We start from the raw sequence: 67250 nt of genomic DNA on the forward strand, positions 1-67250 counted from the left end.
GAAGAAGGCCTTCTGTGCGAAGCCATGACAGCTGTCAAGCTGCTCCCTGGAGGGAGTGAACTAAACATGGGAGGAAATTCAGGCCTGAGACGGAGAAAAGTTACAAAGCACTTGCCTCTAATGACAGAGCTTGTACTTTCAGAAGCTCCAGGATCCATTTCTCAATGCTTCCATATTCCCTAAAATATCCTGATTAAAAAAAACTGAAAACATGAAAATACAAAATCAGAGAGTTTGGGGAAGACAAACATTTATTCCAGTCAGGGGCACTGGAGGACTTACAATGCATGCTGCACCATCCCATTTCTTATCAGTGTCAACAAGGAAGGATGGAACATCACAGGAGCTTTGCTTGAAACTGCCAGTAGCTGCTGAGAGGTCACCATTAGTCTATGACATCTTCTTCTTCACTGGTGTGGCTCAAGATTTTCCAGCCTCATTTCCAGTGCTCAGTGAAGACATGCTCTTTAACTCTGTATTTACTTTGTGCAGAGAGAGGGTAGGAATCTGATAAACTAACTAGGCCTCTTCAAGTCATGACTTAAGTTCTATTTTCCTATTTAAGTTTATTTTCTGATTAAAATAGAAAAAGGGGACAGGGTAAGGAGAAATAGAAATTACACTATTGATACAAAGACTTTAAATTCTAGTAGAAATTAAGATCCATATTAAAGGTCAACTCTGAAGGGACCCAGGAGATAGTTCATCAGGTTGAAAACATGCAATGGTCCCTGAGCACAGAGCTGGGAGTTGCCCTCGGAGACTCACCCGGTGTGGCTAAAAAAAAAGAGAAATAACAATAATAAAATAAAGTCAACTGGTGGTTCAAAGCAAATAATGATGTGAGGTCTGATCAAAACAAACGAAGCTGAGTCTCATTCGCCTCAATAATGTAAGCAAACAATTCTCTAATATTGGAGTCCAGAGTTGTCACTGATGCTCCACTGGTCATGCAGGTAAGTTTGTAGAAATGAGCTCTTCACGCAGGGTAATGTTGAAAGCTTCAGATAGGATGTGAAAAGCAGCTCCTGCTTCCAGATAGTGTCTGCAGCTCACAGTGGGTTTAGCACTGGAATCGAGTAGAGAACTTGGGAGACACAGGCACAGTCAGAGGCTGGTCACTTGACTTTATTTCCACACCCTGGTACTTTCGTATTGGATTAGCTTTGTGCACCTGCAGAGTAGAAAAATAAAAAATCACCACTGAACTAGAGTAGTGACATTTTGTTTTTTTGTGGGAGAGGCAGGGGGCAGGGGGCAGTGGGAGGATGTTGGATCACACTCAATGATGTTCAGGGGTTACTCCTGGCTCTGTACTCAGGAATTATTTCTGGCGGCACTCAGGGACCATATGGGATGCTGGAGAAGGAACTTGGGTTGGCCATGTGCAAGGTAAATGGCCCTACCTGCTGTGCCCCCAGAGTAGTGATTCTCTCTCTCTCTTTTTTTTTTTTTGGCTTTTTGGGTCAGACTCTGCAATGCTCAGGGGTTATTCCTGGCTCTGCACTCGGGAATTACTCCTGGCAGTGCTCAGTGGACCACATGGGATGCTGGGAATCGAACCTGGGTCGGCCACGTGCAAGGCAAACGCCCTACCCGCTGTGCTATTGCTCCAGCCCCCAGAGTAGGGATTTTCAACCTTTTCTACCTACTACTTGTGGTTGCAAACCATTGCACTAGTTTGAACCTGAGAAGTGGCTTTCAAATTTTCACACTATTTTCAACCAGCAGATGAAAAACATGATCTAGAGCCCAGTTTCTTAAACTGTGAGGTACAGTAGTTTGGAAAAGTCGCACTTTTATAAAGATTATCTGAAGTAGAGGGTCATACTCTTTTTCCCTCATCCAAATAGCAGATGGCAAGTAGAATTTTTCCCTTGAACAATTTGTACCTCGAGCCACCATCACCTCTGTCAACACATGTATCAGCAGTGAGTCTAAAACTTTTAGACTCTCAAGTACTTCTATATTTCCAAAATCATTCTTTTAATAATCATATGAAGTTTTATTTAAAGCTGTCTTTTTTTTCCTCATTAATGCTCTAAAACAGTTTGTATCCTTCCTACTAATGAAAAAAAATCATTATTAAAAATTAAGCTTCCTGGGACTGGAATGATTTAGGGCGTTTGCCTTGCATGCAGCCAACCTGGGTTCAATTCCCAGCATCCCATATGGTCTCCCGAGCACAGCTGGGAGTAATTTCTGAGTGCAGAGCCAGGAGTAACCCCTGTGCATCGCCAGGTGTGACCCAAAAAGGAAAAAAAAAAAATTTAAGCTTCCTGGGGCAAAAGCAATAGTACAATGCATAGGGTATTTGCCTTACACATGGCATATCTGGGTTAGATCCCCAGCATCCCATATGGTTCCCTGAGCACCATCAGGAGTAATCCTTGAACACCTCCGGGTGTGACCCAAAAGGACAAAAAAAAAAAAAAAAGAAAAAAAGAATTAAACTTCCTTTTTAATAATATCTAAATTATTACACATGCATTAGCATGTACAATTACCTTGACTGATATGCTCTATAATATTACAGAATTTGCATAGAGTATTAACAAAAATAAAGTTACAAATTCTCATGTCCTTTACTATCTCTATATACTCTGTATACTTGACTAATTGTAAAACACATTGACTTTTTTTTTTTTTGGCTTTTTGGGTCACATTCAATGAGGCTCAGGGATTACTATTGGCTCTGCACTCAGAAATTACTCCTGGAGGTGCTTGGGATGCTGGGGACCAAATCCTGGTTGACCATGTGCAAGATAAATGCCGTAGCTCCAGTTCTAATGCATTGATTCTTGACTCCCACAGGAAATAATAAAAGCTAAATTAAAAGAGATCCAAGGAATGCATTATTTTGAAAAGTTAAATCACACAATATCCTCCAGATGAAGACACCTCAAAGAAATTCAATCTGAATCCAATAAGATATTTTTAAACTATTAAAAAAAAATTTCGCTTTTGGGTCACACCCAGCAGTGCTCTGGACTCATCTCTCTGATCTCTGTGCTCAGGGATCACTCCTGAGATGACGGAGATCAAGCCCGGTCTGCAGACTGCAAAGCAAGCACAGCACCTGCACCTGTTATACTACGGCTCCTGTCCCACAATTTTTTAGATCTTATGAAAATTTTTAGTTTTCTACCTTTGGTTTCTAAAAAGGGCTAAAATCATGATATAAGTAGCAAGTACAACGAGTACAATGTATATACATTTTTAGCCTTATCTGTGGCTCAATTGTCACCATCTTTGGTTTATTGAAGAGAACACCATAAATTTGTGACTTCCCCCTTACACTTGACTTTGATGTGCCTTGATAGGACACATCCTCTCTGGAAAGGGGCAAGAACAGAGAAATTACAACAGAGAACCTTGGGTTAGTCAGTGCTTGGGTGCCCAGTTACCATTGCTCTCCGTATCCTCGCCAGCTCTTCCTTCTCTTGCTCTTCTTCCTGTTGTCTGGCCTCCTCCAACTCCTGGGCTTTTTTGGCTTCGACCTCTGCCATTTTCTTCTCCAGTTCCTGCCACTCCTTAGCTCTCCTCTCAGTGGCCAGCTGAAATGGTTCCTGAACTAGAGAACCAGAAAGGCCCTCTGAGTACAAGAAGAGAGAAAACATTGATACACAAGCAGGATGTGTACAATCCATGCATTAGTGGAAGTAGCAAGTAGCATAGACATGCAGAGCAAGCAACAGAGAAGCTGAGCAGCTAAAGAGTCCCAGTGGGAGACAGGATAAATCACACATAAAAATGCCTAGAATTTCAATAGCTAGGAAGATCTAGTTAGAAAAAAAGCAAGACTTCTCACAGGTTAAACAGCTTGCTCAAAATTACAAGGCTAATTTGAAACAGATGTAGGAGATGCATCCCATTTTCTGATACCTTTATCTGGTATAGAAATGTACTGTATCTAAGGTTTGCTTCTAGATAAACTTCAGAAACAGGTCCTGCCCCCTCCCACCTGACCCCATCCTCCATTTAGGTGCTATTCTTTGGGCAGGAAAACATTTAACTTACTGAAATGCCAGATGTCTATGCCCAGGTTCTTGTTCTATGAATTTGGCACCAATGAATTCTACATTTCAATGTAACTACTGAGTTCAAGAAAAGCAAAAGAATTGTACCAAGGAGATAAAAAATTAGATCCTCTCCTATAAAGGCAAATGTTTCTGTTTAACACAACTGAACCCTATGCACAGCCCTGGGAAGACTGACAATTCTGTCATAATTCCCTAAGAGTATATATTATAATACCAGAAAGGTTTTTTCTTTCTTTCTTGGGAACAAAGGGCTCCTGGGAGGTGACGTTGTTTGGTCGAGCCTTGAAGCAAGTTGCTTCTTTCTGCTGTTTCAGCTCTTCTTCCAGCTATTAGAAAGAAAGACCAACAGATAAACCACTACAGAATTTCCTCGACTACCACATTAACGACTCGAGTAATGTTTTTGAAATACTTATCAATAAAGATCACTTAATCTAAATTTTCTTTAGATTAGATCTGCAGATGATTTTATTTAAACCTTAGCTAGAAACCTCCTATAGGAGGACATCATGCTGACAAAATCTAAATGCTCTGAGAACTAGAAGATATAAAGACTTATTTTGTATAAAAAGGGGGAATGAGCCTATGTTGATTCAGAGACAATAACATCTCTTGGGTTTCAGCAGCGGGGACAGACCATGCAAAGCTGGGGATCAAATCCAGGCTCCTAAATGCAGAGCGTCTGCTCCAGCCCTTTGAGCCATCTCCCCAGTCCCTTAGGGTGACTACAAAGATTTGCTCCAATCTCCAAGATTCAGGGGATTCTTCTTTCTAGATAGGGCACAATTAGATTCCAATTTAACTAGTCAACAACAACCAACCCATTGTCTTTAATTGTCTGGCAGCTATATAAACAGCACACTATATAAACAGCACAATTTATCACAGTATCACATTGAGAATCCTGCATGAGAACCTATTCTCCTATTACTGCTTCTACTTGATCTCAAATAAACCAAACAGGTGAGAGCTTAAATTCCTATGAAGTCAGTTCTCACGTTCCTCAGATGATTATATAAGCAAGGATCAGCAAAGTTCAGCAAATAGATAAAATCCAACTTATAGCCTTTATGCACATTCCTTGAGCTAAGAATGACATTTTTTAAAAATTATCCCCTCTTATTAAAAAAAGTCTTCTCTTTTTCTTCTTTGATTTTTACTTTCTTAAAAAGGTCACACTCTCACACACACACAAACACAGAGAAATATGTGACAGAGACCAAAAGTTACCTAGAAAGTCTAAAATATTTACAGATAAAAACTGCTGACTCAATTTTTAATAAGAACGCCTGACATTATGTAGTGTGTTAACTCCCAGGCAAATTTCAGTGGACTGGGACTACCTAGTGTTAACAACTCAACAATCAAACAATTAATATTAACTATTCTCTTCAACTCCTACCTGATGTTTCCAAGTCTGTGCCTTCAGAGCACCCCTTTTGTCTGTCTCCAGGGAGAAAGGCTCAATCTGGGTCGCGTTCTTCACCTTTTTCTCTGGTAGATTAACAGTGTCAAAATGAGGCACAGGAAGTGCCTTGAACTTGGGCATCTAAAAAGAGGGAAAAAAATCCTTAAATTAAGGCCTCTCTGAAAATAAATCAGTCGATACTCTAGACATCTGAAAGACTAAAAAATAGGATTGGTCAGTTTTCAAAGCAGCATGTTCTAGCAGAAAGAGTAATGCACTCAAAGAAAAATATTTTCTCCTCACTATATTGTCAATAAATGGCAGCACTGTTATGAGCAAGTAATTTAACCTCTTTATGCCTGAAGCGATTATTAAAATGAAGAACCCTGATTATACTTTGTATGGTTACCAAAGGAATCAATGTAGGGTCTAATTTCACATAAAAGATTATCTTTGAGAAATCAAAAAGCAGCTTTTGACTACTGGTAGATATGAAAACACCTACCTCCTCCCCTTTTTGCAATTCTTTAATTTTCTTCTCCTTCTGTAACTGACGTTCCTTGTCTCGAGAATCAAAAGAGAAAGGGCACATTTCCACAGTTCTTGCCTCTGGAATTTGGGGTTTAAAAGGCACCCCATAATGAGGCACAGGTTGAGCTCTTATTACTGGCTCCTCTTCTTCCTAAGAGAAAAATTGTGCTTTAAAACAAACATTCCTGGACTGGGGATATGGATCAGGCCCTCATTGATGGAAGGCCCTGAGTTCAATCCCCAGCACTGCTGATGTGATGCTATACTGGTCCTGGAACCACAGTATAGCCCTATAACAAAAAGAAATCCCTTTTCTCTCTCACCTCCTCAGAATATGAAGTCCAAGGTAATTAAATGAGGCCTGGGAGATAGCCCAAAGGGCAGGAGCACATGCCTTACATGCTAAAGGCTGGGGTTCCATGTCCCCCAAACACTAGTAGTGATCCTTGGCATTGAGCTAGGAGTAGCTACAGGAAACTGCAGGATGGGGTCCCAAAAGACAAAACAAAATTATTTTTTTTAAAAAGACATACAGGCTGGAGTGACAAAAGGTTTATCTTGCAATGGGCTCAATCGCTGGGACTACATATGCTCCTCCAAGCCCACATGAAGTGATCCCTGAGCACAGAGCTAGGAGTAAGCCCTGAGCAATGCTTACTCTGGTGTACCCCTCCCCAAAAAAATTTTTTTAAAGACATTATATGAGAGAAGTCAATCAATGTCTTAGGAATTTAACTTTCTTTTCTACCAAAACAGATAAAATCTAAGCCATCTACTGAATCAAAGGAAGAGACCAATGTAAAGAATGATAAAGGATGACAACAATTACTCTAGGTTTTGTTTTCTGTGTGTGAGGGTAGGGGTCTGAACCAAACTGGAGGTGCTCAGAAATACTCCCAGCTGTGTTTAGGGGACAGACCAGGGTCTGCTGCATGTAAAATAAACACCATAACCACTTTATACTCTCTGGTTCCCATAATAACTCTAAAAGGAGCTGAAGTTTGGGGAGGTTTTTTCTGGTTTTTTTTTTTTTTTTTTTTTTTGGGCTGCTTGGGTCACACTCACAGGTGCTTAGGGGATACTCCCGGCTCTGCACTCAGAAATTACTTCTGGCATTGCTCAGGGGACCACACGGGATGCCAGAGATCGAACCCGGGTTGCCACTTCAAGGCAAATGCCCTCCCCGCTGTGCTATTGCTCCGGCCCGGAGCTAAAGTTTTTAACAAGAAGGTTGTAAGAATCAGTGTGAATAAAATGATGGGCATAAAAGGGTAATACCCAAGCTTGTATCTTAGCCTCTTGTTTGACCTGGCCTCTGACTATGTTAAAACATGTGACTGAGAGACAGAATTGCCAAATCCAGTAAAACAGGATCAAGTTGTTTGGGTTCCAACTGGTAACATGAGAGTACCATGCATTTAGTTTCAAATGAACCTCTAAAAAGGTTTAGGCTTGAGATTTTATATAAAATCACCCAAACTTCGGGTATTTATAGATAAAATGAAAGATGTAACAAGAAGCTGGACTGATCAGTGACAGTTTATGTATTCAATTTTCATGACGATCACATCATTAACTTTGCAACCCTTGGGTTAAAGGACCTAGGTCAAGGTGAATCTAACTGCCTGCTAAGAATTTTAAATCCCCTCACAGAGCAGGGAGGTAGCTCAGGGAAAAAACAAACAAACAAAAAACAGGAAGGGGTTTGACAACTTTTTGACTCATGTAACAAAAACACATTTTCAACTCATTAATAACAAGTCTGCAATAAGTCATGATCTGTTACCCCAAAGGCCAGAAGATTCATACTCTTATCAGCTACTCTGTTCTTAGAAGAGCAAAAACAATGATCAAACATTCATACTTTGGCTGAATATAACTCCACACATGATTGCCTTTGGATCCCATTAAAGAAAAACTATGTTCATAGAGTGATTAACAGATAAGAAGTTCTACTATGGACTCACTTCAACTTCTTTAGTGGGCATTCGGATTCTGTTCTTCAGTGAAAAGGCTGGTGACTTGGGAACTGTGATTGGAAGGATTTTCTTTTCAGGAACACCCTGGAAAGAGTAAGCACCTCTATTAGATATCCCAGAACAACATCAGGGTATTTTCAGATTAAATTCCCTTTTTTAAAAAGAAGTACCCATAGCACTGTAGCATTGTCCTCCCGTTGCTCATCAATTTGCTCGAGCAGGCACCAGTAACATCTCACAACAAATTGTGAGACTTGTTGTTACTGTGTTTGGCATATTGAATACGCCACAGAGAGCTTGCCAGGCTTTACCATGTGGGCGAGATACTCTCGGTAGCTTGCCGGGCTCTCCGAGAGGGGCAGCAGAATCGAACCCGGGTCAGCAGCGTGCAAGGCAAACGTCCTACCTGCTGTGCTATCGCTCCAGCCCAAAAAGAAGTACCTATATCAGAAAAAAAATGACTAGTAGTATTTAGGACATTGTTGTTTTTATTTTCGGGGGGAGAGAGTAGAAAGAGGGTGCTTGATCTATATCCAGCAGTGCTCAGGAATCACTCCTAGCAGTGCTCATTCAGAGGGCTATACGCAGTGCTGGGACCAAATCAGGGTTAGCAGTATGCAAAGCAAATGCCTTAACCCCTGTACTATCTCTCTGACACCTGGTTTAGCTTTTAGGTTTATTTCAATATAGCTTTTTAAAAATAATGAAACCTGCAATTATTTGTCACGAAAGGATCAATTAAAACCTTTAAATTGTGGTATAACTAAACAGCAGGCTATCAGTAATTTTAAACAGTGTTCACAATATTGAAGGGGGGTAAAGAACAAGTTACTGAAAGAGACTTTTTAAATCTTATGTTTATGGTTTTTGGATCACACGTGGCTGTTCTCAAGACTTATTCCTGGCTCTGTGCTCAGGATGCCCTCCTGGCAGTAATTAGCCAGGGATCAAACCAGGGTCAGCTGCATGCAAGGCAAGATCTTACTCAATGTACTATCTCACTGCCCCAGAGATTATTTTGAGTTTTACAAATTTATATATAAGGCTAAGGAGACATCAAGTGATAGAACACATGTGTAATCTGGGCTAGGCCCGCAGCGAAACATCTGCACATCCTTTAGCAAGACCATTAGGACCACATTGGGAGGGCAGGCAATATCCAGATTCCCCAGCAACTACTGAAAATTCCTCTAGTAGAAATGCATATTTGGAGACCAGAATATATGAGCTAGAGTGATAGCACAGTGGGTAGGGCGTTTGCCTTGCATATGGCCAACCCGGGTTCGATTCCTTCACCCCTCTTGGAGAGCCTGGCAAGCTACCGAGAGTATCTCACCCGCACAGCAAAGCCTGGCAAGCTACCCGTGACATATTCGATATGCCAAACACAGTAACAACAAGTCTCACAATTTGTTGTGAGAAGTTACTGGTGCCCGCTAGAGCAAATCGATGAACAACAGGAGGACAGTGCTACAGTGCTACAGAAATGTATATATAATTAAATAGAAAATAAAATCTGAACCATTTCTTGGCTTTTTGGCTAAAATCAAGTGTAGAAAATACAATCCAGAAAGAACAACAAACAGCTCATCTCTGAGAATGGCTTGAGAGACGTTCACTTTCTGTAAGTCTAACAAATAAAACTACTCTGAAAATTTGTCCTTATTCACTTTCTTTCTAGCACCAACTTAGAATCCATGTGCCAATACGGTACACACCATTCAAAGTAGTTACAATTTAGGAGAGCTCTCCTTAGAGCACAGATCTTGTCAACACGAGGCCATGAGTTCAATCCCACCTGGCCTCACAGAGCTGACCACACCACAGTTAAGTGTATGCAAGCACTGGGGTATAAAAGCATCACAACTAAAAAAGATATGGAAGCACCGTGGTCAAGAAGTTTGACCTTGGTATCAAGGCAACTTCTGGTGCCCACTACTGAAACGTGCATAAGCGCAAATGTTGCACAGTCCCTAGTGAGCACAGCGGCTGAGTCTGGGCGCAGCCTGATGTTGGAGATGCAGCAAGCAGCACCACTAACTCCTTTTTTGTTAACACTTATCCATATGTGTCTGGACCAGTCTTAGGTCCACATTATCTATTGCTCATGACATTTCCTTTATCTCGTCTTCAAAAAGTCTTTCAGTGTCTCATCTTATTTTTCCCATGCATCTTTACAATATAGTTAAAACTACATCTAAGACTTCTCACTTCCTTCTCCTTTGACCCCCTTCAGAGTAGTGAGAGTACAGTGAATAGAATCGTGGCCTTGCATACAGAATCTGGAACTTGAGGAATAGCTTGACACACAGCACAGAAACAAATTCAGTGTGCAGCTGCCCCTAGATGTTCTGCAAAGGCAGCAGAAAAATACACTTTCCATAATTGCTTCCCTTTGGAAAACAGGTCTTTTCCTAAATATGTGTATTAACAAGAAAATGTGCTTTGAAAATGAATTAGAGCAACTTCTAAGTAGATTAATAGGGGGCTGGAGTGATGATACAGTGGGTCTTGCATGCGGCTAATCCGGGTTTGATCCCGGCATCCTATATAGTCCTCAGAGCACCGCCAAGAGTAATTCATGAGTGATTCCTTGAGTGGAGAGTCAGGAAAAAGTCCTGAACATCACTGGGTATGACCCAAAACCAAAACTAACTAAATGAATGAATAGAAGCCAGAGAGAGAGCTCAAATGTATATAAACCTGAGTTCCACTGGGAGAGATTCCCAAGCACAAGAGCCGGGAGCTGCCCCCAAGCACTACCAGGTGTGGTCCAAACACCATTTCTAAATAAATTAACAAAATAATATTAAGTAAATAAAACACATCCAATTGTGGTACTTTCTAAATTTCTCATCTCAATCCTCTGCATGTGTTCTTGCTCTCCGATAAGCTCAAGTGCTCTGAAAGGCCCTAACTCATCTTTTCAAAGTCTCCACTGAAGATCTGCCTTTTAAGAGAGGCTTTCAAAAGATTTCTCCACTCAGAGAACTGATTTTTCTGTATAGAACTTTATCAGTTTATATAAAATTTTATTGTACTTACTTATTTAAATATTCTTCATCTGCTAGCGTGTGTGTGTGCTTCAAGAATAGGGACAGACTTTTATCCCATAAATCCCTAAGCTTGGCAACCCCAGACCTTGGCACGTATAAGGCATTCAGTAAATGTTTGTTGAATAAATATAGTAAGATTGAATAACAGAATTATACCTTGGACTCTTAGGGCTCTTGGTTGGACTCTTTAACTTGGTAGGCTACTTCTTAATCCCAACAATGCAACAACAATGCATGTTTGGAATATCTTCCTGAGAGTGGCTTTTAAAGTCAGTTTTAGGAACTCACAGGTAGTCACTCAATCTTTGAATTAGAAAAAAATTGTTTCCTGCTCTTATTTAACTATTCAGAAGTTTAGTTTCAAAGGATTTTAGACTAGCTTCAAAAAAGCAAATTAATTTTTAAAATATAAAAATCTGCCACACTGAAGGAATATAAGACACATGTTTTTTCCAAACTGTCATCAACATTATCAATAATTGGAAATAATTTAACCTCTCCCAAGGTGGTGGATGCTGTGAAAGTTCTTATTTTCTAAAGAAAAGTGTTTGGGAGTAAGGAGTTGTAGAGGTGGGTCAGTGAGATAGTGAAATCTAACATAGTAGGACTCATAATTAGAAGACATTCGTAATCAGAAAACCACTTCAGACATTCATAAAATGGGTTTTCAGATCATGTTTACCATAAAACAATAAAAATCTGTTCCCCAGTATACTTGGACAAGTGGACAGTAACCTGTTGACACAGGAGAAGGAACTCTGGGCAACAAGTTGGGGATATGTTCTAGCACAGCTCCTATTCAAGCTGTGTAGCCTTAGGCAATGGTCTCAGAAGTCTTGAATTTTATTATTGTTTTTCCATTAGAAAACAATATTGGGGCTGGAGCGATAGCACAGTGGGTAGGGCGTTCGCCTTGCACGCAGCCAATATGGCCGACCCGAGTTCGATTCCTCCGCCCCTCTCGGAGAGCCCGGCAAGCTATCGAGAGTATTCGATATGCCAGACACAGTAACAACAAAAGTTTCCAATGGAGACGTTACTGGGCCCTCTCGAGCAAATCGATGATCAACGGGAGAGCCTTTACTTTACTTACTTACTTCCATTAGAACAATAACAATACACATCTAAAGACTCAGTTTTAAAATAATTCCTCCTTTTCTACCCTGTATCCACCTAATAGAAAAATGTGCATTTGACTATTTTGTGGGTGTTTGTGGGGGGGGGGGACACTACACCCAGCTATGCTCAGAGATCACTCCTCGTGGTGCTCAGGAAAACAATACGGGGAGCTGGGGATCAAACCCAGGTTGGTCATGGGTAAGGCGGGCTCCCTCCCAAGCAGCACTATCGCTCCAGCCCCCAGAGAAATATGCATTCGAAAAGGGAAGTGCTGGGGAGGAGTGACAGTACAGCAAGGAGGGCATTTGCCTTGCATGCGGCAGACCCAGGTTCGATTCCTGCACCCCACGTGATCCCCCAAGTCCACCAGGAGTGGCCCCTGAGCACTGACAGGTATGGCCAAAAACAAAATTAAAAAATTAATTTAAAAAAACTTTTTATAAAGATCAAAAGACAACCAGAAAGATAGTACAAGAGTTAAGGTGCTTGCCGTACATGTAGCCAACACTAGTCCAATCCCGAAAACCTTATATGGTCGCCCTAGCCTCACCAGGCATGATTCTGAAGTGCAATGCCAGGATTAAGCCCTGAGCACAGTCGGGAGTGGCCTACAACCCAAAAATAAATAGTAGAAATTTCTCAAAAGGTAAGTCATGAGATATTTACAAGTAGGCCCAATCCTAATGAATTGGAAAGTGATTTATGAAAAGCACTTTACAGCTGCTATCCATCCATACTTCATCTCCATTACTATTATGAAGAAGTCATTAAAACATAAAGGAAATTGAGCTCATAGAAACAGAAAAAGCTCCTTGCTTTGCTATTAAGGTTTTTAAATTACAAGAGCTTTAAGGGCAGAAAAAACATTTCCTTGTATTACGCAGAACAACTAAAAAAAGTGCAGTTTTCAAATGTCAATGGACATATTGCTGATTAATATTAGTGTCCCTATTTAATATTAGTAGTATCCCTATTTGTTTAGACATCAATCTGCTCTACCAGACTATAAAAGCTTTGAGCAAATAGGCTACATCTCTTCTCAATTTTAAATTATCAATATAGTGATAGTATAGTGGATAGTACATTAGTACCCCATATGGTCCCACAAGCCAGTCAGGAGTAATTCCTGAGTGCAAAGTCAGAAGTAACCCCGGAGTACCACCACATGTGGCCCAAAATCCAAATAAATCTTAAAACATTAACTACCAATACAGGCTAGAACATAGGCCAGTGCTTTTCAGTTTATACTGTTATCCATTTATCCCATACCACGCCCACACTGTGATTCTAGGTACTAGGGCTACAGAAGGGAACAATAAAGACATACAGCCTCCCTGCTCTCAGGTAACTCACATTCTAATTGGATAGAAAATAAAAAGGCGAAGGCCGGAGCAATAGTACAGCAGGTAGGGTTTGATCCCGAGCATCCCATATGGTCCCCTAAAAACACCACCAAAAATAACTCCTGAGTGGAGAGCCAGGAGAAACCCCTGAGCACGGAGCATCACAGGGTATGACCCCAAAAGAAAAATAAAAAGATAAAAAAGGCAATGAATCAATCAAATGTTTCCTGATTTTCACTAGTGCTCTGAAGCAGAACATAGAGCTAAAGAATCATAAAGAATCATGGGGGCTGAGGGAGGGAAACCGGGAAAGATATTAGTAAACAAGTGAAGTGTCCTTAGAAGTGGGAAGTGTGAGTAGACAGGTGATACATTTAAGAAAAGTATCCAAAGGCTTCCTTTTCAAGCCTGTGCTCTCCCTCCAAGGAGTATCTCACTTTCTTGTCTTTATGTTGCTTTGCTATTTCCACTCTGGAGAAACCTGTGTTTTCCTCAACATTACTCCTTCCTCTCCCCTCACATTCTTCTAAATTAGTTTCAATAAAAACGTCCTTGCTTCACAGAAATGGAGGGAGGGAGGGAGGAAAGCACCCAAAGCTGTGCTGGATAAAACAGTATAATGCGTAGGGTACTTGCCTTATACATGGCCCAACCAGAGTTTGATCCCTGGCACCACAGTCACCTGAGTGATCCTTGAGCACAGAGCTGGGAGTAAGCCTTGAGAACAGGCCCAAAACACAAAAATAAAGAACTCAACTGGCTGAGTGTCTGTATTCAATCACCAGCACCGCATGGTTCTGACCATAGAGTGGGAGTGGCCCTCAGCACTGCCAGGTGTGGTGAGAAAGAAGAGATTGATGCTGTAAATGTTCTAAATCAGCTGTGATGATGACTTGCCTAGCTACTCTGAAAATACACTTTTAAAAAGCACTAAAGACGACGACCCAAAAGAATCTCAGAACCGAGCAGCTTGCTGCCGAGATGCCTCCCGACCTTGCACCAGGCCGATTTCACCAGGGTGCCTCACGTGGAGCAGGCATTGTTGCACCACCTGCCCCCTAGGAATCCCGGCAGCTGCCAACTTCCAGAACCCAATGACAAGTCCAGGTATGCAGGAGCAGTGACTGTAAACTCCGGGTCTCAAGGGATAAGGAACGGGGAGCAGCTTGCTGCAGGGATTTCTCCAGACCCTAATTATCTAAAATTTTAGAATTCTAGGAGTGCGCGGCCGCTCTCATGGCCATGCCACATCTTAAACTATTCATAACAAGCAATACAAAATAAATTATCTAGCATCTGCCTGGTTCAGCAGGTTTGCATGGTGGCAAGTAAGTTCAAAATAATGGTGGGACTGGTGTCAAAATATTGAATGTAATCTATTATTGTGAACTTAATGAAAATAAATTTTTTTAAAAAGCACTAAAGACTAGAAAGATAACAGATAAGGAAATCTGCCTTACATACAACTGACCAAGGATCTATCCCCAGCAACGCATATGATTGATCCCCCAAGTGTACAACCAGGAATGATCTCTGAGCACAGAGCCTAAAGTAAGCCCTGATCACAGTTGGGTATGGGGACCCTTCACTGCCCCCCTCCAAAAAGAAAGAAAAAGAAAAGAATGAGAGAGAGAGACAGACAGACAGACAGACCTACAGACAGACAGGGAGAGGGAAAGAGGGAGAGGGAGAAAGAGGGAGGAAGAAGGAGGGGAGGAGAGAGAGAACATAAAAGGAGCCTAAAATAAAGCATGGGAGTGTTAGGGGTGAGTTCCCCAAGGCAACACAGTTCTCAGGTTTATCTCAGAGCTGTTAGGAAAATCACAGTGAAACAAGGTTAACTCAGGGAAGAGAAGAGATGGAGAAAAAGAGGGTAGAGGAAAGGAGAATTAAAAAAGAGAGTGGGGGGTGGGGGAAGGAGAGGGAAGGAAAGACATCACTGATATGCTGATCCCTAAGTCACATCTAAAATATTATTGCTAAAATTACTCACTGGCCTCATGACAGCACCTCTGCCGCTGTGGTGCCCCAGCTCCCCACTAGATGTCGGCATCAGGTTCACATTTCACACCCCTGAGCTCAAAGCTTTCATCACTCCACCTCTGCCCCGTGCATCTTTTTTCATCTACGGCCCACTGCTGCCCAGGCCTGTCTCTCATCAACCCTGCTGTCTCTTCACCATCTATCAACCACAAGTGGATGAGCACAAGAAACACGGTAAGGACGCATGGGATGGAGCTTCGGCATCAGGAGGACAGATGGGGACGAACCTGACACAGGCAAAGCTTCATGTGGGCTCTAGGAGGAAGGCTTTTCTGTCCTGCTGTTAAGAAGTCCAAGACTGGAAACCAAGGCATCAAGTCTCAGGTCTGCCATCAAATTTGAAAAACATTTCTATGGCCAAGCCACAATTCTCCTTTTAAGCTTTCCTTTATGAAACCCTGAGAGGGTAGATGAGAATTCATCTATGTTTTGCTTTTCTAAAACCAAGAGCTAAAGTGAAATCACTAGGAACTTTAGTAGGGAGAGCTGTGAGCAGCTAGCATCAAATTCAAAAACCACAAATACTGATATAAACAATAGCGGCGTAATAGAATAGAATAAAATGATGAAGGAGATGAAAGGTTCAGATCCTTGCTCTGCATACTAAATAATTCTTAATGACTATTTCCACATCTGAAAGGTAGGAATAATATGAGAACCTACCCCTTAAAAGAGTTGTTATCAGAAATTAGGTAGACTACCTACAACCATAATACAAGCGAAAAATGACAGCTACTACTACTATTACCAAGTTGTCTGCTTATTGTGTTCAGGTTGTACACTGAATTCTTCACCAGGTTCACAATAATCTGTGCAGCACCCTACAAATCAGTACTCCAGAGCTGAGGCCCAGTAATCTGTGTATGTGCTAAAATCCCCAGAGGATCTGAGAACGACTTGGATTTGGCACATAACTTCCCGACAGCATACCACATCATATTTAACACACCTGACTTACCCACTACTTTGTTGTAGATCTGTTCACCCATAAGTCTCTATAAGCATAGGTTTTGTTTGAGCAACTTCTGGCTGTACTCAGAGCTTACTCCTGGTTCTGCAGCCAGGGATCATTCCTGTGATGCTCAGGGGACCATAAGGGATGCTGGGGATTTAACCTGGGTAGGCAACAGTCCCTCAAAAAGGCATAATCTAAGATCTTACTTTACTCATCTTTTTCCCTTTCTTCATTTCTTTCTTTTTCCCTTCTGCCCTGCCAACCTCCTAATTTTTTTTTAGCAGCACTAGGAATCAAACCCAGATCCTATCTGAACCATCTACCTCAACATTCACTCCTGTTACAGAAGGTTCGCCATGCTCTCCACCTTTCAGAATTTTGTTATTTTATTCCCACCGCCTGGACTGTTAAACTACTACATTTCATTGTATTTCTAAAAGTTCAAACCCTACCATATAATGGAAAAGCACACATACCATCTACCACCCCCTTACGCTCCTCACAGCTCTCTCACAGACCTCTGCAATCAAAGTGCCTGAATTCTTGCTCGATCAATTACTAGCTTAATGCCCCAGGAATTCTTTTTTTTTTTTTTTTTTTTTTGCTTTTTGGGTCACACCCGGCAATGCACAGGGGTTACTCCTGGCTCTGCACTCAGGAGTTACTCCTGGCGGTGCTCAGAAGACCATATGGGATGCTGGGAATTGAACCCTAGTTGGCCGCGTGCAAGGCAAGCGCCCTACCCGCTGTGCTCTCTCCAGCCCCCCAGGAATGTTATTTAACCCATCTGTGCCTCATTTGCCTCCTAGAAATCATCTGATAATGAAAGTGACCACCTGAAGGATTATGGTCAAAATCAATGAGCCATAGTGCCTGGGATGTTGTTCAGTGGTACAGTCCTTTCCTTGCATGTGTAAAAGCCTTGGGTTCAAGTCCTGGCACCACCGAAAAATAAATATTAACAAGCAAATTAACAGAAAAGGGTTAGGCACTTATTAAATCTCAGCTATTATCATGACAATTTCACTACACCTTGGGAGGATCAAATGTTTCCTCTTCCATCAAGCATTCCCTGTTTTTTTTTCTTGCTTTTTGAGTATACCCAGCGATGCTCAGGGGTTATTCCTGGCTCTACACTCAGGAATCACTCCTGGTGGTGCTCAGGGGACCATATGAGATGCTGGGAATCGAACCTGGGTCAGCCGCGTGCAAGGCAAGCGCCCTACCCGCTGTGCTCTCTCCAGCCCCCCAGGAATGTTATTTAACCCATCTGTGCCTCATTTGCCTCCTAGAAATCGTCTGATAATGAAAGTGACCACCTGAAGGATTATGGTCAAAATCAATGAGCCATAGTGCCTGGGATGTTGTTCAGTGGTACAGTCCTTTCCTTGCATGTGTAAAAGCCTTGGGTTCAAGTCCTGGCACCACCGAAAAATAAATATTAACAAGCAAATTAACAGAAAAGGGTTAGGCACTTATTAAATCTCAGCTATTATCATGACAATTTCACTACACCTTGGGAGGATCAAATGTTTCCTCTTCCATCAAGCATTCCCTGTTTTTTTTTTCTTGCTTTTTGAGTATACCCAGCGATGCTCAGGGGTTATTCCTGGCTCTACACTCAGGAATCACTCCTGGTGGTGCTCAGGGGACCATATGAGATGCTGGGAATCGAACCTGGGTCAGCCGCGTGCAAGGCAAGCGCCCTACCCGCTGTGCTCTCTCCAGCCCCCCAGGAATGTTATTTAACCCATCTGTGCCTCATTTGCCTCCTAGAAATCGTCTGATAATGAAAGTGACCACCTGAAGGATTATGGTCAAAATCAATGAGCCATAGTGCCTGGGATGTTGTTCAGTGGTACAGTCCTTTCCTTGCATGTGTAAAAGCCTTGGGTTCAAGTCCTGGCACCACCGAAAAATAAATATTAACAAGCAAATTAACAGAAAAGGGTTAGGCACTTATTAAATCTCAGCTATTATCATGACAATTTCACTACACCTTGGGAGGATCAAATGTTTCCTCTTCCATCAAGCATTCCCTGTTTTTTTTTTTCTTGCTTTTTGAGTATACCCAGCGATGCTCAGGGGTTATTCCTGGCTCTATACTCAGGAATCACTCCTGGCGGTGCTCGGGGGACCATATGGGATGCCGGGGATAGAACCCAGGTCGGCTGCATGCAAGGCAAACGCCCTACCCGCTGTGCTATTGCTCCGGCTCGCATTCCCTGATTGGTTTGTTCATTTGTCTGTATTCAAGTTTTATTTTACTTGGTTGGAAAGTACTCACTCTACTAATTTTTGTCTATGGGTGTTGAGTCACCAATCCGCAGGCACAGGGCCAGAAACTAAGGTTCTAGCGAAAGGGCACCTGCAACTGGGAAAAATCATTACCTCCTTTAAAGTACTGTTTTTCTTGCTTTTTGGGTCACACCTGGTGATACACAGGGGTTACTCCTGGCTCTGCACTCAGTAATCACTCCTGGCAGTGCTCTGGGGACCATATGGGATGCTGGGGATCGAACCCAGGGCGGCCACGTGCAAGGCAAACGCCCTACCCGCTGTACTACAGATCTAGATTGCCTTTAAAGTACTTTTAACCATGAACCTCAGAACATTTTATAGTTTCTAGATAATGCTGTTTTCTTTACTAGATTACAGGGTCCTGGCAGCAAAATTCACCTATTATGTCTCTTTATTACCTACAGCTCCTAATATGATGCCTTACAGTGTCTGTCTACCCCAACATTTGTGACCAGTGGATATTTGATGATGCAGTGTTACAGCACACATCAACTGTTCTTACCACAACATCTTCCAAGATCTTAGAGGGGCATGGTCTGGAATGAAATTCAAAATGTTCATCCTCTGATTTCTTCTTTGACTCTCGTTCCTGGATTCTTTTCTCAATTTCTAAATCAAAGCCAATAGGCTGGGTGGGTGGTTTCACCGGTGGCTTTTTAGGCAAGATGGGCCCACTTTCAAGAATCCTGGGATCAAGTTCCCGTGCTTTGAATTTATATCTGTGAGTTCAAATAACAACAACATTTTTTTTTTACTGAAAATCAATCAACAACAAAGTAGGTCAAAAACAAAAGTATAATAATCATTGGTTACCGATCAGAAAATTCCCAAAACAACATTTCAGCTCTTACCATAGCTATGAACTTATCTCTGTTTCCAGAGCAAAGAATAAACAATAGACCTAACATTTCCATCACTTTAAAAAAGAACAATTCTCTCACAAAGGAAGTTCCCTTTTCAAAAGGACAGAAAAAGGAATAGAAGAGCATTGAAGAGAAAGCCCAGAGCAATTCACAACTAGACTAGAAAGGACATGAGCGCTCTGGTGTTGGTGAAGATGCATTAACTTTGGACACCAAAATCAAAAAACGTTAATACAATTGTAACCATGTTACCTAAACTATTAAAAAACATTTTTTAAAACAAAACAAGGAGAGCTCAATGTGCTAGGTGCATGCTTTGCCCACAGGAGACCTGGATGCGATACCTGGAGTGACTCCCAAACACAATGCTGGGAGTAGCCACTGAACACTGCTGTATGTGGCCTAAAAAATAACCAACCAAATAAATAAACCAAACACAAACTACATCCTCTGGGTATCTATAAATGGGTGGAATCTCCTAAACAAACTTCAGAGGACACCCCTTCAATAGAATCATAAATTCCTCCACTTCTGCATTAGTTTTCCATCAGTTTACGCAGTAGGCCATTTCCATATACAGAGGCCAGGACACGGCTTTGAGTCTATAGCTATTCGGTGCCATTAATCCCTTAGCAACTCCCTCTTATAAAACTAAAAAGAATATAGGTTCTTCCTCAAATAATAACAGTGGGGACTTACTGTTGTAGTTTCTCAAGTTCCTCAGCCTCCTGATCTGCTGCGCTTTTGTAGGTCACAGGCCTTGCACGATGTTTAGTTTGCAGTACGGGGGTCTGTGGGTCTCTGGAGATCTTGGCCACAGCAGGTTTAGAAGGCAACAGAACTACAAACCAAGACTATAGGTATTCACCTTGTTCACAAAAACCTCACGAATCAGTGCAGAGATGCCAAACCACAGAATGGCTGGCCTACCACACTCAGCTCAGATCAGCTGCCAGCCTGAGAAGCAAGCATTCAGTCCCCTTTTCCCAACCAGGCAATAAGGAGTGCGATGAAGGTAGACTTTAATAAACTCTACCTACTGAAAGCAAAACCTATTTGTATCTGACGAACTCTTTATCATAGCCCCTATTTTCTTTCTATTGGAAATGCCAACTTTCTTAAAAAATAAGGCTTGCTTATTCCAGCTTCAAAATTTCTTCTTGGGGCTAGCAAGAGCGATCACTCAAACGCTAGAGCACATGGTTTTCATGCAGGAGGCCAGACTGGATCCCCTACACGACAGTGAATAGCATCAAGTTGGGAGCATCAAGTTGGGAGCAATCCCTTAGTGGTGTGGGATATGGCTACAAAACCATAAATAAACAAATACACAGAGATTATGAATAAAACCTTTCTAAAGACCAAGCACTAATTCTCAACTTTAGGAATTCCCTAAAAGCATTCTATCAAATTATCAAGCAAATCTCTCAAAAAATCAAATCAAATACAAAAGTATACTAATAGAAAACAAACAAACAAAAAAAAAAACACCACACACCAAAGCATAAATATCAAGATAATTACAGTTGGTCAGGAATTTTCCTGGCTAGGCAAATTCAAAAGTTTATTAATTACATAGAATAAGTTCTCTAAGTTACAAGAGTGGGAGATAGAAACCAAACGTTTTTTCCAAACCTAATTTTTAGAAAAACATCAGACTTCTGGGACCAGACAGTGGGTTCAGTCATTGGGGGGGGGGGGGGAGAAAAAGCATAAAACCTTGAATGTAAAATGCCTTCTTTTTATTTCTTTTGGTTTTTGGGCCACACTTGGCTGTACTCAGGGTTTATTCCTGGCTCTGTGCACAGGGATCACTTCTGGCAGGCTCAAGGTACTGTAAGAGAAGCCGGGGATCAAACCCAGGTCAGCCATGTACCGGTGTACTATTGCTCCGGCCCCATATCATTTATGGATAATTAAAAGAATTAAACATTGACACAAGCCCAAGATTTTCTTATTACATAAGGATATCTTGGGTTACTTTGATTCCCTATAGCCAATTATTGACCAGCAGGGAAGACGATTGATGCATCTAAATGCACAGAGAGCTGGGTGGTTCAGAAAAACTATATTGTTCGCATATAAGTACATGCCATGGTTAATTTCAAAAGGCAGGATTTCAATTACAGGAAAATTTGTGTATGATACATAGTGAAAGAGAATTCCAGGGGTGTCTCCAGACAGCTATTATATTGATCTCAAACTTACCAATATCTTCCTTTTTGCTCCTTAAGTGGTATCTGTTAATGGTTCCTTTACAGAAGGCTTCAACCTGCTGTGCAAGGGGCACATATGTAGAAGCTGTTTCATCAAATGTTCTTTTCTTTCCATGGGACAGGTTGAAAGGCTTAATTATGGTGCATCCTCTGGATACTTGAGCCTGTGAAGAAATTGTTCACCAAATGAAGTACTATGAAAGAGTTCAGATCTAGCATAGCCACATACTCAGCACGAAAGATCAAAAGAGTCTATGTAAAGCTTTTTCATTCCTTGAAGAAAGATTATATCCAACTTCTCCCCAATTCTTTGTAGGGGATGAGGGAGTGGAAGTGCCAGGAACGGAACTCAGGTCTCACACAAGACATTGAGTCACATTCACAACCCCATCTTTCAAAAGCAGAAGAAAAGGGGACAAGGATGAGGCTCAGTGTTAAGTGCTCATTTTGCATGCATCTTGCATGTATAAGGCCCAGGGTTCAATTTCTGGCAGTATAGTAAAAAGAAGGAATTCGGAGAGCCCGGCAAGCTACCGAGAGTATTCGATATGCCAGACACAGTAACAACAAAGTCTCCAATGGAGACGTTACTGGGCCCGCTCGAGCAAATCGACGATCAACGGGAGGGCCTTTACCTTTACCTTATAGTAAAAAGAAAAGAGGAAAAAAGATGTAGCACTTAAGAAGTCATGCAAAATCAATTAAGATGGCTTTTCACATTAATGTTTGCTTTGGTTTGGGAGCGCCACTCATCTCAGAGCTCACTGTTCACTTCAGGCTCAGGCAGGGATCAGGGACCATAAGCAGAGCTGAGCTAGAACCCACCAAGTGGTCTGTGTGCTAGGAAGTGTCTTATCTGCTGTACTCTATTTCTGGCCCCAGAATATCTTTATTTTGAAATCATCAAGAACAAGATTTATTAGATTTAAAGGAGGGGTAGGGAAAGTTGCAACAAGCATCTCATCCCCAATTCCATTTTTTAAAAAGTCCTTTAATTTTTTCTAGAGGAGGGAGCTAGTGGGGCCTCCTCAGTGGGCTCAGGGGCCACTTTCCTGGCAATACATGGCCTACTGGTCCAAACACAACAACTGGTTAGGTGCTTCGCACAGTGATGCTGTGTTACTCTAAGGCCACCCCTCTGGTTTCAGGAGCCATCAAAGCTATATCTGGCAACACTTGAGGGCTACCAGAACTATATGCCATGGTATTTGAGGGGTCATATGGTGCTGGGGATCTAACTTTGATCTCAGTGAATAAGCCATGTACTCTAGTTTACTGAATTACCTGCCCTCCCCAGTCTTTTTTGATTGGGCTTCTGGGTCTGGATCAGTAAAGTAGCTTCCAAATGATAATCTCTCCACCTATTTCCCCAAACTGATGAAGAAGCCTACTCCCTGAATCATTAATTTTTATGAAAGTAGTCTCTGACCAGAAACAAAGCTCTTCGAGGACCTACCCCTCAAAAAAAAAAAAAAAACCAAAATTTTAAAGACCACCTTGGATTTAAAACTTAAGAGGTGAGAGTACAGGGATTAAAGTGCTTGCCCTAGGGGATAGGAGGGAGGGGGAAAAAATAAGTCGAGAAAGTGCTTGCCCTACATGCAGCCAACTCCATCTGCAGCAGTGTATATGGTTCCCTAAGCAACACCAGGAGTGATTCCTGAGGGACTAGTCAGGAGTAAGCCCTGAGCACCACCAGGTATGGCCCAAAAACCACAAAGAAGAAACAGAGAGAGAGAGAGAGAGAGAGAGAGAGAGAGAGAGAGAGAGAGTTGACTTCAGTAAATAATGATAATGCAAGTAGAGTACTAGAATTTTTGTTAATGTTCTGCCTCTACATGGGATTTGAGTAGTCTGTCCCAACCTCATTTTCCCTATAAAGTATATTTTATTTTGTACCATCTTTACAGACACAAGATATCATCAAGAATAACATTAACTTTTATAAACTGTAGTGTGTACCTATAATTAAACACACATAATTCTATGTGTTTTATGCACATTTCAAACTCAGTTTTACAACAACTTGGTAAGATGGGTTCCCAGAAAGATACAGAAATTTACCAAAGGTCACAAAGCAAATGCAAACCGAGGATCTTTATTGTTTGGCTGTCAAGCCACTCTCTGGATTGCTCAGGAGCTGTGTGTCTGGTGGGGACCACACTACAGTGATCAGGAGGGATGCAGTCCTGGGGATCAAACCTGGGTAAGTTACACGCAAGGCAAGCACTTAACCCCTGTACAATCTCTCTAGTCCAGACACAGATCTATTTTAAGTCAAAATATACTTCTCTCAATTATATCAGATCAGAATACTACATCTAAAATCCTAATCGAATTAGTAACAGGAATATTCATTCAATCCATAAGCTTACAGGAGACGAAGGATGCTTTCGTAGCTCCGATGTAAAGTTTATTTCCTTATATTCTTCCTGGTTCTTGGGGCGCTGTTTAATTCGCTCATCTGTGCGAAAATGGAAGTCTACTACTTTGGTTACTTGGCTCACTGACTTCTTCAAGGAATGTCCTGGGTGAGAAGCAAAGTAAACACATAGGTAACACTGAAAATAGGAAACAGTATGACCTTTTTATTCCACTCCTATTGATACGTTTATAACCATGGATCATATAACTTCAATTCACAATCACAACCGATCAAGACCATCTTGTTAATCGTCGATTGCCTCGAGCAGGCCCCAGTAACGTCTCCTTCGTCCTAGCCCTGAGATTTTTTTAAAAAGTGCCATATTCAAGGCTCTTTCAAAGTTAGGAGAATGAGACCCATCATTGTTACTGGTATTTGGCATATTGGGTACGCCATGGGGAGTTTGCCAGACTCTGCCTTGTGGGCAGGTTATGTGTGGGCAGGTATATTCGGTAGCATGCCAGTTTGTCCAAAGTAGGACTGAGATAATAAGATGTCGCTTGGCTGCGAATGTGGCCGCGCGCTTCCGGGAGCTGGGTTTTATAGTCTCTGAGTCTTGGCCGTTGATGGGATTACATGGCGCCAGGGGGCCAGTTGGTGGGTGTGACCCCGGCCTACTGGAATTTGGAGGATCTGGGTGGAGGATGCTCAGCCCCGATCCGCGTAGGCTAGGAGATCTCAGTCCCGGGACCCGCATGTCTTTGTTCCTCTGCCGGTACCTTCATGTGTGCGGAGAGTGGTCTCAGTATGGTGGTGGCAGGTTCTGGAGGTCTTCGGCTGCCAGAGACCTGGTCGGGGCGGGGAGGAGAACTCAACCCGCTACCCTCCAAGGGGCCCCGCAGAGTCTCCTGGCCCCTCGCCTGGCTGTCCTCGCCGGGGCCCCTTGGAGGGGAGCAGGTTGAGTTCTCCTCCCCGCCCTGACCAGGGCTCTGGCAGCCGAAGACCTCCAGAACCTGCCACCACCATACTGAGACCACTCTCCGCACACATGAAGGTACCGGCAGAGGAACAAAGGCATGCGGGTCCCGGGACTGAGATCTCCCAGTCTACTCGGATCGGGGCTGAGCATCCTCCACCCAGATCTTCCAAATTCCAGTAGGCCGGGGTCACACCCACCAACTGGCCCCCTGGCGCCATGTAATCCCATCAACGGCCAAGACTCAGAGACTATAAAACCCAGCTCCCGGAAGAGAACAGCGCACAGTCTCCTTCAATTCACTTTCTACAAAAAAACCTAATACTTTAAACAACCCTTGGGATAATAGTCTTATTTACTAAGAAATGCTGAGTCAGAGGCCAGGCCCTTCCATCAGATGCACTATCAAAAGGAGCACATGCACTGTCAGACCATCTGACACCTGTGGTGTCAGATGCACTGTTCAAAGGATTAGAGCACCTCATCTCTCAGGTGTGATGATTTTCTGAAGACAGAGAATAACTGGGATACTTTTCATAAGAGTTCAGTATCTGATTTTTAAAGCATCTCTAAGAGGAAAAACCCTATAAACTTCATGGATATTTTTTTCAACATACTACTACTGGACATTATGGCTATGATTCCACCAATAACTATTTGATGCAGAGCAAAGCACAATGTAGACTCTTTCAGCTCCCTTAGTCATACTGTTTCTCCATGGCTACAACTAGATGTAACTTATAACCCTTTTCCTCTGCCTGGGATAAATCAGAAAAATAAATAAACAACCTAACTTGCCAATTGCTTTTTCTTTTTTTTAAACTTTTTAAATTTTTGGCAGGGCTGAAGCGATAGCACAGCGGGTAGGGCGTTTACCTTGCAAGCGGCCAACATGGTGACCTGAGTTGATTCCTCCACCCCTCTTGGAGAGCCCAGCAAGCTACTGAGAGTATCTCGCCCGCAAGGCAAAGCCTGGCAAGCTACCTGTGACATATTCAATATGCCAAAACACAATAACAACAAATCTCATGATGGAGACGTTACTGGGCCCACTCAAGCAAATCGATGAATAATGGGAGGACTGTGACCATGACCGTGAATTTTTGGCCACACCAGTGATGCTCAGGGGTTACTCCTGGCTGTGCACTCAGAAATTATTCCTGGTGGTGCTTGGGAATGCCAGGCATCGAACCCAGGCTGGCTACATGCAAGGCAAGCACCTTACCTGCTGTTCTATTTCTCTGGCCCCTGCTCTTTTATTTCAATCCCAGTTCCTTCTTTTTCTAATACAAAGAAAAATAATTTGGAGGGGAAAGGAACAATTCTACTTTAAAATGAGAGAAATTTTCATGGAAATGGGCTTCAAAAGATAGAAAAAGGGTTAATTAAGCATGTTTATTAATTAATTAAGCAGTAGAACACTTGCCTTGAATATGTAAGTCTCTGGGTTCAATCCCCAGCACCACTTTAAAAAACAAAAAAAAAGGAATGACATCTATAGCTAGAGATGCTGAAAGAAAGAAGTTGGATATGTAAAACGAACCGGAGAGTGATCACGGGACTATAATGAAATCCATATCCAAAAAACCCATAGTCCTTCAAAATAAACATCTTATGCTATTGACCAAAATACTTTTTTCTTCAGAAACTTAAGAAAAAAAAAACAAAAAACACCAACACTGAGAACCACCTCCTCATAAATTAGATTCAACTAGAACCAAGCTAACCTGTTCCCGCAAGAGCAATTTTCTTGAATTCTTCATTCTTTTTCCGCATCTCCATCACCTCCTGCTGCATCTTCATTCTCTTCTCCAACTCTTGCTCCTCAGTACTTTTTAGAATTTTCTGCCTGAAGGGCAAAATAATACAGGAGATAGGAGAAAAGAAAGGGGATCAATGATTCAAAATAATCTAATGGCACTTTATAGATTGTTTTCGTCTGAAAACAAACAAACAATTAGAACAAAACAAAACAAAACAAAAAGGTACTGGAGCAATAGTAGAATGGGTAGGGCACTTGCCTTGCATGGAGCTGCCCCAGGTTGGATCCTCCACGCCCTACATGGTCCCCACACTCTATATGGTTCCTGAGCCCCACCAGTCGTGATGCTTGAGCATGAAGCCAGGAGTAAACCCTGAGCATCACTGAATCTGGCCCCCAAACAAAACAAACAAATAAAAACCTATTTACTCAGATTAAGACCAGAAGGGAGCTTGTCATAATTAAAATGTTTAGGTATTAAATTTCACAGACTTTTTTTCTCTTATTCTTTACATTTGCTTTGAAAATAAATTTTTTTCAAGACTTTAAGAGGAATACCTACTAAGAAAGATTTCACCTTTTGAGAGTTACAACTTTAGGACTTTGGCAAATTCCACATGCACCATAGTGACTTCAGATGTACTATTTGCAATTTTACTCTACTGGTTCTCATTTAAATTCAGGGGGGAAAAATAAATTTAGAAGAGAAAACATACCTTCCTGGCACATTATGTCTGCCCTTCGCTTTGTCTGGGGAAGACTCATTCTTTTCTTGTTGAGCACTGCCTTCTTCCTCTTCCTCTGGCTTCTTTTTGCTATTAGAACTTAAATTCAAAAGAACAAAAAAGTATTTTCTCTATTCCCTAAATGAGGTTTCTACACAAACCTCCTACCATTCATGGCACGAAAATTTCCTCATTTCTAGCTTGCTCTTCAAACCCTTGAACACATATCTTGCTTGTCTGCTTGCTTCTTTGCTCATTTCCACTCTGGAGAAGCCTGTTTTCTATCCCTTTCCCTATCCTCACATCTTTCTAAATAAATTTTAATACAAACAACTTTGTTTTACTAAAAAAGTAAAAAATAAAATTTTCTCATTTCTGGGCTGGAAAAGTAGTCCAGCAAATAGAGCATTTGCCTTGCACACAGCCAACCCATGTTCAATTCCCAGCACCACATACGGTCCCCATGAGCCCTACAAGGAGTGATCCCTAATCACTGCCAAAAGTGACTCCTGAGCTCATTGTCAGGATTAAGCTCTGAGTATCACTGAATGTGGCCTAAACCCTTTACCCCCTCCCACAAGAAAAAGACTCAGAGATACTGTTCTGGCATTATTCAAACTTGGAACCAAGGGAAAAGACTTTTAGAATTCTGCGAAGCAAATAAATCACTATTTTCTAAACCTCTGGCTGAATAGGCTATTCAAGCAAAAAAAAAAAAAAATCCCTAACTAATAAAAATCAAAACAAACATCATGTATTCTGTTTGCTATTAAACACTATATCAATGGGTTAAACCTATGCCCACTGACAAAAGCTGGAGCTACTTACACTCTCATTTTCTTGGAGGGTGGAATTTCATGGATTACAGGAGTAGCACATCTCTTGGCTTTCATTTTAACATCTTGCTTTTCTTTCTGCTCCAAATTCTTCTGAGCAGAGAGTCTAATAGATCTTCTATGATAGAGGAATTGACAAAATTTATCTGTGACAAATGTATCTACTACAGACAGGAAAATGTTCTAAGAAACATGAAACTATAATTAAATTACATATGTCAAAAAGTCTAATAATGGATCGAAGACATGTAGCCCCCAAAAAAACAAAACAAAAAATTTTAACCATTCTCAAAATTTAGCATTTGTTTATATTTTAGCATCAACTTAGTACCTCAAAATAAAAACCCCTTAAAATACTGAATCCATAGATTAATTAAGGAGAACTTAATTAATTATAATATTGGGTATCCCAATCCATTAACATGATGTAGTGTTACCAATATTTTTGTTTGTTTGGGTTCTCTGTTTTGTTTCTGGGCCATACCTGGCTGTGCTCAGAGCTTAATCCTGGCTCTGCTCAGGGATCATTCCTGGTGGTGCTCGGGCAAGTGTTTGGGGTGTCAGGGGTCAAACCTGGACTGACTGTGTGCAAGCAAATGCCCGACACACTGCACTATCGCTCCGGCCTCTGTATATAAAAGTGTCTTTGCTTTGACTCAGAGTACCTAATTTTCAAATCTTCATTATGAAAATTTTTTAAGTATTTAAAAGTAAACAATTATATAATGAGGAGCTGGAGCGATAGCACAGTGGGTAGGGTGTTTGCCTTGCACGCGGCCAACTTGGGTTCGATTCCCAGCATCCCATATGGTCCCCCAAGTACCACCAGGAGTAATTCCTGAGTGCAGGAGCCAGGCGTAACCCCTGTGCAACGTTGGGTGTGACCCAAAAAGGAAAAAAAAAAAGAATTATACAATGAACCGATAGGGTGCTCTTTCTGTTTCAAAATGTTTCAACACAGGGCTGAAAGATAGTACAGTGTATAATGTACTTGTCTTGTACCCCCTGACCAACCCCCTGGACTCAGAAGTAATCCCTGAGCACAGATGGATAAGTCCAATCCCCCTTTCTCAAAATAAAAGGAATTATGGGGGACCAGAGATGGTACAGGGGGTAAGGCACTCATTAGCCTTGCATACAACCAACCCTAGTTGTATGTCACACATCACCTATGAAGTCACACATCATAGCCAGGAAAGATCCTAGAGTACAGAGCCAGGAGTTGGCAAGCACCTCCAGATGTGGACCAACCAACCCCCCACCCCAATAATAAACATAACTAAGGGTTAGAGAAAGTTCAATGCGCTGAGTACATGCTTTACAAGCAGGTAAATCTCATCCCCAGAACCATAGGATCCCCAAGCACTGCTGGGAGCAACTCCAGACCACACAGCCAGGCGGAGCCCAAAAGCCTAAATAAGTATGTAAATAAAATATAATAAACTATCATTGGGGCTGGAGTGATAGCGTAGCGGGTAGGGCGTTTGCCTTGCATGCGGCCGACCTGGGTTCGATCCCCGGCATCCCATATGGTCCCCCAAGCACCGCCAGGAGTAATTCCTGAGTGCAGAGCCAGGAATAACCCCTGAGCATCATTGGATGTGACCCAAAAAGTAAAAATAAATAAACTACAATTAAAGAGACTGAGAATACCAAGGGGTTAACTAGGATGTGAAGCAACTTGAACTCTCATATAGCGCTAGTGGGAATAGAAAGTGGTAGTCACTTTGGAAAATATTCTGGCTGCTTCTTATGAAGACACACTTAACAAGATGGCCTAGTAATTCTATCAGGATAAACTCTTGCCCTCACAAAGACCTACAGGCATGTATTCATATCAGCTTTAATCATAATGGTCCAAAAATGGAAACAACTCAAATATAGCTCTACTGGAGAATGAATAATGAGATATAAAAGAACATTATAGACAATTCCAATTTTTTTCTTTTTTCTTGCGTCACATCTGGTGATGCACAGGGATTACTTCTGGTTCACGCACTCAGAAATTAGTCCTGGCGGTGCTCAGGGGACCATATGGGATGCTGGGAATCGAACCCGGGTCAGTTGCACGCAAGGCAAACGCCCTACCCGCTGTGCTATCACTCCAGCCCCAATTCCAATTTTTAAAACATACAACAGTTAAGACTGATCTATGAAAAACTGTTAAAGTAAATGTAAAATTGTAAACATGTTAATGGTAGACAAAGCAAAGTTTTGAAATCGAATCGATTGGGTGAATCATAGCTCTGAAATAAAACTTACCTTGAATGAGCAATTTAGTACCCCTTAGTCCTTACATAAAAATTTCAGCTTATTACCTAAAACTCACATTATAACTATCAAATAAGAGAACACAGTCTTACACAGAATCTTATACATAATAGTGCTCTGTCAAGTAACCATTCTTTAAGTATTATTCATCTAACCTCCACATTCAAGCCCTGAAAGTCTTACCTCTGAGGTTGGTTTGGAGTACTTCTAGTCTTAGTTCCCTTGACTTCTGGGAAAGAACGAGAATTTAATGAAATGGACTGTTCCACCAGATTTTCTTTTTCAGTCTCTTTGTAAGTATTGTCAACTGCAAAAGAACATGTACTAGTCAGCATTAAAATGCCAAGCGAGGGGGCCAGAGCACGTAGGGCGTTTGCCCTGCACACAGCTGACCTGGGTTCGATCCCTGGCATCTCATATGGTCCCCCAAGCACCGCCAGGAGTGATTCCTGAGTGCAAAGCCAGCAGTAATCCCTTAGCATTGCTGGGTGTGACCCAAAAAGCCATAAATAAATAAATATGTCAAGTGAATGAATTAGAAAAAGCACGCGTGCATACACACACACACACACACACACACACACACACACACACACACACACACCCCTTAATACAGTATCCCAGGTTGAAAAATTACCCTCAGCAACAGAACTTAGTTGCAGAGAAATCTTAAGGAGAAGGCCAATTTGTAAAAAGGTTCTTTAGTTGAAGCAGAAACGAAGTATCAAGATATCACCTTAGGAATAAAGCATCCCAAACACATCCTCATATCATATCCGAAGATAAACAGAGATAGAATTCTGGAAGTTTCCTTGCAAAACACAGGACCCAAAAGAAGAGAGAGAGAACAAGGGGGAATGCCCTGCCACAGAGGCAGGGTGGGATGGGGGGGATGAGGGGTGGGAGGGATGCTGGGACCCGTGGTGGTGGAGGATGGGCGCTGGTAGAGGGATGGGTACTTGATCATTGTATAACTGAAACCCAAGCACAAAAATTTTTAAGTCTATAACTGTACCTCATGGTGTTTCACTAATTAAAAAAAAATTTTTTTAAATTCTGTAAGTTTCTAAAGATAAATAGAAACACCTAAGAATCAACTAATGTGATAAGCAATTAATCCCTCATCAGCAATACAGTATCATTAAAAATCTGGGGCCAGAGCAATAGTACAGCAGATACAACACTTGCCTGGCACGTGACCGACCTAGTTTCGATTCCCCAGCATCCCATATGGTCCCTTGAGCACCGCCAAGAGTGATTCCTCAGTGCAGAGCCAGAAGTAACCCCTGAGCAATACTAGGTGTGGCCCAAAAGCCAAATAATAGCAACAATAACAATAATAGGCTTGATCTCTCAGCAGGAGTTCTCCCCTGAACATGTTTATCACTTGCTCGTCTGTCTCTTTCTGCTTTTTTCTACCGTGGAGCCCATGTTCCCGCTTGAGCATATTTCCTCTCTTTCTCTTAGTCATGTCTAAGTAAATTTGTTCAATTAAAAACCATCCTGTTTCACTAAATATTAATAATAGGGGTCGGAGTGATAGTACGGGGGTAGGGCACTTGCCTTCCACACAGCTGACCTGAGTTTGATCCCCAGAACCCCACATGGTCCCCCAAGCCTTGAGGAGTGATCCCTAAGTGCAGAGCGAGGAGTAAGCCCTGAACACAGCTGTATGGCCCAGAACCCAAAATAATAATGTCTTTTTCTTCTATCATTCTACATTGATGATGAAATAAACTTGGCCTGAATAAGCAAAGCAAATCATCTTTATGTGGCCAGGGGTTGGACGTGGAATTTAAGGAATCAAGGAATGCAACTGCATCAAACTAACTAGCCTGAAATCAAACAGAACTTGTAAATCAAACTGCAAATAGTGCTGATATAATTACATTAGTGTGTATAATGCCAACAGTTCAGTTTAAAATAGTATGAAGACCAGAGAAATGGATCAAAGGACTAAACAGAATGATTTGCAGCCTAGAGATCCAGGTTTCACTGGCACTACATAGTCCCCTGAACACTGCCAGGTGTGGCAAACAAATAAAACAGTATGAGCTGGAGCTGGAAATGTGGTTCAACTTGAGCACAAAACTAACACATGCAAAGCACTGGGTTTCATCTCCTGCACCACATGCCCTCAGCCCCTACCACCACCAGGAGCGCCACAGAGGCTGGCCAAGAGGTGAAGTACCAGCCTCCAAATGTGAGGCTCTAATGGCTCTGGAGCATTGCTATCGGAGTTCCCACCACAATTGCAACAACAAAATAAAAAATGTTAAAAAAGAATGCAGGGGCTGGAGAGATAGCACAGCAGGTAGGGCATTTGCCTTGCATGCGGCTGACCCGGGTTCGATTCCCAGCATCCCATATGGTCCCCTGAGCACCACCAGGAGTAATTCCTGAGTGAAAAGCCAGGAGTAACCCCTATGCATCTCCGGGTATGACCCAAAAATAAAAAAAATAAAAATAAAAAAGGATGCAACACTTGGGGGCTGAAGAGACAGTACAGCAGGTAGGACACGCTTGCCCTACACATGACCAACCCCAGGTTCAATCCCTGGCACTCCATTTGGTCCCCCAAGCCCTGCCAGGGATGATTCCAGAGTGCAGAGCCAGGAACAAGCCCTGAACACTGCCAGTCAAAAAACAAAACAAAACAAAAAAGATACACAACATTCAAGAAAAGGTATACTGCAATAGGAAAAAGGAGATATTTTATCGCAAAGAATTCTGATATTACCAAAGTCATATATCCCTGACACTACATATGGTTCCCCAAACCCCACCAGGAGTGTCAAGTTCAGAAGCAGTAGTAGTCCACTGGGTATGGCCCAAAATATCCACAAAAAAACAAAACAAAAAAAAAATCCGAAAGAAAAGTTGTTAGGCCAGAGATAATACAGGAAACTGACACTGGTTTAATATCCAGCATTGCATATGGTTCCCCAAAACTGCTAGAAGGGACCCTTGAGCATGAAGTCAGGAATATCCCCTGACCACTTCCAGGCATGGCCCAAATCCCACTACCACAAATACAAAAAAAAAAAAAAAAAAACAGACCTAAATACATGAGGGGGTAAATCAAGGTATATAGCATTTAGGTAATTTCCTCAGATCCCTCAAACTCCTAATACACTGTCCTATGATTCTCCCAGGGAGCATTTTTAAAAGATGCTCTTTCTTACTTGTTCTCAAAGGAGTAACAATAGCTTGCTGGAGATTAGTCTTTCTCAAAGGAGTTTTCTGAGGAAATCCTGTTGGACAATTCTTCCCCGGAAACTTATTCTCCAAATTGGCCTTCTCATCTGTGAAAACATAAGATTACTCTCATCCACACATTCAATAAGGAAGCAAAATAAATCAGAAATGTACTTAAAAGACAGTGGTAAGCCCCTTCTAGCTCATTTGGCAAACTTCAAGTGATCCAAAGTAAAAGAAAAACAAATGACATATCAGAGACAGAAATTTAAAAAAAAAAAAAAACCTAATATACTGACAATACTGAACAATGTATTAGAGAAAAAAAGAAGTGCAGGCTCTCCAATGCAAATAGCGCCTTATCTTTGCTTAAACACATTTAAGATTATCCAACCATAAATTGGCTTTAGCCCCACGTTAATACATCATTTTCATTTTAAAGAACACTATGACCACTGAGATCTGTGTGGCTTACAAGAGACATAATGGTTGGACTTCTTAAATTCTGGGAAATTTGAGATATGTAAGGCTGGAATGGAGCTAATCTCTCATAAGGAATTTTATCTTAGATTTTGCTGTACCCAAATATCAGTGCAAAGAAGTCAAGGCTTTGTTCTTCCCATACTTTAATAGAAACTTTAGGAATACAGTGAGCCTCACAAATAAATGTAATACTCTGACTGCAACTATGTTTTTTAAAAGTGATTATTTAGAAGAAAATTACAAAGTAATATATTAGAATTAAGGTCATTTTTAGAAAGTAGGCTTAATTTTAAATGCAATATTAGTTGGAAGAAAGAAACTAACAGAACTTAGGTAATTTTGGAAAACAATGGAATTTTAAACTGATTTTTTTAATTAATTCTTTAGATTATATTTGATAGTGTTATTAGCTAACATCTTTCTTGTAAAAAAAAAATTGACAGCCATTCCTCAGGAACTTGTAAAACAGAAACAAAGAGACTCTGAGTGGCGGCTGTATCTCAGTGGTAGAGCACTTACCTTGCACCCGTAAGGTACAGGGTTTGATCCCCAGCACCATACATGTGAGAAAGAGAGAGTTGGTCAGGGAGAGAGAATAAACCAATAGGGCTGCTGAGTCACAGATGGTCATCTTATCCATTCTTCCAACCACACTGCTTCCAATAAGACACTCCCTTTTCAGGGTCTGAGAAGCTATCCCCACTGAATATCATTAAGTCCTTTTCCAGGCAAATGATACATGCCATCACTGCATTATAAGTGACAAATGCAGCTTATAATTAACTCATTTTTGTCCCCTATTATGAGTTCTCCTAACAAAGAAGATAAGAATTTGAGGGGCTGGAGCAGTAACAGCGGGTAGAGTGCTTGCCTTGCACACAGCTGACCTGAGTTCACTCCTCACTACATATACATATAGGAGCATGTATATGGTCCCCTGAGACCTTAGGAGTGCTCCCTGAGCTCAGAGCCAGCAGTAAGCCCTGCGTACCAAAAGGTGTGACCCCAAAACAAAACAAAACAAAATTTTAGGAAACTGAGGCCCCATACTGGGCCAATTTCATCAGGGCACTCCAGATGAAGCAGGTGCCGTCTCCCTGCTTACTACAGATGGAATCCCGGTGACCAAAAGCTTCCACAAGCAAGGCCCAAGTATGTGGGTTCCAGGACTGAATCTCCAGGCCACACGGGCTGTCCTGGGTTGTCCCTTCCCACGTTCCCGCCCACCCAGCAGACTGGCTGTCACTCCCACAATTTGCCTCCAGGCACCATCGTAGTGCACCAACAGTTCTGGCCCAGAGACACAGCAGCAAGTCGCAGAAGACACCACAGCACCGGAGATCTCTCCAGGTGATTTTAAAACTACTATCTTGACTGTGGTAGTAGCTATACCGAGCCAATTTCACCGGGGTACCCCAGATGGAGCAGGTGCAGTCTCCCCGTCTACTCCAGATGGAATCCCAGTGACCAAGAGCTTCCACAAGCAATTATGCGGGTTCCAGGACTGAATCTCCAGGCTGAATGGCAGCAGAGGACCTGGGCTGTCCCTCCCTGGGTCCCTGCCCGCCCAGCAGACTGGTTGTCACGCCCACAATCTGCCTCTGGGCTCCATCTTAGTGCACCAACCGCCCTGGCCCAGAGACTCCCAAGTGAATCCCAAAATGTATTAGTGCCATACATACAGAGATGTCTCTGGAACCAAATCATTTACAATCTAGAAATTTACATTTACAATCGTGGTCGTGCGAGCTCTCATGATACTAAAATTGAGCAATGGAGAATAAGTTATCTAGCGTCTTCCCCTGGCAGGTAGACTTGAATGGTGGTAGGAAATTTCGAGCAAAACATACTGCTCAAAATGAGAGAGACTACTGGGGAAATTGTGCCATAGAGGCAGGGTGAGGACTGGGATGCGGGTGGTAGAAAATGTGCAATGGTGGAGGGAGTTCCATCCAAATGTGCAAGGGTGTGCCATCATTGTATGGCTGAGTCTCAAATATGAAAGCTTTTTAACTCATCTCACAATGATACAATTAAAAAAAAAAGTAATGTGGAGTTCATGCCCAATTCAGTCAGCTTAATCAATGGCTGAACAAACAGCAGTACTCCTACATTATTTAAAAAAAAAAAAAAGACAAAAAACTAAAATGAAGATATTCCATCAACTATTACCTTGCTAGCACTGATCTCACTTTATAGTATTATCCTAAAGTATTACAAACAACCAAACCATATTCTTATTCATTCTTAGCCCAGTATTATGGTTTGTGTCATATCACACAACCCAACATCAGTCCATCCTAGCTCTGTCTGGGGACTGGGTTATATTTGGAAAAGTGATCTATAATCCCTCCACTTAAAAATGAACTGAAGAAGGGAGTGGGAGGGTGTCAAAGAGATAGCTCAATAGGCTAGAGCACCTGTTTTGCATGCAAGAGGCCTGGTTTCAATTCCTGGCACGTCATGGTATCCCAAGCACTGCCAGAAGTGACTCCCAAGCACCGAGCCAAGAACAGGCCCCAAATATGGTCAATGTAGACCAAAACCAAAACAAACAAAAAGCCAATACAAGGATTCTTGTGATTTTAAAACTATCTTGACTGTGGTAGTAGCTATAACAAAACTACACAGGTGATAGTAATTATATAGAATGTAATATCCTTAAGCAAAAATTAGAAGAGAGAAAGCCTAAAGACACCTGAAAAAGTCTAGGACTGTCTCAACACCAAGACCCTATTTGTATATTGTACTGTACCTGTGCCCAATGGCAACAGAGCACATTTTATGTGGCAGCTACCACCACAGACATGTTTTGAGTGTAGAGTTTCACGAAACTAATCTGTTATTCCCCTCCTCCCCCCGTGTCCCCAGTTTATTTTATTTATTTACTTTTGCTTTTTGGGTCACATCTGGCGATGCTCAGGGGTTACTCCTGGCTCTGCACTCAGGAATTACTCCTGGCGGTGCTCAGGGGACCATATGGGATGCTGGGAATCAAACCCGGGTTGGCCGTGTGCAAGACAAACACCCTACCCACTGTGCTATCGCTCCAGCCCCCTTTGTCCCCGCTTTTTTTTCTGTTTTGGGGCCACACCTTGCAATGCTCAGGAAATTACTCTTGGCTCCATACTCTGGGATTATTTTCAGGGTGTTCAATCAGGAGACCATGTGGCACCCAGGATGAATCCAGAGATTCTGCATGCAAAGCATGTCCTCCAGCTCTCTGAGCCATCTCACTGGCCTGAAATATGTCCCAACAGAAAAATAATATTGATTTTTACTAAAAGTTCATCATTTCCATGATAACAAAGCATCTTGGTGTGGGGGTGGGATAGTACAGCAGGGAGGGTGCTTGCCATGCATGTAGCCAACTCCCCAGGTTTGGTCTCCAGCATCCCATATGGAACCATGAGCACCACCAGGAATATTTTCCGAGTGCAAAGCCAGGAGACTCTCATGAACATCTCCAGCTGTGGCCCCAAAATGAAACAAACAAGAAAGCATCTTGGTGCACAAAAAAAAAAATTTTAGTTTTGTGTTCATCCATTTCTTTTCACTAACCTAAAAATGAAGAGAAAGCAGATACTTACCAAACCAAGAATCTATGTTTTCTGTATCTTCTTCATCAACCAAAGATGTAAAATTAATGAAGTCCGAGGGAGCATCATAGGAATAAGAGGTTTTTAGTTGCGACATTGTCTCCCACTGTCCCACAGAACAAGTTTCTGCCAGTTTTCGTTGTCACTCTTCCAAACAAGTCGCCTTCTAAAGAAAGAAATTATCCAGAAAATTATTTTACAATACTCTGATACATTAACACCCTAGCAATTACTTTGCTTTTACTACCACATTTGCACTTCTAGAATTCACCTCAATAACAAACTTACTTTTCAAATCAAACTAAAGTTAACTTTGCTTTTCTGGTAACTTGAAGACACTCTGAGTTAGAATCAAAAAATTACAAAGTTTAATTGAGTATCTTCACTATGTCACTGATTGTGCTGGTGGGTGTTTTATATTATTTTTTATTCTCCCTTTATCTGTTATTTTCTCATTTCTAGTCTCAGTCACATCTAATTTGCTTGTTCTGCCCTCAATAACCCCATTTCTAGGGGCTGGAGTGATAGCACAGCGGGTAGGGCGTTTGCCTTGCACGCGGCCGGCCCAGGTTCAATTCCCAGCATCCCATATGGTCCCCCGGGCACCGACAGGAGTCATTCCTGAGTGCAGAGCCAGAAGTAACCCCTGAGCATCGCCAGGTGTGACCCAAAAAAAAAAAAAAATCCAATTTCTAAAACATACCATTAACTTTTATTACCCTACCAACCAAAATCTTACTCATCAAAGTCCAATTCAATTACCTAGTATTTTATTTCAATTTTCCTCTCTCTATATAATCATTGCTCTCCAAACCATCATGCTTTGTTGACCCCCAATTTTCTATTATTTAAATATGAAAATCACTCTTTGTAGACTATAAGTTCCTAAAGAGAAGTATGGTTTTACAACTTTATTTAGATACTGCATCCAGCAGGTGTTTAGAAATTTGTATAAAGGCTCAATGTAACTTTGCCAATTGAAGATTTTCATTCTTCAGAAATATTTTCTTGTATTAAGAGCTGGGGAAATATCTCAAAGGTGTAGAGCACACACCTTGCATGCTTGGGACCCCCCCAAGTTTGATCCCCACTACCACCTGGCCCCTAATACTACTGGGTGGTGCACAATGCCAGGCCAAACATCACCAAGACCAGTCATCAGGTCTATGAGGCCTACTGTTGGACAGCTTACCACCAAAAATTCAATTAAAATACTTAAACTGAGGGGCCAGAACGATAGCAAAGTGAGTAGGGTGCTCCCCTTGAGTGCAATCGACATGGGTTTAATCTTCAGCATCTCATGACCCCCGAGCCTTGCCAGACTGATACCTGAGTGCAGAGCCAGGAGTAAGTTCTGAGCACCACCAGGTATCATCCAAAAAAACAAAAGAAAAATATTTCCTTAAATTTAGGAGCTGGAGAAATAAGAGAGTGGTAAGGTGTTTGCATGTATAAGGCCCCAAGTTTGATGCCTGGCATCCCATATGGTCCCCCGAGCCTACCAGGAGTGAGTCCTAAGTGCAGAGTCAGGAGAAAGCCCTGAGCACAACCAGATTGTGGCCCAAAAAAACAAAGAACCAACTTGACAAAAAAAACCCTAAAATTTAAAACACCATCCTAAGCAAAAGAATATGTCCTAGCAAAGTTCATAAAATGGGGTTAGAACGTGGCTCAAGAGCTTTACAGAACATGATTCACATGTATACTCCAGGACAGCCATTATTGAGGAAGTCTCCTGGATGGAAACTCTCTAAGTTTGGAGGAATCACAGGCAGTTCTGGACAATAAGAATGAAGTAGGTGAAAACAAAAACAAAAAAGAATGAAATAGGAACCCACTAAGAAATTCACAGGAAAAACTCTTACTTTCTTGATAGTTATTGCCCTTGCTCCTGCCCCTCTCCCTTGTCTATTTGCCTTTCGTTGAAGGTAGACGTAACAGCAGAGCTTTAGCACTAATTGTATATAAATAAGTGGATCATCAAGAAAATAAGATGTTATATCTGACATCATCAAACATTAATGATTAATTTTTTGATTTTTAAATGATTAAAAATTAACAACCTATCTGCAAATGTTTCATGTGATAATAATTTTCTTTTTTAAGTCATTAGTCACATTTTTCTGTCACTTATAGCCAAAAATAAACCCAGCTAAAAAGTCCAAAATTCTTTTTTTTAAAAAAAAAAAGCTTTTTGGGTCACACCCGGCAATGCTCAGGGGTTACTCCTGGCTCTGCACTCAGAAATTTCTCCTGGCAGTGCTCAGGGGACCATATGGGATGCGGGGAATTGAACCCGGGTCAGCCGCGTGCAAGGCAAACGCCCTACCCGCTGTGTTATCACTCCAGCCCCAAAAGTCCAAAATTCTTGACTTATCTCTGACACTCATTCAATGTATATAACAACACACAAGTCTACCTACCTCTATCTGCTTCTCATAAACAAAAAGGAAGAGGTATTTCAAGTGGTATTAACACTGCTTTTTCATCTACTGATTCTTGTCCTTTCCCTCACCACACTTCTACTCAAAATCTTTAATGAAAGATTTCCCAGCAACTAATGATTTAAATTTCCTTGTTGGAGGCCTAGAACAATGGATCAATGGTAAGAAGTGCCTGTTTATAAGCATGGAACCTCAAGTTTTCTCCCTGGTACCCCCACACTTGCCAAGCACAATACCAGAGGCTCTGCTGAACGGGACCCCCGAGCCACAAGAGAGCGTGCACGTGGTATAAGGTAAGCATATGTAAGTACTACAAGCAAAGTACTGAACCCCAACAAGTGCTGTAACTGAAAAATGTACAAGCACTGCAGTCAGGAGTGCTTGTACTCCCGCTCTAAAAGATCAAGTGTGTGAGCATCACAGATCAGGGCCAGCACTTCAACCAGAAAGTACACAGGCACCAAAACTTAATGAATGTGACCCCTGGAGAGCAATGTGTCCAAAAGCCACAGTGAAAATGTGCAGTCCCCAGCAAGCACCTTGGGGGTCACAACTAAAGCATGTGACCCCCAAGGAGTCCCAAAGGCCAAGTGTGTGAGCACCACAACCTCATGTGTGTGTACAGCCCCTAGTCATCAACAAAGAGGAGGCTAAATAAGTAAATAAATAAATAAAATTCCCGTGCTGTGAACAAACATGCTTGAAGACATGGGAAAATCCTGGATTCCCATGATCTCAATTCCTAACCCAGGTCACTGGGAACACTTCCCAGGCAGGAATGTAACGAAGACAACTAAAACTGGGGGAGGGCAAAGGCAGGAATGTAATATAGAGCAATCTACTTAGCCTCCTAAAAACCATAATTGCACCAAAACATGCTGCTGAAAACCACTGGAAAGTATTCAAATTTAATACCTCACACCCTTTCCCGCCCCTTCTCAATTATATAACTATACTTCTAGCTCATCCAAATGCCAATTTGCATTTTTACTTTTGTGTGTGTGTGTGTGTGTCACACCCGGCATTGCACAGGGGTTACTCCTGGCTTGTGCACTCAGGAATTACTCCTGGCAGTGCTCGGGGGATCATATGGGATGCTGGGAATCGAACCCAGGTTGGCCAGGTGCAAGGCAAATGCCCTACCCACTGTGCTATTGCTCCAGCCCCTGCATTTTTCCTTTTGATAGATATTGTCAAACACAGAAATTTACCTTAGTTATTTATGCATATGTAAGTAAAAGAAAGTTCACTATAGCACATTTCCATTTGTGTTAAAAAGAAACAGACAGTGGGCGAGAGATAGTACAATACACAGACAGCACAGATTTGATCCCCAAGGCACCAACCAGATGATCCCAAATGCCTGCCAAGAATGATCCCTGAGCGCAGAGCCAGGCCTGAACCCTGAGCACAACGGGGTATGGCCCAAAAACAAAACAAAAAAGAAACAGAGATAGTACCAGGAGATAAAACACCCTTGCAGGCCTGATTTGATCCCCAGCACTTCAGATAATTATTTCTCTGAACACTGCCTGGGGTCACTACAGCCAAAAGTCAAGAGCTAGGAACAGGTCTCAGTACTTCAGGATGTGGCCCAAACCACACTCCAGAGAGAGAGGGAGCTGGGGAGATAGCTCAGGTGGCTGGAATATAAGAGCCGTATGTCCAAGAATCCAAGTCTAGTACCACCTACCCCTAGTACTGCCAGGTGTAGTTCAGAGGCCCCCTGAGAACTGCTGGGGTAGCCCTGGTAGATCCAAGTGCCACCAGGCTAGAGCCACAATGCCAAACCTTAGCACTGAGCAGTCTGGCACAGGTGGGCAGTATTCCCAGGAGTGGCCCCAAAAGCCCCTGTACTCTGCCTAGGAACCACCGACCCGAAACTTATATATTTTTTCAAAAGAGGGGGAAAAAGCCAACATACGTACCTTCGCACAGCGGGTAGGGCGTTTGCCTTACAAGCGGCCAACATGGCCGACCCGAGTTCGATTCCTCCGCCCCTCTCGGAGAGCCCGGCAAGCTACCGAGAGTATTCGATATGCCAGACACAGTAACAACAAAGTCTCCAATGGAGACGTTACTGGGCCCGCTCGAGGAAATCGACGATCAACGGGAGGGCCTTTACCTTTACCTTTACCTTACGTACCTTCATACATACATAATCACAAAGAAGACACAAAAATATTAATAGTATATGGGTTGAGAAATATGAGAAGCCTAAGTCAGGCATTTTTTCCTACATGAAATTTTATATTATGTTTTAATGCCTGAATGCATAACTTTCAATTTTTATTTATTTAGAGCTTGGGGCCACACTCCGTAGCTCAGGGCTTACTCCCAGCTCTGTGCTCAGGGATCACTCCTGGTGGTGCTTGCTGGGACCATATGTGATGCTGGGCATAAAACCCAGGTCAGTCACATGTAAGGCAAGCACCTTACTAGCTGTACCATCTCTCTCCAGTCCACGTACCTTTCAATTTAAAGAACTAGTTAAGCAGTTACTTATTTTTCTATAAATCTGTGGGCAGCCTAAGAGGAGCATATGGTCTGTCCTGTCATACACCAGAGTCAGACCATGTGATAACCACTGAAAAGTTCAGACTAACATCCATTATACATATAGCAAAACATAGAAAAAGAAATTGAAGGTTCTTTTACTTTATCTACCACTTAAAGGTGGTAAATTTCCTGGGGATGCTAAATAATGCTTTTCTGAAGAGAGGACTGTAGACCAGGTATGTTAGAGAACTCCTATGCTAGAATAAATGATTATATAACATGGCATTCAGGCATCAGCAGGAAGGATGGATAGTCTCTGTGATCTAGGTCTACAGGATTGTAGTGGTTAGAAGGCTCAGAGTCCTGGGGCTGGAGGAATAGTATAGTGAGTACTGTTCTTGTCTTGTATGCGACTTACCTAAGTTCATCCCTGGAATCACATTATGGTCCCACAAGCCCTGCCATGAGTGATCCCTGAGCACTCCTGGGTGTAGTACAAACCCACTCCATCCTCCCAAAAAAATGAAAGGTGAAGAGCCCAAACATAAATAAATATAGGTTATCTTTATTTAGGTGAATTTTTAAATCCATTTCTATTTCTCCAAGATGATCTTTTGGTTAAAATAGCTTCATCGGAAGCCAGAGAGATAGTATAGCAGACAGGGCATTTGCCTTACGAACGGCTGATCCAGATTCGATTGCTGGCATCCCATATAGTCCCCCAGGTTCCGAGGAGTAATCCCTGAGCACAGAGCCAGAAGCCCGGAGCACTGCTATGTGCAGCCTAACAACCAGAAAATAGTAGTAGTAAAATAAAATAAGAACAAAAGAGACAGTACAGTGGGTAGGGTGCTCACATTGCATGTGGCTGACTTGGGTTCGATCCCAGCTTCAATCCTTAGCATCCCCCCACACAGTCCCGAGCACCACCAAGAGTGATTCCTTAAGTGCAGAGCCAGGAGTAACCCTGAGCATTGCTGGGTGTGGCCCAAAACCAAAAACAACAACAATAATAATAAAATCACTTCATCTGAGCTATGGTTTAGCATGGTTAATAAAGTATCACCCATTCCAACACTTCAAAAGGGAAATGATAATAAACATTCACTGAGAAGTCGAATTCTCTTCAATAAAGGGTGACAGCACAAGTACATGAATAAAATCAGAAGTAACTTCTGAATTTTGCCATTTTTAACACATGGCCTCTTTCACAATAATGAATTTCAGAAAACAAAATGAAAAGTGCACAAGTCCTAGTGGAAATGGAACAGGGCCCAAGCCAACTGTTTAAATGAGAACCCCAGGCACGGTGGGAACTGGATGCCTTCCTGCACCCCTTAATCAAGATAGAATTTCTGTCAACAAGTCACACTGAGAAAAAAAAAAAAAAGCACATGCGTCAACCACATTCCCCCAAACAAATCAAGCTGCCAAGTCAGAGAACCAGCTTCACATTTCAGAATTATCTAAATCTACCATAGCTTCAGACTCCTACAAAACTAAAAGCATTCCGAGAATATATCTAATTCTGAGCAGTAATCCAATAACCCTGAGGAAAAGATTCTCCCATGTGTTATCAACTGGTCCTTTCCCAACTTCCTACTACAGGGGTTCCGAGACAGGCTTAATGAGAGAGCACCTATCCTGCATGTGTGAGACTGTGAGTTCAATTTCTGGCACTGCCCCACATCACTGCAAGCAAGTGCAACCCCAGTGCACCACCACCACCACCACCCCGGGGAAGGGAAACAACAACAAATAAAATTGTGAGACTTCCTAATTTTCTAATTGTCACTTATGAGAGTCCATTTTTTGTTTTTATTTTGAGGGCATACCCAGGGGTACTCAGGAGCTCGTCGCAGCATGGTGCTTAGGCTCACTCCTGGCAGTGCTCAGGAAGTCCTGGGGTGCCACGGATCTCTAGACCTGGACCTCCTGCATACAGAATTACCTCTCCAGCCCCCAAGTCCCTATCTGTTCTCCAAAGCGAAGACCAAGCTGAGGACCAAGCTCAAAGGACTGGTATACAAGCAGTCCTGAGTTTGACCCCCATCAAGGCATGCCCTTCTCCCCAGTCCCACAGGGAATGGCAAATCTACTGTCCACCACCCTGATCCATCTGGCCTACACAACTGGGTCACATATTACTTGGGCCGCAATGGGTCGTAGTTTCTAGCTGAGTCCCTAAAATCTGTTTGGAAGGGTCCCAGAGAAAAGACCGAAAGGATTTAGTCATCGTTTCTCTTACAGAACCCACAACAAATGCAGGAAAACTACACAATTCAGGAAGACTGCAGTACCATCTATATAACCAGTTTCCACATTTATCTGAAATTAACTCCAGTGCTCCCCCTCTCCTCACTATCAAACTAAAAATCACTAGCCTTCACAAGATCTATAAATCAAAAGGTGGAGGTTCATGGGAAAGCTACAGATGGGTACATTGTAAGCAAAGTACATTCTATCTAAAAAAGGCAGATCAGGGACTTACGGTTTAAGCAAAACAAAGATTTTGGGGCAGCAGATAGTCTCAATAATTTCTCACTATCCAGCTTGAGGGTTTTGTTTTCCCTACTTGTATTAGAGAAAATATTATGAATACAACTAGTAACAGAACAGATTAAAACGGATGTGTTCAAAATTTCACTAGAAGTATAGTTAGTTAAGATGATCCTATCCCATGAAGTGATGTTTCCCCAGGAACACTTTCCCTAACTTTCACATGGGGTGTGCGATCCTATTACAGTACTACAAGTTAAACAGTTATTTTCATCTTACCCAGGGAGAAAACACCTACATATTTTTTTTGTACTTAAGGATTAACAGGAGTCAGTAAAGGGCAACATAATCCAGCATGCAATTTTAACTGTTAATCAAAGTCACAAACTAAATCTGAAAGAAGGTAATGGACTTTGTGTTTCCACATTTATGTTTGCTAACTTCTATGCTGAAATAGGATCTGTTTACAGAAACAGATCTATGAAGCTTCCAAAATTGGGTCAATTCAAAATCCAATGACAATCCTCCCAGTCCAAGCACTCAGAAGTCAGCACAGGACACATGGACACTTGTTCTAATTCATCACTGTCCAGAAACCTCCAGCAAATGTACTTCCCTATCCTTTCTCTGTGAGTTTCAAATTGCTCTTTTTCAAGGAGCACAAACTCAAGTTTGTTTTATTTATCCATAGAACTCTATAAGCCAGATCCATTTTTTACAAGAGGATTCAGATAAGTATATATGAAACGGCACACCTCTAGGTCAAATAAAGACATGAATTTCTGCGAAATAGTAAGAGGAATTTCTGTAGAATACCAACAGGTTCTGATGTTGTAATATCAAGAAGTTACAATTTGAAGCTGACCTTGGGACTGCAGGTTACAATCCCAGGATTTTGTGTATGCATACAAATAAAAATAAAGTCTTTCTTGGTGTGTTGGGGTGAAAGTGAGAAGGGGGTTCTTGGGTCATACAGTGCAGGGGGACATGTGGTTTAAACCCAAGGCTCACACATGCAAAGCATGAATTCCAGCCTACTGATTCAACGCCATGGCCCAATTACTCAATTTTTTTAGAGATTTGTATCCTTCAAAAGGTAGGACTAGAGCAATAGCTCAAAGGGGTGGTGAACATGCCTGATACTCTAGAGACCTGTCCCTTTATAGTCCCCAGAGCATAACCATGGGAGGGCCTAGCATGGCTGGGCCAGAACAGCAATGGGTCAAGTATAGTCAGAGTAGGAACCCTGAGGGCTGCTTGATAAAACCTGTCAGCAAATAAATAAATAAAAAACTGATTTGTAATATAAATATACACAAACCCACAAACCTAAAAAAGTAGTTACCTATAGGTGGCAGGAAGTGAAGCATTACATAATATAAACATTTTTGACCAGAGAGAGAGAGAGAAAGAGGGGTGGGAGAGAGAGACAGAGGGAGAGGGGAGATCTTCCATGTGGAAAACAGTTTAAGCGAACAAAAAATGGTCAGCCGTCAGAACAGAAGACTGTCTACAGAATGAAATTGGGGTTAGGGGGATTTGACGGGGTTGCTTAGAACAGTGGTAGAGGGAACTAGGCTCTCTTGTGGTGGGTGTGGTGTTAAATGATGTATACAAGAAAAATATGATTAATATTAACGAAAGGGCTGGAGCAATAGTACAGTGGGTAGGGTACTTGCCTTGAACTCAGCCAACCTAGGTTCAATTCCCAGCAAGACTGGTTCCCTGAATCCTACCAGGAGTGATCCCTGAACACAACCAGAAATAAGTCATGAGTGCAGCCAAGTGTGGCCAAAAAACAACAACAACAACACAACAAAAACCCAGTATTGTAAATCCCAGTACCTCAATAAAAATGATTTTGGTAAACATTTTTTGTAATATTTTGATTTCTACAACTTGTGAACATATTAAATTTTTATTAAGTATTTTAAAATTACATATTTGTTTCCAGATGAATACACACTATTTGTAGAGTAAAACAGCATACTTTTCTTAAGGTGATCTGAAATCATATTTGGGAGTATGCCTTCTTTTTGACCAATTAATTTTGAGGAACGGTAACAGAGTTTCCATGCCAGATCTCATGTATGCCATGAATATACTTTTACCATAGTCACATCCCTAGTTCCTCGACCAATAATTTCACTATGAAAAATATTATAGTGTAACTATATAACACTATAGTCATTAAAAGTATATTATAGAAAAGCTTAATGACATGGGCCAGAGATAAAGTACAATGCAGTGACTAAGGTACTTGCCTTCCATGTGGCCATCCCGAATTCAATCCCCAGAACTCCATATGGTCCCCTCAAGTAGCCCCATCAGGAGTGATCCTCGAACTCAGAGCCAAGAGTAGACCCTGAGCACCACTGGGTGTGGTCCCTCAACCAAAAAATTTAACAAAGTTGTTTAATGACTTAAAAATCACGTATAACCCTTTCTTCCCCAGGCTTCAACTGTGGAAAAACATGTTCTCTACCACTACACATATTGTAATTAAGGAGGGAAAAAATAATGTAGGCCCTTAGTGTATTATTTTAAGCAAAATATACAAAGAAAAGGAAAGCAATCTATCAAAATGTTGGCCATAGGTGCCAGAGAGATAGTACATCAGATAAGCCACTTGTCTTGCATACAGGAGATCAGGATTCAACTGTCAGCATACCACATATGGTTCCCCAAGCCCTGTCAGGAATGATCCCTGAGCTCAGAGGCAGGAATGAGCTCTGAACACTACCATGTATGGCCCAAGCCCCTCTCCTAAAGGATAAGCCAAATATAAGTATTATTATTTTGCTTATCCATGTTAAATTTTCTTCTAAAATTTATGTCTCACCCTGGCAATACTCAAGCTCGTTCCTAGTAGTGCTCAGGGGACAATGAGATACTGTGGTTCAAACCTTGAGCACCTGGAGTTAGAGACATAGTACAAAGGGGAGTTTGTCTTGCATGTGGCCAACCAGGGTTTAATCCCTAGCACCCCATATGGTTCCCAGAGCACCACTAGGAGTGATTCCTGAGTGCAGAGCAAGGAGTAAACCCTGAGCATTGCCAGGTGTGCACTCAGAGAAAGAAAAAAAAAAAAAAACCACCTAGATTTCCTATATGAAAAGTATGCAGTTCAACCTTTTAAGACATTTTCCTGGGCCTCACTCTTTTCTTTTCTTGTGGTGTGGGAGTTAGGAAGGATTTGGGGACCTGGAAGTACTCAAGGTACTAGTCATGGTAGTGCTCAGGAGTATCCCTGGTGGTAGTAGAGAGATTATATGCAGCGCTGCGGATTTGAACCACAGTGACAGTCACATGCAAGCCGTTGCTGTGCATCCTGTACCATCTCTACAGTCCCAATCTTATTTCCTTTTACCATTACCCACTGTGGATATAGGCTCACCTATAGTTGAAAGTGTAAGCCCAACTGCCTGCCTATAGGTTTGACTCTAATGCAATCTATTCTTTCACCTCGTCTGAAATTTTTTTTTTTTTTGGCTTTTTGGGTCATACCCAATGATGCATGATGCTCAGGGATTACTCCTGGCTCTGCACTTAGGAATTATTCCTGGCAGTGCTTGGAGACCATATGGGATGCCCAAGATCAAACCCGGTTGGCCGCATGTAAGACAAAACCCCATCCAACTCTACTATCACTCCAGCCCCCCATCTGAAATCTTGAAGTCTAATTAATATTTCCTATTAAGAACCTGAAAGGCAGAAGAGACAGGAAACAGATTCAACTACCTGTAATTAAAATTTAAAAAAGGAAGGGATCAAGGATACCTATTCTTAAAGACCAAGTGTGTGTTCTGATAACCAAGGTCTAAACAGCATAGTCCCCCACAAAATATCAACATTCTTAATACATTCTTATTTTATCCACATAAGATTTTGATCTTAAGATTTTCAGTGTACCTCTGCTGTTTTCTATAGTCTTGATAGTGTGTACTCCTACTTTAAAATAGTTCCAAAACCTACCATTTAAAAACACTGACATCAAAAGTAAATGATGTGCACTCACATCCCATTTAAACATCAAAACAAGTATCAATTCACTAAAAATCTAGGGGGAGGAGGGAAATATTTACTATCTTTAATTTTTAAAGTAGAAAATGCACCTTTTAAGGGGGCAAAAGTGATAGTACAGTGGATGAGGCACTAGCCTTGTACACTGCTGACCCAGATTCTAACCCTGCACCCTTCCAGGAGTGATCCCTGGAGCAGAGAGCCAGGAGTAAGCCCTAACAACCACCAGGTGCCAAAAAGAGACCAAAAAAACTCTAGGTCTGAGAGATAATACAGTTAGTTAAGGTGCTTACCTTGCAAGTAGCAAGTTCAAACCCCATAAAGTCCCCCTGAGTCCTACCAGGAATGATTCCTGAGATTTGCAGGTACAGTCCAAAAACAAATAAACCTGTACATGAGCCTGAGCATAGCCAGATGTGACCCAACCAGCTTCCCTCCATCGGTCATGATGGAACCCAGGGGATAATTCAGTGTCTCAGACTGCCAACTTTTATAACTAGGCTTGCAGTCTAAGGCTGAGGTCACCAGTTCAAACCCTAATGCTGTCATCTGCATGGTGCACAATCCAGACATCTCTGCTATCTGTGATCCCTGCCAGCTGACTTCCAGCTGCATCACAGTCAGATGCATGTGAGCACAACTAAGAGACCTGAGCCCCAATGAACACCACAGTCAGGGAGTACAAATCCCTGGCAAGTATGTTAGGTGAGCATCACAGCTACCTCCATCAAGCACTTGAGCCCAAATATGAATGAGCACAACTAGACTATGGATCCAAGTAAGCACATTTTTAAGCACCAAAATTAAAGAAGCACAACCCTCAGCATGTGAACAAAGAGCATGTGAGCACCACCCCGCGTTATGTGAACCCTGATGAGAATTACAACTAAAATGTGTGAGCATCTCAGCCAGGCATGTGATAACCCAGGTCATCAATTCAACAATGACAAACAAAGAAATTTTAAAAAATAGTTTATGTTTCCAGGGTGGTAGCTATGGTATGGTAGCCTATACTTTGAAAGGTGTGAAGCTGTAGGTCTGAAACACTAAATGTCATGTAAACTTTTTATAAGACTCCATGAGCAGACTTAAGCATAAGACTGACCAAAATAACTTTTAAATGATATTGAAGTTCAAAACAGATTTGCCACCTAATTGAAAACATTCAATTTTCCATACCTGCAAGTTTATTTCATTTAGATCATCTCAGCCCATCTGCCCAAGTCAACAGCTCTAAAGTGGAGCCCAAGATGAAAAATACTCATGTTAAATTCTGATTTATGTGTACCAGAGCAGTGCTAATCTTGGTCTAACCAAACTCTGCAGTCAGTCAAGAGCCAGGCTGTGTCCAATGGCTTCACAAAGTGAACCGGTCTGATCCGCAGGGGTCTCCTTCACTTCTAAACTGAAAGGGCATTGGCAGTCTAGAACAGCTGAGATGGGCTGGCAACAGTACAGCAGGTAACGCCTTGCAACACAGTGCATCAGGGTTCAATCTTTGGGCACCCCATAAGGTCCCTACCCAACCAAGAGGCCCAAACTCATCCCTCTCCCACGAAAAAAAAAAAAATTCTTTGAACTCAAATGATTGCTTTGTCTAGTCTCAAAATGTCATTGATCAACCTGAATCAGTCCTTTGTCCTCAAATATACCAGAGAGCATCACACATCACATCATACCAGTCGATCCACAGCACCTAACCCTGATCATGCAAAGAATCCCAAGGTCAATCAGTTCTCAACATTAATGACTCTCGCATCTTGATCCCCAAGAGTGACGACTTCTACCCTGAGTATGGACCAACCCAACAGTACTCCCAAACCACCCAGGGTGGTTGGACACCCTCAGGCCCTAAGACTGTCCTTTATTCCAGCAGTCAACAGTTCGTTTTTGACATCCGACAGATGAGTCCAAACCCAAAGGCTGAGTCCAAACCCAAAGGCTGTCCAGATGCTGTCCAGAGGCTCCAAGGAACTAGAATTGGGGGGGGGGGGGGGGAGAGCCCCCGCACAATGTCAAGGAAATGGGGGGAGGGGAAAAAAAGAAAATGGGGGCAGGGAAGGTGAACAAATCCTTCAGTATTAAAGCCAGACTCAAACCCTCAAGCCCCCACCCCCCATCTGTGACTGCTCTGGGACAGGGTAACGGAAAGGTCCTAACGGGGAGGGGCCAGGACAGACACAGGTGCCAGGCGAGATTTTAAACCCTAAACAACCTCCAAGGGGAATTCAAATCGCCCGGAATGTACTTGTTTGTTTTCTTAAGCTTTTTTTTTTTTTTTGCCTTTCCCCCTCCCCAATCAAGTAACGCCCCTGCCCTCTTTGAAACCCGGGACCCTAAGACAGTTGCTCCAGCACCGCGAGGAAAGACTCAGTTTCCCGGAAGATTTCCACCCTGGGTTTAGATGCTAAAGGCGGCGGGTCGGGGACCCACCTCCGTGGCCCCCTCCCACCTCCATCCCCCTCCAGAGGCTGCAGGCGGGTCGCCCCCCTCCTCCCCGGAACATTTCTCGCGATTCTGGGCCCGAATTTCCTTCTGAGGCGAGGGGAGGGGGGGAAGTGGCGCCGAGGGATCCGCCCGGCCGACGCGGCTTCGACCGCCGAGAAACCAGCCAGCGCCCCCCGCCCGCCCCCCGCCTCAGGCCGCCGTTTCCCAAGGCGCTTCCCGCTCCCGGCGCCGAGAAGGCCTGTCACCAAGGGAAGCGGGACCCGAGGCCCGGCTCCGGCCCGGCTCCGGCCCGATCCCGCCGGCCCGGCGCGCCCCCGCTCTGCGCCGCCCGCTCCCCGGCCCCACACACCGCCTGAGAACCCGGGGCCGAGGGCGGCCGGGACGGCGCTCGGAGTCCGCAGGAGACAGAGACCTCCAGCCGCTCGGAGGGCCCGCGGGGGAAAGGCCGCTCCGCGCCCGCGGCTCACCTCGCCTCTGACAACGCAGCGCCAGCGCGACTCGCCTGCGGACCCGCTCCGTTCAGTTGAAAATTTGAACCAAGGGTCCGGGCGAATGCGCCAATCAGAGCGCCGGGAACCAGAGGACGCCCGCCTTCCGATTGGCCGCGGGGAGCGCGGCGGCGCCGGAAGTCGGGATGGGAGCGAACCAAGGACCTGCCGAGAGGCTTCTGGGAAATGTAGTCCCGCGCTGCTGCTCGCGCCCTTTAGAGGGTAAGGAAATGAGTTGCTAAGCCCAGAGTGCTCCATGGTTTGACAAAGGGGGTACCTACTGAGGTAGGGAACCTATTTACTTAGGTACCAGAGTGGTCCGCAGACCTCCCCAAAACTTTCACGGAAGGAAATTTTTCGTTTATTTTTCTCCCTGAACAATGAACATTGTTCCCTGACTGTAGGAATTCACTTTTTTTTTTTAATGTAGAAATACTGCTATTTATTCAGCCACTGATAAGCTGATTGAATTGGGCATGAACTCCACAGTAGGAAATCACTTTAAAGGTGGCGTTCCCCGCCTGGAACTTAACACTCCACAGTTGTGGAGTCTCAAAACTCCTTATCCTGTCCACGCACTGATACTTCTGGCTTAAAGTCATGATGTACTAAGTGTTCGAGACTTCTAAATTTAATTCAGTTTTTAAATATTACTAGGAACCCCGAGCCCGCCAGGAGTACTGCTGGGTGGGGGGTAAAAAATGAACAACCACAAAAACATCAAGTAAATTAAAATTACTAGGAACAGACAAATAGTAAGCTAGAAGGTGTTTGTCTTGGAGCGGCTGACCTGAGTTCAATCCCCAGCATCCTATACAGTCACCGAGCCTGGCAAAGAGCAGCACAGAGCAAGAAGTAAGCCCTGAGCACCACTGCTGTAGCTCCAAAACAAACAGCAAGGGAAACCGAAAAAAAATTACTATAAGCAACATGGTTACAATACTCTCCGAATTTATGGTTTTGAAGTGCACAATTACTGCACTGGACTTACCAAAGGGGCCCAAGACCCTCCCACAAATAACCTTTGTGTTATTTCTAGCCCATGTCTTCATTGGCCCCATTTGGTATTCAGAGTTTTTGTAATCTAAGTTCAAATGTTTGTCATCAGTTGATACTGTCTATTCTCTTGTTTCGTTTCTCTATATCAGTTGAGCAAAATTATCAGGTATTTGACCTTTTCCTTTTGACTTATTTCATTTAATAGGATATCCTCTGTTCCATCGGGGCTGCAGCAAACTGTGAGATTTCATCTTTTCTTTTAGTTGCATAGTATTCCACTGTGTTTGGTTTAATTTTTAATTCTAACAACATCACTTTTTTTCATCCTCCCTGTAGAAGAAGGAAATTCAGAGAAATGAAACTTGTCTAAAATCACATAGTAAGTGGAGAAGATGGGTTATGAACTAACACCTGGTCCTACGCGGAGAGGTAGTACAAGGAATAAGGCTCCTGCCTTGCAGTCGCCTGACCTCTGTTCAATCCATGGCTCTGCATGTAATCCCCTGAACTGCTTCATAAGTGATCTGGACCACAGAGCCAGAAATAAGCCCTGAGCACTGCAATATGTGGCCCAAAAAACAAAACAAAACAAAACAACAACAATTAATTAGAAAACAGTAGCAATAAAAGTCAGGGTGTCAATTCAGAGGTTAAGGTGTTGCCTGAATATATAGTCCATCTGGTTTGAGTACCACAAGGAGCAGCCCCCAAGCACTGCTAGATGCAACCTAAAAGACAAAACTTTTAAATTTTTAAAGAAAAAGAAGAAAAATAGCAATACCAGAATAAAAAGTTGGTTTTCATAATAACCAAAACATTATTTTTTAAAAATTAACCTTATACATTTTAGGAAAATTGAAAACTAGTTGAGGGTTGAAGAGAGAGTACAGTGGGAAAGACATTTGCCTTGCATATGCTGGACCTGGTTTGGATACCCATCACAACATATGGTCTTCTAAACACCACCAGGAGTGGTCCCTGAGTGCAGAGTCAAAAATAAGACCTGAGCACTGCCAGGTGTGGCTCAAAAACCAAAGAAGAAAAAATATATATGTTCAAAGCAATTCTAATAAAGATACCAATGAGTTTTATCATAGAACTTGTCATGTTAATTCTAAAATTTAGATGGAGGAGAAAATACACAAAAACTAGACTCTGGGGCTACAGTGATAGTACTGTGGGTAGGGGGTTTGCCTACATGAGCCAACCCAGGTTCAATCCTTGGCATCCTATATGGTCCCCTAAGCAGTGCCAGAAGTATGTCCTGAGTGCAGAGCCAAGAACCCCTGAGTATCACTGGGTGTGACCCAAAAAAGAAAAAAAAACCTAGAATCTGATAGAAATATTAGACTTATCAGGGGATATGGCTCAGTGATAGAGCACATGTCTTGTATGTGTGAGATCCTGTGTTCAGTAAATGAAAAAAGTTATATATAGTATGTCTTTCATATAAGATCTTAAATATTAACATATTATGAGATTATAATACTTTTTTTTAGTTTTTGGACCACACCCAGTAGTGCTCAGGAGTTACTCTTAGCTTTCCACTCAGGAATCACTCCTGGTAGTGCTTGGGAGACAATATGGGGTGCTGGGGATCAAACCCTGGTTGGCCACATGTGAGGCAAGCACCCTACCTGCTGTACTATCTCTCTGGCCCCAAGATTACAATACATTTTATTAGAATATGGTTCATTAATTCCATTAGGATACTATCAGTTAAAACTGGACAAGGGGGGGGGGCGGGGGGAACCCAGGGCAAAAGATTTCATTTCTTCAAATAATAAACTGCAAAGTGTTTGGTTGAAACATAAAAATGGTAGTAGGCTTGAAATTAGATTTCGCTTCAAAATAGTCAGGACTATACAAAGTAGGGAAATAAGAGGGAATACAGATGAAACAAGATTAGCCACAAATTAATTGTTGAAGTTTCGTGACGGGTCCACTATACAAAGATACACTTATATTATTTTTCATTTTGTTTTGTTTTGTTTTATTTTGTTTGACCTACCAAGCAGTGCTCAGGGATCCAGAGATCACTTCTGCCATACCTGGCCAACTGGGTCTGTGACTCAATGCTAGGGCCTAAGCATCCGGTGCTCCTCAGGCCCCGCAGTGCTTGGGGAATTCCCGGGCTACACTCAGCGATGCTCTAGAAGCCATGTGGTGCCTGCGATTGAACCCAGTGTGGCACATAGCTCTAGCAGACCATAAGAATCTGTCAAGCAGGAAATTAGAAAGGCTGATGATCATTTAAGGGACCTTATGTGCTACTTGGCATAAACGGTAGGAGAAAAACTGCCAATTTCCCATGTTAGGGTGAATCTTACCATACTGAACTGGGATTCCCAGAAATGGGACCCCACTGAGAACTCTTTATCCTCAAAGGTGGAGGAGAGATATAAAAGGGGCGGGAGTGATAGTACAGCGGGTAAGGCGCTTGCCTTGCACACAGCCAATCTGGGTTTGATCCCTGGCATCCCATACAGTCCCCAAGCACTGCCAAGGTTTGTTTCTTGAGCGCAGAGTCAGGAGTAACTCCTGAGCACCGCTTGATGTCACACACACACACACAAACACAAGCACACACACACAGACACAAATGAAAAGAGTGAAAAAGTAAAACTAAAGAGGGAAATGGAGACAGACTGCTCTGTTGTGCAAAATTAAAGTGCAGCAGAACAGTGAAAGGGTACACCTTGGCTTGTTGGCACCTTCATTAAAGTCCGTATGTTACGTATGACTGTGTAGTCATATGAGCATACTACCGTGCAAAATTATTGAGACACCATTCACGTGTGAGCCAGAAAATAGGGAAGGCAATCAGAGAACATTTGACTTTCAGACTAGACAGGGAGCTGGAGCAATAATACAGCATGCCCTGCATGTCATCAACCCAGTTTCAATCCCTGGCACCCCATTTGGTCCCATGAGCCCCACTGGGGGTGGTTCCTGATTGCAGAGTCAGGAGTAAGACCCGAGCACCACCGCATATGGCCCAAAAAACAAAATCTAAAAGAAAATGCGGGGGAAGAAGAGAATACAGTGGGTAAAGCACCAGCCTTGCATATAGCAAGTCCCTTCAATCCCCATCTCCACAAATGGCTTCCTGAGACATTCCAGGAGTGATCCCTGAGTGCAGAGCCAGGAGTAAGCATTGAGCATTACCAGGGTGGTCCCAAATCCCCCCAAAATTAAAAATAAATTATGGGGTCTGGGATGACTTAGTGGTAGCATATCTGCCTCGCAGGCATGAGGCCCGAGTTCTATCTCTTGCTTTCTCACACATGCCAAGTGCCTTCCTGCCATTTAGGATTTCCAACACCACAACAAAGTATGTGACCTCTGGTGCTCCATAACCAGGTGTCAGCAAGTATCACATTATTCCTCAAGGTCTGCAGGGTGTGTCTCTGGAGGCTTCTGAACACCACATAGATGCCCAGGTAATCCTCCGCACTGCAAAGCTGGTAATCCCTAACACCATTCATTACTGGGTTTTGGCATTGAATCATAAGCCAAGTTGGCCAAGAATTGCCAGAAGGGGTCCCTGAGCCTCCTGAGGACTGCTTAGGAGAATCCCTTCAAAGAGATGAAAAGAAAAGAATAGTAAGGAGAACCGAAGGGAAGGGAACGGGAAGGGATGGGAAGCAAAAAGATAGGAGAGAAGGAAGGTGAAGTATAAGACTTAAGGGCCAGAAAGATAGATCAAGCTGGTAGGTACTTGTCTTGCATGCAGCCAACCTGGGTTCAATCCCTGACACCCCATATGGTTCCCCAACCACCACCAGGATTGATCTGTGAGTGCAGAAATAGGAGTAAGCCCTGAGCATCACTAGGGAAGAAGGAAGAAAAAGAAGGAGGAGGAGGAGAAGGAGGAGGAGGAGGAGGAGGAGGAAGGAGGAAGAAGGAGGAGAAGGAGGAAGAAGAAGAAGAAGAAAAAGAAGGAGGAGGAGGAGGAGGAGGAAGAAGAAGGAGAAGGAGAAGGAGAAGGAGAAGGAGAAGGAGAAGGAGAAAGAAGAAGAAACAACTATGAATGCAACTCCAGAAGCAAAACCCTGAGCACAGTTGTATGTGGTTAAAAATAAAAATAAATGAAAAGAAAAGAAAAGACAGCCCAAGGGGCTGGAGCACATGCTAGACGTGCAGGAGCCTGAGGTTGATGCCTAGCACCACCGGCCCCCATGCATCGTGAGAAAGGAATCTCAAGTTCAACAAAGGGGAAGAAGGACTGTCCTTATTACGGCATGGATGGATTAGAAATGCTATATTAAGTAAAAGAAATCTGGCTACTAAAGGCAAAGGTTGGGCTGAAAACAAACAGTACTTTTCACGCTGGAAGCCTGAGTGTAATCCCTAGCATACACAAATCCTGAGCACAGAGCCAGGAACACTCCCAAAGCCATAATTTAAATAGGTAAGATAAAAATAATTTTCCAGGGGCTGGAGCGATAGCACAGTGGGTAGGGCGCTTGCCTTGCACGCGGCCAACTAGGGTTCGATTCCCAGCATCCCATATGGTCCCCTGAGTACCGCCAGGGGTGATTCCTGAGTGCAGAACCGGGAGTAACCCCTGTGCATCGCCAGGTGTGACCCAAAAAAGCAAAAATAATAATAATAATCATTTTCCAAATGGCAAATTAGGGAGTTGGAGAGATAAGAGACATTTATCTTGTGCACTGCTGACCCCTCTGTTCCCTGGCACTGCATAGGGTCCTCTGAGCATCTCCAGGAATGGTGCTTGAGCAGAGAGCCAAGAGTAAGCCCTGAATACTACCAGGTGTGGCCCAAAACCCAAAATTTATACCACTAAAGGCAAATATTATAGGATTTCACCTATAAGACATTTTTAGAATAGGCAAATCTATAGAGACAGAGAGTTGAACAGGGCCAAAAGGACTCATGCATTGAATGCTGCTGACCCAGAGTTTCATCCTGCACTACTTGGTCCTCTAAAAACCATTGGGTGTGACCCCCAGAGAACTGCTCAGTGTATCTCCTGAGTACTGCCTCAGAGTCTGAACCTGCAGCCTTGGTTCAGGCCATGTCAGCTCAGAATTGCTGGAATGGGCACCACGGCCTCCTGAGCACCACTTAGGACTCTTACATGTAGCGAAAAAGGTAGAGTTGTGGTTTCCAGGACTTGGGAAGGGGAACATGGAGAATGTCCCAGAGTTTCCTTTAGCAAGTTCAGGCAGGATTAACAGCACCCGGGCTCAAGTTTTGTCTTCTGGGAGTAACTTGAAGGAAAGCGGTGAAATTTCATCCTCTTCATTTGTGGTGGGCACTGACTTAGTACTTACACCAAGGTACTTTATTATTTGAGGGTTTTTTCTGTGTATTTAAAAATACTAGTGCTGAAGCAGGTAGGATGCTTTTCTTGCAAGTGACTGACCTGGGTTCGATTCCCAGTATCTCATGTGGTCCCCTGAACACCTCCAGGAGAAAATTCCTGAGTACAGAGCCAGAAGTAATCCCTGAGCATCACCGAGTGTGGCCAAAAAAAAAAAAAGTGGGTAGGGCACTTTCCTTACGTGCAGCAGACCTATGTTCAGTCCCGAGCACCACACAGGGTCCCCAAACCCCACCAAGAGTAAGTCCTGAGCATCACCCAATGTGGCCCCAAAACAAAACCAAAAAAGTGCATATATCTTTCAACAATCTTCTGATTCAAAAGTGAAACCTTAATATCTATATCTATAAATAGATTCGATATGTGTTGTGTACTTTTAAATTTTTTCACTTCAAAAGAAATGTTTTCTTCTTTTCTGGGGGATCAGTGGGGGAGGCACACCTGGTGGTGCTCAGGGGTTGTTCCTGGCAGTGTTCTGGGGACCATATGGAAATGCAGGAATTGAACCCAGGTCAGCCACGTGCAAGGCAAGCACCCTACCTGCTCTACCATCTCTCTGGCCCAAAGAAATGCTTTCTTATCTATAATATTTGGAAAAAGGAGGAAATGTTGAAGAAGTGAAAAGATAACTATGAAGGGCTGGAGAGATAGCACAGTGGGTAGGGCATTTGCCTTGCACACAGCTGACCCGGATTCGATTCCCAGCATCCCATATGGTCCCCTGAGCATCGCCAGGGGTGATTCCTGAGTGCAGAGCCAGAAAGTAACCCCTGTGCATCACCAGGCGTGACCCAAAAAGAAAAAAAAAAGATAACTATGAGGCTACAGCGGGTGTTTGCCTTGCCTTGCACGTGGTCAACCTTGGTTGGATTCCCAGCATCCTATATGGTCCCCTGAGCACCACCAGGAGTAATTTCTGAGTGCAGAGCCAGGAGTAATCGCTGTGCATTGCCGGGTGTGACCCCAAAGGCAAATACTAATAAATAATAGTAATAATAATAATAAACTATAACTGATATTTTAGATGCAGCATCTCCCCTATTAGCATTTTAGTGCATTTCCTTCCAGTTTTTGTTCGTTTGTTTTGGGTCATACCTGGCAATGCTCAGGGCTCAAGAGAACACACAGGGTTCTGGGGATCAAACCCAGCCTGATTGGCCATGTGTACATGGAAAATTCCCCCCCCCCCCCCCCCCCCGCTGTATTGTTGCACAGGCAGCTTTTCTTGTGGGTTATGCCCAGGCAGATTTTTCTGGAGAGATGGAGCTCTTTGCTGAGTCACACACATTATGGCTGTAGGGCTGGGGTAGTTACTCACATGCTGGTCAGGGTTGCACTGAGTGGCTGTGTCATCTACATACCTTTGTAGTTACAGGCTCACTAGGAGTCATGCCCTTTTGTGATACACTCACAGACCTGGCTGTGGAGTGACCAGAAATGGCTAGCAGCACCAAGGGTCACAGACCTCAGAGCTGCCAGGGTCACACTCGGCATATGTGGGACACCAAGATTTGAACTGTGACCATAAGCTTGCACAGCAGGTGCTTGAAGTCTCTCGGCTATTTCCCCAGGTCTGAGTAAATACAAATATAAATATGGATATGCATCTATATGGAAAATGGATGGAAGGTATAAAGAATAATAGAACTACAGTTCTGTGTGCCTAGATACAATTCAAGTTAATAAGAAAAAATTTTTTTATGTGGGGGGGGCACATCTAACTGTGCTCCGGGGGTACTCCTGGCTCTGTGCTCAGGAAACCACATCAGGGAGAGGGGACACCTGGCAGGTTGCCCAGGGCTTACCCGGAGCTCCCTCTTGCAAACCAGGTGCTCTAACCCTTTGAGGTATTTAATCAGTCCCCTGACAAATTTTCTTTTTGTGTTTCGCTTGCTTGTTTGGGGGCCACACCTAGAAGTGCTCAGGGCTAACCCCTTGACTCCTGGCTCTGTGCTCAGGGATCACTCTAGGCAGGATTCAAGGGACCATTTGGGATGCTGAGAATCAACCTGGGTCAGCTGCATGCAAGGTTAGCACCCTACCTGCTGTACTATCTGTCCAGCCCCAACATTCATTATCATTTTACCACATAGGTATCTATCTCTGTATTACTATGGCTGCAGAACAGATTACTCCGTGCAGTGTAGCTTAAAATGACAAACATTTGGTGTCTCATACATATATCTGAGGACCAGGAATCCGGCAGAACGGAATGGTTCTGCACCCGGTTCTGCTCTCACGTCATCATGAGTGGGAGTTGTGGCAGTCATCTGCAGGTCTGACTGCAGCAGAAGGAGCCTCGTGTGACAGGGCCATATGTGACAGTCACCACACTTGGCCTCTCCTTGGGGCTTCTCCCAACACAGGCAGTTGGCTACCTGGGAGTGAGGGGTGAGAGAAACTGAGCTTGGGAGGAAAGTACACTAGCCTTAGAAGTGACACACCATCACCTGTATCATTTGCTAACAGTCACCCAGAATAATCCTACACTGTGAGTGAGGACACCCCCAGGATAATGAAAATCAGGAGCTGGAGCTACTGGGAACTATCTTGGAAGAGTTTAACTAGCACAAACCCTAAACAGTCTGTTGATTAAGTGTGGCCTGTTTTCAAACTCTCTATAAATGGAACATACAATATTATTCCATAGCAAATTTTTCCATACAATATGTTTCTGAGATTTTTTTCATACTGTATCTTGCTCAATCCTCTTATTTTCTCAGTGTATCATATTGCAATGTATAAACATATCACTATTTGTTTATACATGCTTTTATTTAATTGCTTTTGCTATAATGGACATGGATAATTTCCAGGTTTTTGCTATCACAAATAGTGTTGCTAGAAACATTTGGGTGAAGGTGTTGGGGCCATACTTGGCTGTGATCAGGGTTTACTCCTTTTGTTCTCTCTCTTTCTACATATACATATATACATATATATGTATATATGTATATATATATTCCTTCTGTGGAGAAATCACTCCTGGAAGTGCTCCAGAGACTGCATGTGGTGCTGAGGATTGAACTGGGATCACCTGCATGCAAAGCAAGCACCTTAATCCCTGTATTTTCTCTCTGGCCCCTATTCCATATTCTTGAATCAAACTTGATTCCTTGGTTAGATGAGATTTCTCCCCTCTTATGGAGAGTAAGGGTGAGGAGGGATCTTGGAGGCTCAGGCAATGCTCAGGGGTTATTCTTGGTAATGTGATCAGGAGTCAAACCCTGATGGTGCTCAAGGGACCATAATCGATGCCAGGGATGGAACCATGGTCATCTACATCAAGGTAAGCATCCTAACACCTGCACTATTTTGGTGCCAGGGTGACAGTACAGCAGGTAGGGCATTTGCTCTGCACATGGTCGACTTGGGTTTGATTCCCAGCACCCCATATGGTCCCCCAAGCACCGCCAGGAGTAATTCCTGAATGCAGACCCAGGAGTAACCCCTGAGCATTGCTGGGTGTGACCCTCTCAAAAAAAAAAAGTAAAAACAAAACACCGGTACTATTTTTCCAACCCCAAATTTTCTTGTTTTTGCTAATCTGCTGGGCATAGAACAGTATCGCAAAGAAGCTTCCATTTGCATTTCTCTGATTACAAGTGAAGCTGAGCATCTTCCCAGTTTTATCTGTCACTCTCTTTCCATCCTCTTTCATAATTATGTAAGGGTTTTCTGTTTTACCTTTGCCTCTTTATCATATTGATTTCCCAGCCTTTTTCACATGCATGGTATTTAGAGTTGAGATCATGTCACACATCTAATTTTGTATGCTTCTATTTTCACTTAACATTACACCATAAGCATGTCCTCATCATTTAAATCTCGGCAAATGTGTTTTTAAAATAGTGTTTTTCAACTAAAAAAGAACAGTCATATTTGGATAATACAAAAACGTATTAAAAGGAAAACAAAGTCATCCACAATTGGACTACTCAGCAAGAATTACCTTTTTGTCATCATCTATATTTTCCATGCAATGTACATTTTTTGTAACTTACAATGATTGTGAGTGTAGTTTTGAAAACTTATTTTTACAAAGTGTTGTGTTTTGAGCATTTTCCCACATTATTCTTCTTCAAATACACTTTTAATGTGTAAATTGAACCCATGTAGACCAACACCCTACTTCCTGAAGTCAGCATTTAATTCTTCTCCCTGTATTATTAAGATTTGCATAAATATTTCGGTGAATAAATCTTTGGTGGCATTTCGCTTCTTTTCTCAAGTTACATTTCAATCAACGATCACTTGTCAGTGATCTTTCCAGAGCTATTTTAAAGCTCCTGATAAACACTGCAAAGTTTCTTTCCCAAAGGCCTTTAACCATCTCTTTGTTTTTATTTGTTTGGGGGTTACACCCAGCAGTGCTCAGGGCTTACTTTTGGCTCTACACTCAGGAATCATTTCTGGTGGTGCTGAAAGACCATATGGAATTCTAGGAATCAAATCTGGGTCAGTCACATATAAGGCAAACACCGTGCCTGCTATACTGTCTCTCCAGCCCGTTTTCATGTTCTTTTACTTGAAAGCCTGGTGACTGACTATTCTGTGCCCTGCACACACAGACGCACATTTGCATTCATTCTCCTCCACCATTACTACCCTCTCAGCTATCCCAATTGTGTGTGTGTGTGTATGTGTGTGTGTGTGTGTGTGTGTGTGTGTGTGTGGGCGGGGGGGGGGGTGGTTAGGGATGGACCGATAGCACAGCAGTAGAGCGTTTGCCTTGCATGCAGCCAGTCCGGCCGAGCCGGGTTTAATTCCTCCGCCCCTCTCGGACAGCCCAGCAAGCTACCGAGAGTATCTCGCCCGCATGGCAAAGTCGCCAAGCTCCCCGTGACGTATTAGATATGCCAAACACAGTAACAGCAAATGTCACAATGGAGACGTTACTGGGTCTGCTCGTGCAAATCGATGAACAACGGGAAGACAGTGCTACAGTGCTACAGTGCTTTTTGGGCCACACCTGGCATCACACAGGGGTTACTCCTGGCTCTGCACTCAGGAATTTCTCCTGGCAGTGCTCAGGGGACCATATGGGACGCTGGGAATCATCCCCGGGTCAGCGGTGTGCAAGGCAAACGCCCTACCCGCTGTGCTTTTGCTCCAGCCCAGACACAGTACAAGGTCTCATGGCAGAACACCAACCCTTTCCTCAGGCGGTGCCTCCTGCCTAAAATGCCCTCTCCCAGGCAAAATTCTTTTCTCCTTCACTTACAATTTTTTTTTTAATGTCTCACACCTGGAGGTACTCAGGATTTATTCCTGACTCTGCACTCAGGAATTATTCCTGGCGGTGCTCAGGGGACCATATGGGATGTCAGGAATTGAACCCGGATCGGCCACGTGCAAGGCAAATGGCTTACTATCGCTCCAACGCCCTAGTCTCCTTTTCAGGGACAGTTCAATGAGCCCGTAAATACAGGTAGAGTTGATCTGCCCTCTGCTGGGCTCCAAAAGCACAATATAAATTTGCATAGTGACAAATACTAAATTGATATAATTTAATACCACAGGATGTTTTTTTCATTTTTTATAATTTTATTTATTGAATCACCGTGAGAGCAGTTACAAAGCTTTCGGGTTTAAGTCTCAGTCATACAATGAAACACCCGTACCTTCACCAGTGCTCATTCTCTACCACTACACCCTCCCTCTACCTGTGGGGCAGATGATTTCCACATTACCCTCTCTCTACTTTGATTACATTCAGTATTCTGACACCAGACCCACCATTATTATTTGGGATTTGACGCCAGCACTCAGATCTGCTGAAAAGGCAACAGTAGACAATTTGTTTTCTATTGCTGGTTATGAATAACATATGATGTTGCGTAGCTGCAGTAGTGGCCACGCGATTTTGAAATTCTGAAATTTTAACACTTAAATCCGGAGGGATTTCTGCCAAAACCTGCTGGGTTCCAAGATTTGTTCCTGATCTCTGGGATCATGGCCTTAAATTAAGCAGCTTGATCAGGAGCCAGAAATGGGTGGCGACTTGGGGTCTCATTGGGATGGAGAGGAAAGGGCCGGCTCCACCTCCATCCCATGAGACCCCGTGTGTCTTGTTACTGAGGACCCAAACCTGACTGCCCAATAGCCTCTGGCAGATGGCGGCCACCAAGCTGCCTAGGGGAGCAGGTAACCTACTGTGGGGTCCAGCAGGCACGACAGTAACCTACTGTGGGGTCCAGACGCATTTCTGCCAAAAGCCAGAATTTGTTAGTTTGTTTTTAAATTCAGGGGCTAGAAAGATAGTACAGGTTGAGTGCTTTCCTTGTATGATGCTGGCCTGGGGTTTGATCCCTAGCAATCTATGTGGTTCCCTAAGCATTGTTCATCGATTTGCTCGAGTGGGCCCAGTAACGTCTCCATTGTGAGACTTCTTGTTACTGTGTTTGGCATATTGAATACTCTCGGTAGCTTGCCAGGCTCTCCGAGAGGGGTGGAGGAATCGAACCCGGCTCGGCCGGGCTGGCTGCGCGCAAGGCAAATGCCCTACTGCTGTGCTATCACTCTACGGCCGTACCACCCTGAACGCGCCCTATCCCTAAGCATTGCCAGGAGTTAATTCCTATGCACAGAGCCAGGAGTAATCCCTGAGCTTCTCTGGGTGTGTCCCCAAAACAATGACAACAGAAAATTTAGATCATGCTATGTTAAGACCCTCCCCTGAGGGCCTGGAACTATAGTTTGCATTTGCCTTGCATGCAGCTGACCCAGATTCAAATCCCAGCATCCCATATGGTCCCCTGAGCATTGCCAGGTGTGATTCCTGAGTGCAGAGCCAGGAATAACCTCTGAATATCGTCAAGTGTGACCCCAAAAGTAAAAGCAAAAGCAAAAAAAAAAAATGAAAAAGACCCTCTCCTGAGAGGTCTGGGAAATTGCTCAATGGGCTGAGCATGCTCGAGCCCCCAAGTCCAATTCCTGGCACCCCATGGTCCCCTGAACACTCCCTGGAGTAACCCCAGCACTGAGCCCTGTGCTCCATCAAGTATGGCTCCTCCTCAAAAATTAAATACAAATAAAATAAAACAAAAACCTTTTCCTAGAACATCATAGAAAGTTCAGAAATTAGGGTTGGAGAGATAGTGAAGTGGGTAAGGCACTTGCCTCGCATATGGACAACCCAAGTTTGATTCCCTGACATCCCAAATGTTCTCCGGAGCACTGCTAAGAGTGATTCCTGAATACAGAGCCAGGAGTACCCCCTGAGCTTTACCAGGTGTGGCCCAACAACCAGAGAAAGAAATCAAACTAAATACTCTTGTCTTGTAGGCAGAGAGATAGGGCGACCTGGAAAAATGTAGTGAGAAAAACACCTTCTGGAAACTACACTAGCCCAAAGATAAGAATCTTATTCACGGTCACGGTAACGTCTCCATCGTGAAACTTGTTACTGTGTTTGGCATATTGAATACGTCATGGGTAGCTTGCCAGGCTTTGCCACGCGGGCGAGATACTCTCGGTAGCTTGCCGGGCTCTCCGAGAGGGGCAGAGGAATCGAACCCGGCTCAGCAGGGCTGGCTGCGTGCAAGGCAAACGCCCTACCGCTCTGCTATCGCTCCAGCAGAATCTTATTATGAAGGCTTTATTGTTTATTACTATTTACTATTATGAAGGCCTTTGAAAAGCAGGACCCATTTGAGAAGCCAAAGTCTTTGTGATTCAGAATTCCAGATCCAGAGTATGGCTGGACCCCCAAGGAGGAAACACGCCAGCATGGCAGGGGCAAAGGCTGTAAAAAATTTTTGAATTGTTACCTCACACCTTATACCAAAGTGAATTGATTCAGTCCCTGTAACTCTGATCTCCTGAGCATCACATGGAGGAGCAAGGCCCAAGCACAGAGCCGAAAGTAGACCCTAAGCAGTGCTTGCCCACTGCAGCCCCTCACCAAGAAATTGCCTTAAAGTGAATTTATGATTGGGGGATGGAGTGAAAGGATTGCAGGTAGGACTCTTATCTTGCACACAACCAACCAGGGTTCAATCCCCAGCACCCCATATGGTCCCCCAAGTCCCTTAGAGTAATCCCTGAGCACTACTGGGTATAGTCCCACCCCACCCCCTCAAAAAAATATATACATATATACATATATATATATACATATATATATATATATTGGGCCGAAGCGATAGTATAGCAGGTAGGGCATTTGTCTTGCACACAGCTGACCCGGGTTCAATTCCTGGCACCCCATATGGTCCCCTGAGCACCGCCAGGAGTGATTCCTGATTGCAGAGCCAGGAGTAACTTCTGAGCATTGCCAAGTGTGACCCAAAAAGAAAAAGAAATCTATGATGGGACAAGGATTTAAATGTCAACAGTGAAACCATGTGAAGACTAAATGGAACATTTTATGTGTGTGGTTGAGGGGTGGGGCTCCTAAGGCAGTATTCTAGAAGCCCAGGGCCAC

General features: G+C 43.0%; 1 protein-coding gene across 2 annotated transcripts; it reads right to left on the reverse strand.

Moving 5' to 3' along the window:
* Positions 1–922: 922 nt before the first annotated feature.
* Positions 923–38228, reverse strand: LOC130030527 (targeting protein for Xklp2-like). 2 transcript variants are annotated; one of them, XM_056121848.1, is made up of 15 exons: positions 38064–38228; positions 33978–34097; positions 30976–31099; positions 28514–28639; positions 26926–27047; positions 24233–24384; positions 21850–22021; positions 20341–20482; positions 19281–19497; positions 7950–8045; positions 5957–6133; positions 5446–5592; positions 4258–4369; positions 3408–3574; positions 923–1174 (listed from the first exon to the last, which is right to left on the reverse strand). In XM_056121848.1, exons 1-15 carry the CDS (start codon positions 38167–38169, stop codon positions 1064–1066), a joined length of 2091 nt encoding a protein of 696 aa, XP_055977823.1. In that variant the 5' UTR covers positions 38170–38228; the 3' UTR covers positions 923–1063. The 2 variants fall into 2 exon arrangements, with proteins under 2 accessions (XP_055977823.1, XP_055977821.1); XM_056121846.1 differs by having other exon boundaries at positions 3408–3595.
* Between the last annotated feature and the right edge of the window lie 29022 nt (positions 38229–67250).

The sequence above is a fragment of the Sorex fumeus genome, unplaced genomic scaffold (genome assembly GCF_029834395.1).
Source record: "Sorex fumeus unplaced genomic scaffold, SorFum_2.1 ptg000044l, whole genome shotgun sequence".
NCBI lineage: Eukaryota > Metazoa > Chordata > Mammalia > Eulipotyphla > Soricidae > Sorex > Sorex fumeus.

Bases quoted from the DNA above. Each gene is read 5' to 3' on its own strand.
- LOC130030527 (XM_056121846.1), bottom strand. From the start codon at position 38,169: ATGTCGCAACTAAAAACCTCTTATTCCTATGATGCTCCCTCGGACTTC. The intron at 24,385-26,925 runs GTTAGCTTGGTT...CTTCTCACCCAG, and splicing joins AATTGCTCTTGCGGGAACAG to GACATTCCTTGAAGAAGTCA. The intron at 3,596-4,257 runs GTATTATAATAT...TCTTGTACTCAG, and splicing joins AGAAAGAAAAAACCTTTCTG to AGGGCCTTTCTGGTTCTCTA.